Source organism: Rosa chinensis, chromosome 4 (genome assembly GCF_002994745.2).
Source record: "Rosa chinensis cultivar Old Blush chromosome 4, RchiOBHm-V2, whole genome shotgun sequence".
Lineage (NCBI taxonomy): Eukaryota > Viridiplantae > Streptophyta > Magnoliopsida > Rosales > Rosaceae > Rosa > Rosa chinensis.
Window position 1 is genome coordinate 51,940,581 of NC_037091.1, and position 68,856 is coordinate 52,009,436.

General features: G+C 37.1%; 1 protein-coding gene across 4 annotated transcripts; it reads right to left on the reverse strand.

The window, feature by feature from the left end:
* Positions 1 to 24,525: 24,525 nt before the first annotated feature.
* On the reverse strand, positions 24,526 to 59,681 carry LOC112196921. Of its 4 annotated transcripts, none has more exons than XM_040517965.1 (63): positions 59,371 to 59,681; positions 57,185 to 57,266; positions 56,840 to 56,943; positions 56,628 to 56,723; positions 56,439 to 56,483; positions 55,562 to 55,612; positions 54,345 to 54,448; positions 54,076 to 54,193; positions 52,880 to 52,981; positions 52,534 to 52,734; positions 52,260 to 52,417; positions 51,881 to 52,039; positions 51,287 to 51,379; positions 50,788 to 51,133; positions 50,296 to 50,409; positions 49,610 to 49,705; positions 49,449 to 49,516; positions 49,205 to 49,325; positions 48,901 to 49,116; positions 48,557 to 48,784; positions 48,355 to 48,464; positions 47,829 to 47,925; positions 47,180 to 47,278; positions 46,961 to 47,101; positions 46,748 to 46,816; positions 45,872 to 46,360; positions 45,462 to 45,782; positions 45,092 to 45,223; positions 44,859 to 44,972; positions 44,485 to 44,669; positions 44,141 to 44,249; positions 43,923 to 44,066; positions 43,147 to 43,422; positions 42,275 to 42,949; positions 41,500 to 41,718; positions 41,028 to 41,128; positions 39,557 to 39,852; positions 39,361 to 39,445; positions 37,335 to 38,036; positions 36,910 to 37,228; positions 36,157 to 36,315; positions 35,872 to 36,035; positions 35,602 to 35,782; positions 35,180 to 35,467; positions 34,875 to 35,081; positions 34,292 to 34,346; positions 33,667 to 33,797; positions 32,578 to 33,567; positions 32,418 to 32,494; positions 31,026 to 31,479; positions 30,805 to 30,891; positions 30,364 to 30,519; positions 30,089 to 30,273; positions 29,277 to 29,804; positions 28,632 to 28,809; positions 28,408 to 28,550; positions 28,186 to 28,312; positions 27,671 to 27,892; positions 26,324 to 26,680; positions 25,969 to 26,127; positions 25,599 to 25,883; positions 25,004 to 25,263; positions 24,526 to 24,874 (listed from the first exon to the last, which is right to left on the reverse strand). In XM_040517965.1, exons 1-62 carry the CDS (start codon positions 59,383 to 59,385, stop codon positions 25,117 to 25,119), a joined length of 12,480 nt encoding a protein of 4,159 aa, XP_040373899.1. In that variant the 5' UTR covers positions 59,386 to 59,681; the 3' UTR covers positions 24,526 to 24,874; positions 25,004 to 25,116. The 4 variants fall into 4 exon arrangements, with proteins under 4 accessions (XP_040373899.1, XP_040373900.1, XP_024193173.1 ...); XM_040517966.1 differs by having other exon boundaries at positions 24,526 to 24,890; XM_024337405.2 differs by having other exon boundaries at positions 35,180 to 35,449; positions 59,371 to 59,680.
* Positions 59,682 to 68,856: the final 9,175 nt, after the last annotated feature.

Genomic DNA, 68,856 nt, shown 5'->3' on the forward strand with positions numbered 1-68,856 from the left:
ACTCTTATCATTAAAGTAAATAAAACCAGTAATCTCTGCTTAGAAAGTTAGTTCAGGAGATCACTAAAAGCACACAATTCAAAATCATAGTAATCCCTGCATATAGTTTAGTTCAGGAGATTACATTAAAACCAATCAATTCAAAAAATAGTAATCCCTGCATATAATTTAGTTCAGGAGATTACATTAAAACCAATCAATTCAGAAAACAGTAATCCTTGCATATAATTTATTTCAGGAGATTACAAAAGCAAACAACAATTCAATAATAGAAATAAACTAGAAAACAATACACCATCAATCATAGATAACACCAATCACTCAACAGCCACAACCCACATCATTTACACACAATCATCACGTGAATCATCTCACATATCACCACACTAGTTATCACAAAAGATTGTTTCCTCAACTCCAACAACCTCAAAACAATAATGAAGGCATTTTTCAAATATTGTTTTCTCAACTCAAAACCATCACCAAAATCATACCTACTTCTTTCAAAACTCAAAGCCAACAAAACCATATTTTCTTTCCAAAACCATATATTTTCTTCAACATCACATTGCACAACAATAGTAAACTGCACACTCAATTCCACCAAGATATATATATTTCACGTAAATATATATATATATATATATGTAGTCACCAGCTCAGAAATGCTACTAATACCAACTATAGTTCACAAATACAAACCCCGTGAAAAATCATTTTTATAATAAAACTTCATTTTACTTACCTATGAACTGTTGACGATCAAGTTCATATAATTTTAAAACAAATATTTATTTATGAAAAACGATTTCACGATTTAACCATTCATTCCGAAAATAAAGTAACTCCGTTCAAAAATGAACATTGTGAGATTTACTCACCTTTAAATCCTGCTGCATTTTCACACGCTAACCAAGATAAGCATAAATCGCCGAAATCCGCTCAACACAATTCTGTCAAGTACCTAATCACACACGGTCTCATCTCAATACATGAATCACAACAACAATTAAATTTTGAATCTCTCAATTCGATCCAAAAATCTGAAAGTGACTCCAATTGAGGCGAAACCTCATTCGAGACCATCCAAAGTCTCTGAAACACTTCTACGATCAATATATCAAAATTGCAAGTCAATCGAACAGTCCGATCCTCACGGATCGAAAACTGAAACAATCGAAACCATAAATTTCCTAACAATTTCATGCGATATCCAAAATTAATGAATTGTATGTCAAAAATATCGTATCGACATGTAGAACACAAAGAGGGACAGAAACTGTCCATGGGGTGGCCGGAGCTGGCCGGAAAACACCACCACAGTGGCGGCACCGCCGCCCACCCAAAGTTAAAATTTGACAAAACTTCCAACACGAAAGATCTTCATCTCAACTCCAATTATAACTTTCATAACTAGCACAAAGTTTGGATCAAAGCCATTTGGCCGGAATTTACCTCGAAAACTTTGAATTTCGATGAACTCTAGAATCCCAATCTTCAAAATTCGACCTCCACACTTTGAATCGTTGCAAACCACCTTGGAGAGAAGTATCTACGTCCTCTGGGCTCCAAAAGCCCTCGAGAAACACCGGCTATGGTGACCATAATCGGAAATTCCGATCTGGGCTTGACGCAGCCCTGTCTCCCACTTCTCGGCCTTGCAGAACCCACCATAGCTCGACCCACGCTCGATGGCTTCCACAGACCTCTAGAGGAGAGCAAGGCTAGCAAAAACCCCTCAAGAATCTCGTTAATTGGTGGTCGGACGGTGAAGGAAGAAGGCGAAACTGGGGTCGGGAGAGAGGAGAGAGAAAAGTTTCCGAAAATGGAAACTCTGATATTTTTTTTAGGAATTTTTCTTATTTAACCAAAATGGAAACTTTTTCCAATTGCCATAACTTCTTCATACAAACTCCGATTTCAACGTTCCATATGTCTCTGAACTCGTATTGATGCGCTTTACGACTTTCGTGAAGGAAGTTTTCAGAGAAACCCAACAAATAAAAGGTCAACCCTTGCGCTCCCCTCCCTTAAAATGACGCTTCCTGATATTTATTCGCCCGAAACACTTCCGCTCCATCCACGAGCCACGGAACTGTCTAATAACCAAAAATTAGATTTTGGAAAATCTTCGAAAAATAATATTGAATTTCCGGGGTACTACAGAAACTGAATTAGGATCGGAAAATCCAGAATCCCAACTCATCTTTCGCTAAGGCTCGTAAGGAGGTTGTGGGTTAGATGCAGAGCCGACTGCATCAAATCTATCTTTATTGTCGACCCAGCAAATTAATGACAACCTGGACAACGACATTGTCAACGACATCGATTGCGCCGCCCAATTCCTTCATTGGCATCTCTCTGCACAACCTCAATGCCGTCAATGACAGCCTGGATAACGACGACATTTTGTCCCTTCAAGGTAGCAATTTCAGCTTACTGAACTCACTGATCTTGTAGATAGAGGAATTGATAGTGGATGTTGTACCTATTTGAATTGATCTTGTAGCAAATGTGAAATGTGAAACGGTGGTGCGCTGTTTATTTTGGTCTCCGATTCATCCTCGTCTTCCTCTCCGCCACTCTCGCCGACTTCTTCATCCTCATAAACTTCAAATTCAAGCAGCCTCAATTGACCCCCATCGATGATAACACTCACCTCAAAAATCCCAAAAACTCCTTCAATCGATTGTCCAAGGTATCCCATTTCTAAAGATTTCATCTTTCTCTTCTGGTTTCTTTCATTTTGTCTGAAGTTTCAATCTTTCTGAGCTTTTTTTTGTGCAGGTTTGCTTAGCCATGGAATCTGGGTTATGGACTTTTGTGGACAAAATTAATGTAAAGGTATGGTCATTGGAATCATTGATTCTGGTGTGTGGCCAAAATACCCTAGCTTTGAAGATCACGACATGTCCCAGGAAATACCATGTAAATGGAAATGTTCGTGTAAAGACGCTAGAGAAGATTTTAATTCTTCTCTCTATAACTTCAAGCTTGTTGAAGTGTTTGTTTGTTTGTTTTTTTTTTTTTCTGAATAGGATTTGGAAGGCTCAGCCCTACGCCCGGCTCCATTTATTATATTAATATTAGAAATTTGCAACGGGGGGGACATAAAACTTGAACCCCGTGCTACATTAGAACAATTACACTGATCCTCGTAGAGATCCTGAATAATTGCAGGAGTCTCATCTAACCACACATCATCAAGACAAAATAAACTAGCAAGGTGTGCAAGCCTATCTGCAACACCATTTGCTTCACGGTAAATATGTCGGATTCTAACTGATTGAAAAGCAGTCATATACTCCTCACAATCATCTAAAACCTGGCTTACCTCCGAGAAATTCTTCTCCTTACTCTGAAGTGCAGCAACCAAAAGTGCAGAGTCGCTCTCAATGTCAATTTCCAACCAATCTTGGTGGATACCAAGAAGAAGACCAGCTCTACATGCCTCCGCTTCCATATTAAGGGCCGAGTGCGTATGTACAAAAGGTCTAGCAATAGCGGCAATACAACTACCCAAATCATCCCTGGCTACTACACCAATTCCCCCACAACCATTATTTGCTTTATAAGCCCCATCTATATTTATTTTGAGTCGACCTGGTGGGGGGTTCTGCCATTTTATTCGAACCCTCTTCTTCTGCTTACCCACCTTCGGATGAAAATTATGAAACTCCTCCATTTGTCTCACAATCCATTGTATCATATGCATTGGTTGAAAGACTCTCTTCTTCCAGACTAAGTTATTCCGCTCCGTCCATATGGCCCAAAGCCCATAAAACAAAAAGTCACGCTGCTCAGTTTGTAGCACATCCATCATGTCAAAAACCCAACCAACCACACTCCGAGTCGGGTGTTGCGCAGCCTGCAAACCCAGAGGACTAGAAACATTGAAGAGCATCACAATTTTTAAATATATGTGTACCTGTTTCGGTGACTTGCTCACAGAACATGCATTGAAGATCCTGGAGTGGGACCCTACGCTGGGCCAGCGCCGCTTTAGTAGGCAAAACTCCCTTCAGCACTTTCCACATGTGCATTTTGACTCTAATATGAACACGGGCCTGCCAAATACCCTTCCAGTACTTACTCAAGATACAACCACCAGAAGAATAGGAGGATGTTCCCTCCTTACGTTGCATGGCTGCATGCATAACGTGGTACCCATTCCTCACATTATAAACCCCCTTTTTTTTATCTTTTTTTTTTTTTTTTTATCATAATGCCATATGAGTCTATCCTCCCCACCCCTAAGACTCAAGGGAATACATGCAATTGTCTCCACCTCCTCCACCAAAAACAATTCCTCCAACAGCTCCACAATCCATTCCCCACCCTCACCATCAATCAACTCTGCTACCCTCATTTCCTCTGTTCCAACCATCATTAATGAAAAAGGCTTAAATGTAAAAGGCAAGGGAATCCAAGGATCTCCCCAGACAGATATTCTTCTCCCATCCCCCATCTGGAAACGAACACCCTGCCTCAATACTTCCCTACCAGCAATAATGCTCCTCCAAGAATAAGATGCCCCCGCTTTAAGTTCAGCCTCCATAAACTCACAATTAGGAAAATATTTAGCCTTAAGCAGCAGAGCAATAATTGACCCCGGGTTTTGAATCAACCTCCATCCCTGCTTAACCAACAACGCAAGGTTAAAACAATGCATATTCCTAAACCCCATCCCCCCTTCGCTCTTAGGCACACACAATTTCTCCCAAGAAAGCCAATGAATCTTCCGGACATCATTAGATCCTCCCCACCAATAGCGAGCCATAAGCTGATGCATTTCATTGCACAAGTGTTTTGGAAGCTCAAAACACCCCATTACATAAGATGGGATTGCCTGAGCAACCGCCTTAATCAACACCTCCCTACCCGCTACACTAAGTAGTTTCTCCCTCCAACCTTGTGTCCGAGTATACGCACCTTCTCATTCAAAAATCCAAACGCTTCCTCTTTAGAATAGCTAATTTCCATAGGCAAACCCAAATACTTGTCATGTTTGTCCACTCTACTAACCCCCAACAGCAAAGGTTTGTTAGCTTCAAACAAAATCAAGAAAATAGATGAGAGTTCAGCTATCCCGTCATGGGAACCTTTATTGCCATAGGCAATTATGTACAAGGTGTTCAACAGATTCAACAAATTGACCTCTTTGGCGAACTGGGTCTTGCTCCTAATAACACATATGTTTATGTTTGAGATTAATTGCTGTGGTGGTGGTGGTGTACGAAATTGAAAGCTCATTTGCTAAGATGTGTAATTTGTCAAGACCCAATTGAACAATCCATTGCTCTGTGCTGTTTTGGGAATGGTTATGTCGCTGTAATTATCCGGTTGGGGTGGATTGGGGATGGTTATGTAGCTGTTATTACTAGGTTGGGAATGGTTAGCAGCTCAAACTAGAGAGAGAAAGATGAAGTCTTGGAAGAAGAAGAATATGGGGAATCATTAGAGGCTGATGGGTTCGATTGTTAGTGGTAGAGGTGACCGGAAGTCAGTGGTGGAAGGGGGGGAGAGAGACCTAGATCTAGTTTCTCTCTCCTTAGAAACGTTGGGGGGTATGTTAGAGAATTTACAAGCGATTGGACATGTAATAGCTGATGTGGCGTGGAATTGATGGCCACATCAACAATTTAACGGTACACTTTGACGGAATCTTAACGGTAAGGATCTATTGGAAGGAAATTGTGAGGTTAGGGACTTTTTGGATTAAATTGAATGGTCAGGGACTGAACCGATGTTGGAGGCATAGTACAGGGACTAAACTGATTTTAAAGCAAAATATGAGGAGTTAACTATTAAAACGTCGCATAAATATACTCCTATCACACTCTTATTGTTTTCTCGTTCAAACATTGCTAGGTAACAAAAATTCAGTGGACGTGTTCTATATGCTTATTGTAATAAGGGATTTAGGCTCTATGTGCCCCCTTGTATTCGACAGTTTCATTAATCAAGACTTGAGGGCAGCCGCACCAGCCCTTTATTTCAAAAAAAAAAAAAAAACTCTAGTTGAAGGAGAGAATAGTACAATGTGCACATGTATTTGGTAGCATATTGTTAGATGCTCTCCCCAATGAAAATCTTCCCCTGATTGTTAGAAACTTCAATTATGAATGTGGTGAAATACATGTACCATGTATAGCGGTTTGGTGTGGGGAAAAATTCATTTTACCTTCCTAATCTTTACATCCTAAATCATTTGTGCCCCTACACTTTTAATTTCATCAAGCGTGCCCCTAAATTTACCAATTTCAATCAATCTCGTACAACCCTTGGCCTAGCTTTTTGCCAACTATTGCGTAATATATTTTAAAATTGTAGTCACATGTGATAGAATTTTGTGTGCTACATTAGTGAATCGTCATCCTACAAGGGAGTCCATTAGAGTCACGTTTTCAATTTACAAAAAAACTTGACAAATAAATGAATTATTGGACAAGATTGATTAAATTGGAGAGCATAGGGGTATATGCGATGAAATTAAAAGTGCAAGACCACAACTGATTAAACATGTAAATGTTAGTGAGGTAAAATGAAATTAGCTCTTTGGTGTGTCTATCATTGAAGTGAGACTGTGTGTTCATTGTGTATAAGAGCTCATCAGTCATAAAAATTTATCTGTACGATCAGGTTCTGCATATTGTCTAGTGTTATCTATCCAACCTCCAGATTGGAGATTACTATCTATGAAATTGAAATGTACTTAGAAAGTTGGAGCATATATATAGTGAAAATTTTATTGAATTTGATTATATTCAATAATTAAAACAAATTCATTCTTTGTCAGTCATTAAAAGAATATTAAGCAAAACGCATCCAACCATATTTATTATCATAATCGTTGTTTCTCTTCTTGCATCTACCTGTGAACTCTTACATGCATACCATACATATAACATTGAAATGTAGCTGTATAAAGAGATTCACGTCTGCTGCTTTATAGCACTCGATTCATTTCTTGCATAAACAACTATTGAAAGAATATTCATTATTTGTCATTCATTAAAAGAAAAGAATATTCAACACCAACCAAATTTATTGTCATAATTGTAGTTTCTCTTCTTGCATCTGTCTGTGAGCTCTTACATACATACCATACATACAACATTGAAACATAGCTGTATAAAGAGATTCACATTTGCTGCTTTGTAGCTCTCGGTTCATTTCTTACATAAACAACCATAGAAAGGATATTCAATAAAACATATTTCTTCTTTGTCATTCATTAAAAGATATTCAACAAAACGCATCCAACCATATTTATTGTCATAATTGTTGTTTCTCTTCTTGCATCTGTCTGTGAACTTTTACATAAATACCATACATGCAACATTGAAACATAGTTGTATAAAGAGATTCATGTTTATTGCTTTATAGCACTCGGTTCATTTCTTACATAAACAACCATAGAAAGGATATTCAATAAAACATATTTATTCTTTGTCATTCATTAAAAGAATGTTCAACAAAACACATCCAACCATATTTAATTATTGTCATAATTTTTGTTTCTCTTCTTGCATCTAGAACTTTTACATAAATACCATACACACAACATTAAAACATAGCTGTATAAAGAGATTCACGTTTGCTGCTTTGTAGCACTCGGTTCATTTCTTACATAAACAACCACTGAAACAATATTCTTTAAAACATATTCATTCAATAAAAGAATATTCAATAAAATGCATCCAACCATATTTATTGTCATGATGGTTGTTTCTCTTATTGCATTTGTCCGTGAACTCTTACATACATACCATATATACAACATTGAAGCATTGTTGTATAAAGAGATCCACATTTGTTGCTTTGTAGCACTCGGTTCATTTCTTAATAAACAACGATTGAAAGAGTTTTCTTAAAACCTCTCGCCTTGAAAATATGAAGAGCTTAATATCTCTAGCAAAACTCATCATACTTGTCAGTCAAATTGTGTTTCTTCCAATAAGCCAAGGTAGTAAGGATTTTTGGCCAATGGATGCTAAACTTATTGATGAAACATGTCAAAAAACCCCAAACCCCAATCTTTGTGTCTCATCTCTCAAATCAGACCCTCGAAGTTTCGATGCTGATGTCAAAGGCTTAGGCATAATAATGGTGGATGTGGTTAAGGAAAAAGCGATTATCGGTCAAAACAGAGCACAAGAATTGCTTAAGCAGAGCCCAGGAGATCTACGCTTAAAAGCTTGTTCAGGTGACTATGATAAGATATCAAATCATCATGTCCCAAATGCTTTACTGGCATTTAAGAAAGATGCCCCGGACATTGCTGAAGAAGAAATGAGTGAAGCTGCTGAAGAGACAAGGGCATGTGAGTCTAGTTTTTCAGGGGGTTCTCCTCTGACAGACGTGAATAATGTTTTAGCAGATGTTGCGGCTATTACTGCAACAATAGCAAAGGAATTAGTTGGTTGATATGTTTCATGTTGTTTTATTTCCAACCATATAAATATTAAAATAAGTCATAAAGACAGTTTGTTAAAATTAACATTCAAGCTTACTTAAACAGAACCCAACATTTTATTTTCCTTGATTGAATATTATCATGTTGTATTGTTGTGGGTGTTGAATCTTCTAGATTGTATCTATCAATAAAATTTAAGTAAAAAATCAGGTCATGTTTTATGTAAGAGGACTGAAATTGAAACCTTAATATAAACCATAGCCCTCTCCATGTGTAAATTTTCAATGCATGTGTGCATGGAGGATTGAAGAGGGTGTGGTTTGTATAAAAGTTAAAATTGGATTGGTGTTATAAATATTATAGTCCACGTAATTACTCATTAGTTATGTTTTTATGTTGTAAATCTTACCCCTATATAAAGGGGTCTAATGAGAATGAATCACACACTTCTACTTTCTCATATATTTTATCTCTCTCTCTCTCTCTCTCTCATTCTTAGTTTATAACACGTTATCAACACGTTTTGCTCTATTTTTCTCTTTGCCCTAATTTTTTTATATACTCTATGATGATCAAAAAGTTATATGGTGCTAACTTTTGTTGTTTATGGTCCAATTAATAACTCAATGTCTCAATCTATGAGTTCTTCATTATTGATTTAACCCACACTACACCAATTTCGGAATCAGACAACACATATCAGACGACAGCAAACATTTTAACTGTCGTCTGAAATAATCAGACGACAGCAAGAAATATTCTGTCGTCTAAGTTTTCGAATCCAACAACAGAGTTTTTCTTAGCTCTTGTGCAAAAGCATTTCAGACAATGGTTGATTTTTTTGATGTTGTCTGAATGAGTCAATTCAGACAACAATTATTACATGATGTTGTCCAAGGTTCATTTCTACAATGGTTGATAAAAGATGTTGTCTGATTGTTTTTAATCAGACAACAGTTTTATTTTATTTTAGGTGTCTGTTGTCTGATATCTTTTAAGTCAATGGCTACTAAAAGATGTTGTCTGATCAGACAACAGTTTTATTTTATTTTAGGTGTCTGTTGTCTGATATCTTTTAAGTCAATGGCTGCTAAAAGATGTTGTCTGATTTAAGTGGTTCAGACAATGGTTTTTAATTTGTCTGTTGTCACATGAGTTTCAGACAATGCACCTTATTTGATGTCGTCTGAGTTTTAGGTTTTTTTTTTTTGATACAATAAACTGACTTAAGTTATTAGGGTTTGACTTATACTCACACTTCCAACTCTTTCCCTCTCCATTTCATCGAGCAGAACACACCGCCGTTGAAAATCACTCACTCTCTCTCTCTCTCTCTCATCCCTCAGTCCCGCCCTCAGCCCTCCCTCAGTCCCGCTCTCAGCCCCGCCCTCAGTCTGCTCTAAGACCACGAACTCGTCTCTACTAACCAACTCTTTCCCTCTCCATTCCATCGAGCAGAACACACCACCAGCTGAAAATAACTCTCTCTCTCTCATCCCTCAGTCCCGCCCTCAGCCCTCCCTCAGTCCCGCTCTCAGATTTCTTTAGAACTGATCTATAGTCTTACGGTAATGCTCTTTTGCTTGAAATTGAATTGATTTTTGTCGGAAAAGGAGTTATTTGCTGGTTTTCTGTTGAGTGGAAGAGATTGAGATAATCATGTCTATTTTTCTTTTAATCTCTTCGATTTGATTGTTTCGTGCTTGGGTTGTTCTGTTTTCCCCAACAATGAGTTTTTAACAGTTTGGTTTGTCTTCGGCTTTAGGATAATCGTGTTTGGGGGTAGGTGATCTGTTACAACTAAACCAGTCATCGTGCTTGGGTTTAATCTCCTTGAATTTGATTTTTTCAGGCTTGGGTTTCTCTTTTCCTATATTAAGATTGGGAGGTGTTCTGTTTCGAACAATGAGCTATTTATGAGATTGGCTACTGTTATTGGTAATGTTTAGTTTCTAAATTTATTGTTGAAATTAGATGAGATGATCTACTGTTTTGCTTCAAAGGTATTATTATAAGGTAGAATTTTGCTTCAATTTCTGCAGCGACGGACTCGGTGTTTCGTGTTTTGAATCCTCCGGAAAAATAGCCTGCCCATAAGTGCACATAGCAAGAGTTCTGTTTCCAAGGTAGTGCATTCTTAGTTTGGAATTTGTATTTTTGATTTGGTTGTCAGACCCTTAATTGTGTTTTCATTTCTGTGTCAAGTGCTTTCTATAATACCATGAATTCCCTTTACCATTTTGATTGTGCCCGCCACTTGTTTGATGAGTTGTGAATGCTGGGAATGTTGGTTTTTGGGTGATATTGGAGTTGGATTTTGTGTGTATTGTGATAGCTTGAGTTGGGTTTCTCTTATGCTTTGATTATTTGAAAAAGGTGAATGATTTTATTTCGATTATTCAATTGTAGATATTTATCATCAATTTAGATTCAAAATCCTATCTTTCAGGCATTGCTACATGTTTGCAAAGACAAGCCCTGCATTGTTTGATATCGAATTGAGTCAAGTTTAAGAACATGGCCTCCACAATTTCAGAAGCCTTTATAGACCCACCCTTTTGTGTTCCATCCCACCACATTACTCAGAAGAAAGAAGGTTCTTTTGTATTACACAATGAGAAGTGTACAAACCCAGACAACCACCCAAGAAAAGGTTAAACCACAAGTGAAAGTTTCACACTTGACCCGGAATAAGACACTTAAGAATATCTCGAAGGACTATTAAGCAGTCATATGTATTGAAACCCATGTCCAGCTCTACTCTTACCAAGGCCTTTTGTAGTTGCCCATATAATTATGGCTCTCAACCGAATACTAGCATTTGTCCCATTTGTATTTTCCTAAAGTTCCATTCGTGTACTCTTTTATGTCTTTATATTTTCTTACATAGTCTATAAATCAAAAGTTGGGTAATCAATGTGGCTAACAAGAGCATTTCACAGGAAGATGGAGGGAAGAAGATAGAGCTGAAGCCTGGAATTCTAATGGAGTATGATGAGAGCGTATACCTCTGTCCTTTTTTATTTCTTCCAACTGCTTTTAATGGTTGTTTTCTATTATATTGTTGATACTGAATTACTGATAAAATATGAGTAGAAATTTCTCTTCTGCATTCCTTTAGAGCCATGGACGTAAAAATATATATATTTTTTTCTTCGTCTCTTGGTCTCAACTTCTAATATTGATGACTTTGTCTATTCATTGTCTTATAAGTTGGAGCTTTAGTGGTCGGATTTGGGTTAGTCTGATTTCTGCAACTGTGGGTAAGTTCATCTGCAACTGTGGGTAAGTTCATCTATGTAAATTGTTTAGTTGTTTAATTTGGAGGTGTTGAGTCTTCAGGAATCTGGAAAACAGAAGTTGGAGAAATGAAAGTTGCTGGGTCAGTTTGAAATTAGAAATTGAAGCAGAAAATCTACATAACTATTTCATTTAGTGAAGTTCACAATGAATCGTTGAGCTCAAGGTATCTTTCACTATTATTGTTTACTTGGTTGTATTGATTGAATGCCTCAACATCTATAAATTTCATGCATATCTGATTGCTTATTGCCATTCTTCATTGTGTTGATTTTGATTTGTGAGATGTGTTTAAGTTCAAAATTCCTCTGAATTTGCTCAATTTTTGAACCTTTATGAATTATCATTGGCTGCACTATACCATATCTTGTATGGTGCAAGTCTTTTGGCATCTCCGAAATTATACTGTCCAGATTTGTGCTACTTTATTCCAATTTTCAACCAGGTTTATTTTTTGTTGTATAGAAATATGGAATAAACATATTGAACTTATTTGTTTGAGATGATGTTTAAATCTTCTGATGATGCAAATTTTTAACTTTGCTTTTTTTTTTTTTTCTTGTAGAGCAATTGTTACTAAAGTCTTTAGCAGATACATTCCCAGTTTCATTCTTCTGTTATTTCTGAAAATGGTATCCTTTGTTATGTAATTCTTTTTATCCATTCAAGAATATATATCTCACAATGAAATAAAAGCAGTGCATCTTCAAAAGTACTTTGGTTCACAATGGTTGTCTTTTTTTGCTATTGTATTTACTAGATCATTTGTAGATTCATCACATTAACCAGTTAATGTTATCTGGAAAAGTGATTTTAAGTTGTACTTTGCTATTTTAAAATTCCTGCCTACCTAAATTGACTTCTTGCAGGGAACACGATCGGCTCTTTATTCTAATGACCGAGAGTCGATTACGGTTTCTGTGGAAGAAGTGACACCTAGATCTGTAGGTGCTCTTATAGGAGAGGCATCAAGGCATAGGGGAGTGACAGCGAAAGTAAAGGTTGTTGTTGATGCAACTTCTGCTGGCATCTTCATTGTCATCACAAAGTGTGTTCTTCAAGACTTGGTTGGTTTCAACATTTTACTAAATTTTGTTAGAAAACTAGTTCTATTGATGTAATGACTTTATTGGATATATGGATGAATGTATCGGATTTTAACATAAATGAATGTGTTTTGGATGTGATGTCATTTTGAATGTCTATCAGACCGTTCAATCCAGCTAAAAACTATTGTCCAATAATTGATCATCACAAAATGCCTAACAAAAACTGTTGTATGAGCCATCTAACTATAATACTATAAGGACTAAAAGAACGAGAAAGTCATTGTCCAGCAAAACAACAAACAACAGTTTTTTGGAGAAATCTATAGTATTAGTAATAGATGGACAATGGGATTTGCAAGTACATATTGTCTGACTAAGCCTTCAGACAACAGCAAGAATATAAGCCTCTGTTGTCTGGCATAGCCTTCAGACAACAGCAAGAATATAAGCCCCTGTTGTCTGGTACAGCATTCAGACAACAGCAAGCATATAAGCCCCTATTGTCTGGCATAGAATTCAGACAACAGTAAGTATATAAGCCGCTGTTGTTCTTTGTGGTATTCAGACAACAGACTGGGTAGTAACTGCTGTTGTACTAAATTTTATCAGACGACAGTTTTCTGGTATTGTATGATTCATATATCAGACGGCATTGAGATAGACAACAGCAAACCTTATACTCAGACGACAGTGAAAAACTGTCGTCTGATTGAAAAATTGGTGTAGTGCCATTGTAAACTCTATTAACCAATTTTTTTTTATCACATCTATTATGGGATTGTGATGTTATTCGTCAAGTATGGATATAGACTTTCTCACTATTTCATATTCTCCCTTCACATGATGCCCTACTTCATTAATTCTATTCTATCTTCAGAGTTAACGAGCCAGTTTTCACCAGCTTCACCCGTTAATGGCGCATTGCAATGTGCACATTTCTATGGTGTATATGGACAAAACGCAATAAGGTAAGAAGCAATGATATAAGGGGGAATTTCACAAATGGTCACTCAACTATGACTCATTCGACACTTTGATCACTCAATTTTCAAATATATCACTTTGGTCACTCAATTATTACTCTGTCAATCACTTTAGTCACTCAAGGAGTATTTTATCTCACTTTAATCACTTCTCCCAATCGTTCCAATTCAGATTTATCAATTTTTCACAATTGGTTGGAGAAAATATCATTAATATTGTGGCAAATAATTTTTTTTAATGAAAAAAATTAACGAAGTGACTAAAGTGAATAACATGCAAAGTTAAAGTTGAGTGACCAAAGTGATATATTTAAAAGGTGAGTGACCAAAGTGTCGAATAGGTAAAAGTTGAATAACCATTTGTGATATTCTCTCATGATATAAAGTTCAATTACTTGCATTTCCAGCATTACTTTCTTCTTGCTTTCAAAGAAGGAGCACAATTAAGTTTCAAGCCTTGTTTGTCTTCATAAAATGCTCTACCAGCTTTCAAACTTAGGGGGCTCTCACCAGTGCGTTGGACTGCTCCCATTTTTAAATTGGTAAAATGGCAGCCTCCTCCTGGACTCTGGTTAAAAGTAAATACTAATGGGTCGTTTAGGAGCACGGAGTTAGCTGGCTCCAGATATATTTTCAGAAATGCTAATGGTCAATTTTTTTGGTGATTTCTCTTTTAATGTTGATGTACCAAGCACCATTGATGCTGAGGTATTGGCAGTGATTGAGGCAATCCGAGTGGCTTGGGTCAGAAATTAGACACACATATGGTTAGAAACTGATTCAATGCTGGTAGTGAATTATTTTCGGTCTTTGAATCTAATCCCTTGGAGGCTTCGTAATCACTGGTTAAACTGTCTTCACTAGCTAATCAATTAAATTTTCATGTTTCTCATATTTATAGAGAGGTAATGTAGTTGCTGACAAGCTAGCAAACTCTGGTGTCTCCAATGAAAGTGTTGCTTTGTGGCTCACTATCCCATCCTTTTTTAAAGAAGCTTTTGAACATGATCTCTCCTCAAGAAATGCCTATCGATTTTCCTAGTTTTGTCTTTTTTGTTTTGGGCTCATTTTTTGAGTTTGAATTTTGGTTTGGGTTGTCTTTTTTGTTTTTTAAAGCGATTTCAGGTCTAGTCCCTCGCTTTACTACTCTTGTATTAGCTTACTGTTTATTATTAATAACAATTGAAACCGGGCATGGAGCTGAGCCTCCTAGGTTAAGTTCCAAACTTCTAAAAAAAAAAAAAAATTATCAAAGTTTGCGATACATATATCTTGAATAGAGTTTTTTTCACGAACAGTACATATTTGAACACTTAGGAGACTTTAAAAATGATACCTGAACTTCAAAAGTTATCAATGTGCTATTGAGTTCATCTCTCTCTAGAAAACCCTAAAGTCCTTTCGGTTGCGAGATCGCTTTCTCGTTCGGCAGCACCGGACTTCCGAGCTGACTGCTGCCAGACAGGATGATTGATGGTATTTGTCCTGGACTCCCATGAATAGGCGCTCAGGCTTGAAATTTTTGCAGGATGGAAGGCTGGATTAGGACGTGGACATCACTGCAGCGCGGGGCTGTGTCTGCATGGGGTCTGGTGGGCCTCGTCGACGGTGTCAGAAGGTGCTGAAGACGGCGGTATGGGTTGAGGTGGTGAATCGAACGGTTTGACATCGTAGAGGCATTGGTCGAGGGGCTTCGTGGTGGACGTGTTTTCGTGGGCGCTGGATCGACTGGACGGCTTCCGGGCAGGTCGACACTACCTTCTGGGCCAGCATTCCTGCTGGGCCTAAGTTTGGGTTCTTATTTGTTGGGCTGTTGTGCTTTAATTTGGGCTAGGACTTTGGCCCTTGGTCCAACTCCATGTTTTTAGCTTTATTTTAATTACAATAAATTTCCTTGTATTAGGAATCTACATTGTTAGGTCCTCCGGCGTAGTACCAATGGAGGATCCCTGTTACCTCTACGAATTTAATTGTATAATGAGTAAGTCTATTTGTATGTACCACTGTGGGTACTACCACTATCTTCTTGTCTGTCTATAAATGGTAGTGAAAAAATATGTAACGGCTTATTCTGGCTTGTGATGAATATATTATCCTACCCTGTGGACTTATTCAAAAAAAAAAAAGTTATCAATGTGATATTTGAACTTACTTTTTCTTATCAATGTCGTCACAAAGCTATGATTAAAATTTGGGCATTGAGTTAAGGCCCCCAAATTGTTGGCCCAACACCTACCTTTTTTTTTTTTTTTTTTTTTAAATTGGTCGAAATTAAAATTGAAGGAACAACCGTACTCCAACAAAATTTAGCTTAGCATCAAACATTCAAACTAGCATGACCATTTACAAAAAAAAATAAAATAATAAATAAAAAAATAAAATCCTAGCATGAGTGCATGACCATGAGCTCAAATTAACTTTACAACAGAAACCTTCTTTGTAAATTAATACTCATCTATGTTACATTTAATTGTTTCATGAGCTCCGTAGGGATTAGAGCTAGGAATCCAGAATTCGCGATCGCGAGTGGTAATAATCTTACCTTTACGGCTTTACCCATAACCTAAAGCTTTTGAGAACAGTACCAAACTAAAAACAAAGCACTAATAGAAGTTTTCTTTGCAACCACAAACCTTAAGCAGTGAACCATCCAGAATAATGAGACACGATAATTGGAACAAGGATCGAGCCCTGCAAAATAAATACTAAGGGGGTGTATTCAATTAGGAGTTTAAAAGTCCATTAAAATCTTGTAGTATTCAATTAAAATTTTAAAAAGTTCTTTGAAATCTGGTGGTATTCAATTAAGATTTTAAAAAGTCATTTCAAATCTTGTGGTATTCAAAAGCCCATTAATCTTCAAGGATTTTATTAGATAGTTGATTGTGTAGGATTCTAGGATGCTTGGTATAAATACCAAATTCTATCAGAAATCCGCTTTCTAGACATGAGACTTTGACGACATTTTCTTTTCTCTCATTCTGAAGATGAAAAGAAGACAAATTGAGTCCGATCTCTCACCTCGAAGGCTCAAACTGACCTCAACCTTTCCTTTCTTTATTCTCTACTAACCAAGGTCGACTTTGCTGCCGTTCTCTTAGGGTTTGGAATACAAAGAAACAAAAATAAGCAGATTGGTGCCACTCGAGGCTAGTCTCGGAGTCCAACAGCAAAGGTGGTAGTTTCAGATCTCCACGGAACACACAGCTCATCAAAGGTTAGATTTAGAAACCCTAACTCGCACCGTTTTTACTTTTGTCGAAATTTGAAGCTATGGATTTCCCCAATTTAAAAGCTGTAGCACCTTGTTTATTTAGCTAAATTGTTCGATTTAAGTGACCTTTAAATTTTGGTGAAATGATCATTTACCCAATTTTGGAGTTAATTAACCTCACTTGCCCAAACACTCTAAGAGATTATTTCCCTAATACCTAATTAATTATTTTTGGGACTTTTTTGTCCTCTCCTTCTTTCTCACTTAGAGAGAGAAGTCATCGGAGACCTTGCCGGACTCCCGTGACCAGTGGCCGGCCGCCGACTCCTGTGACGGACTCAGGCGACCGGTGACCTAAATCCGGCCACCAATGACCGAAATCCGGCGACCATTCACCGGAATCCCGAATCCGGCTACTGGACTAGTGATCGGATTCTGGTGTCTGAATTTATTGCCCCCCTAATAAGGCCCAGTAATCATATTATTGCCCCCCAGTAACAAGTTTATTAGGGATCAATAATTAATAAAAAATGAAGATGTTTATAATTTTGAAAGTTTTTGTAGGTTTATCCAAATAAATAATCTTATTATTGCCCCAATAACCATAGGCGAATGCTTGTCAAAAAGCGTTTGTAACTAATCGTGTCGTATTGACCCCTAATAATCGTATTATTGACCCGCAATAGACACGTATAACTCCTCAATAAAACATTTTTTTTCATTCTTCTTTCTTCTTTCCTTCCTGACATGTATAACTTCAGCCGGCTTGAGCACGCCATCCTCCCCATCAACAAATTGCTCGGCTTCAAATCCAGATGCACAATGTCATCAAAAAAAAAAATCCAGATGCACGATCATATTCCAATGACACGCGTCGATTCCAGACAGCATCTGCAGCATCCACCTCTTGACCTCGCCGCAGCCCATCCCGCCCTCCTTCTTCCTCGTCGCTCTGATCAGTGGCTAGAAACTCGAGCACGAGCACGACATCCTCATCCTCGCGCCAGAAGTACTCGTACAAAATGACGACGTTGGGGCATCCGTGGAGCGTCTGGAGTGCCTCGATTTCGCGCAAGACCGACTGATAGTCGTGGACCTCCTTAAGAGCGATGTTGAGGTTGTTGGCGAGACAGCGGGCACGGTAGACGTCGGAGTAGGCGCCGAATCCGACCCCCTCGAGGATCTGGTACTCGGCAATTATCTAGGGTCAGGTGTGGATGCTCCAGCTCTTCGCCGGTGGAGATCGATCAGTTTCAATTTAGAGAGAGAGAGAGAGAGAGAGAGAGAGAGAGAGAGAGAGAGAGAGAGAGAGAGAGAGAGAGAGAGAGAGAGAGAGAGAGAGAGTCTGAGAAGAGAGATCGAGCAGTTTCAATTTAATTAATAGGGGTATAATTGTCAGTAGATGTTAGATTGGGTAAATGGGTTAAAAAACTCTTAGTGAAGTAAGTGGGCAATTTTTAAGTTGAAATTGGTTATGGAAGCATATGCTATATTGTTGATAGATTATTCATCAAATTATAAATAGTTTAGTACAATGCATCATCAGATTTATGGTTTTGGTTTAAGTATGGTTTTAGTGTATGAAATCTGGTTTCGGCTAGCATCAATACACTGATCTTTTATTTATTTCAGAAGATAAATCCTAGTACATTATATAAATGGTTGATCGAATATAGAAAATAAAGAAGTATGCTTGCCCAAACAATACATCAGGTTCTTGAACTTCAAATTGCTCATGATATGGCTCAAGATTTTCCCCAAACTCTGGTTCAGGTTTCAGATCTGAACGATCAGTTGCAAAACTTTGTAGATCGGATGAGGCATGTTGGTGATCTGCTTAATATTTCCAGAAGCAAGTATGAGGATTTACACATTCAGATTTCAACTACACTGATCACACTGGGTGCTGAATTTCTCAGAAGATTTTGGTCATAGGTCAACTACACTGATCACACTTATCATTCCTGGTACCCATCAACTTGATAAGTCAATCAGTATGCAGTGCAGACTCCTTGCATTTAACCAAGGATCAGCTAAAGGACTTTGGTGGGTTTACCCATATCTGGTCAAGTTTAGAACTTTGGAAGTAGTCAGTCTATATGATATATGTCTAGAAAAATTACTTGTGATTTTGGTAGAGTTATATTTTACCAATCATGTTGTAGACCATATATAATGTTCATAACTAGCATGCTCTCTTATGATGGTACATTGTGATTTATAAAAGTGGAGTTGGCTTTATCCTTTTGTCCTTGTTCGCTCATCTTTCTACTTATAACTTGCTTACCAGGCACCACTAGCAACAAGAAAGTGACTAGTTTTTAATTAACATGAATACATGAAGAGTATTGAAGTAAAGTTTGAGACAATGTTCTCTTACAAAGCTATGTGCAATACCATTTATGGTGTTTTACCGTGCTTAAAGTTTCTTTCACAATTTACACGCATGAGAACTGTGGGAGCAAAAGGATTCTAACTATTTACAAAAATCTTTTCTGGGAGGTGGATCAATTGCACCGTCATGTCTTGTGGCTCTTAGTTTTCTCAGGTCTGTTTTGTATGCTGTACAAAGTTCAAGGCCCTTATCTAACAAAAACCAATACAACACCAAATGACAGTGGAGAAAAGAGCTTTGTATATTACACACATATTTTCAACTACACAGATATGAAAATGGTCTTATATATGAAGACAATCATTACCTTCTCCATGACCCGACCACCCTGAACAAACCAAGTGCATGTATGTACACCTCCGTGTGAAGAGATCTGTGGCTCATCATGTAAACAAGGAACATTAAGTTCATTTTGAAGAACTGAGGCATCTATCTGCCCCAACACTAAGCCAGACATATTTACAGTACTAAAGCAAAACAAACCCCTGTATTTTTCTCCTCAAGCTGATTCAACATGAATTTAACATTAGGCATCTTATTTTCTTGCTTTGAACTCCATAATTGTCGAGTCCGTGTTATATGCATAACCAGAACTCACTGCAACAATAGAACCCCACGTATGGACGCCGGGGATAATCAAGGACAAATTTGTTTGCAGTGGCCAGAATCACTTGATTTACTTCTCCAAGGTAAAGCACAATAACCTCTGAGATTTATGGCAGAGATGTCACTCGTAGGAGTACTTTATTATAATTTCATTTGTTCCAAAAGATGAATCGTCACCTTGAATAAGAGAGGCACCACATACTGAAATTTTCAATTTAACATGATTTTCATTTACTACGGTTGCAATACCCCTGGTATAGCATGCTTCTCGCCATTTTTTAACAGAACTTCAAATGCAATAAAATCTCCCTGTGAGGACTGTGGGACAACTGATTATGGTAGCAACTAACAAATGCTCTGCCAAAATCCTTCCAGGAGAAGACTAACATAGCAAGTTAGCAACCTCTATCAATTACAGTTTCGTTTACCAAATCTCTTTGAAAACTTGGAGTTGTTGCTTCTCGAAAGAAGTTGAAACCAACAGGCATCTACCTTCGTCTGTGACTTCAAGGTTGTTATGTTGAACCTTCAAGGTCATATAAAAAAATAAGAATAAAAAATATAAAAAAACTCAAGTCACAAGCTGAATTTGTATACAACTGGTGTCACCAAACATGCATAATAGTGCAAATGAAAGAAAGATCACCGTCAGATTTAGCAGAAGGAGTTTTCCATGAGGGGCTTGCAGATTTAGCAATCATTAATTCACATCCTTTTTCATGCATGACACAATACCTATCAGAGGGCAAGCAGGTTAACATCAAACCCAATTTGGCTCTTACAACTCATCCAGAGCAGTTTCCCGAAAACCATATCTCCTTACAAGCAATGACTTGAAAACTCAGTTGGTACTGCTGCCAAAAACTGAATTACGATGAAGTGGCATCCGCTGGGGTGACAAAACGCTAAGCCCTTCTTTTTGATTAACTTCAGCACTGGCACTATCACCAAATATGGCCTTGTCACTTCTTTGTTGTGGCCTTTGCTTATTGACAAAATTGCAAAGCGAAAGTTTCCGTTAGTAACACCCCAATTACGAGGAAGTGATCAATGCAGGCATCTGTAAGGGCTGTTGTGCCTTAAACAATACAGTATTATCAGTATACCAGTCTATATACAATAGACCGTCAAAAAATGACAGGAGATAAACTTATTAAAAGTTAGCTTGGGCCTTGGGCTCTGCTCTTCTTTGGGCCATTAGTTAGCTGTTGTTTATTTTTCTAGTTTCTTTTAGGCCTTTTTTGAGGCAGTCTAGTGGATTTATTTCCTACCTAGTTTTAGTATTTGGTCTTGGTTTTTGTCAGTTTAATTCTCAGTGTCTCTAGTTGTACACCAATTAAGGTTTCTAGGCGACTAGATTTACTGGTTTATGAGTTAGGTTGGGAGGACCGGGCCTTCTAGCTCCTCCGGCGTAGTACCAAAGGGGGATCCTGCTATGTCTACAATGTATTCAATGTCAAATGAGTGACCTAGTGTTATGTACCACTGTGGGTACTAACACATCTTCTTGTCTGTCTAGATGGCAGCGAAAGGGTATGTAAGGGTCATTCTGGCTTTTCATCAATATATTGGCCTTACCTTCTTTCAAAAATATATATATATATATATATATATTTTTTTTTTTTTTTTTTGTGGACAGCCGCATATATATAATATTTACAACACTCTCTCTTGGATACCCTTACATAATAATATGGTGTTTTGGACACACTTATTGTTTCCTCATTCAAAACATTGCTAGGTAACAAAAATCAGTGGAATAAAAACAACTCTAGTATAATGCGCATGCGTCTTAGGTAGCATATTGTTGGATGCTCTGATCAACCCTCCTTCCTGATCACAGCTCCAGTTTTCGGCCACGCCTAGAAGCCGGAATGGTTGGGTTCTCTTCCCTTCAAATTTCGTCCCCTTCGTGGTGTCGGAGCTATATCAGAAGCTTTCTCTCAACGTCAATAACGTTTCTTTGGTGTTGGTTTGCTGAGATGATGAGCCAATAGAGATTCGAAGAGGATAAGATATTTGAGTTTTCCTGCGAGTTTCCATGTTTTGGTCTATTTGGCTGTTTCTGATCGTAACTTTAGAGAGAAATATTTGAACAGTTTTGGCACCAAAGAAAGGGAGGTGGAACGTGAATTGATTTGGAACCGCTGTATGGAGAGGGGTGATTAGGAGAGGTGGTGATGCTTGCTAGCATGACGGGGATGATGGATGGATGGTGGAATGGCCAGCACTTGCTTGGAGCGGCGGGCACGCCAACGGTAGTTAGGAGACGTGGTGATGTTCGCCGAAAACTGGAGCTGCGATCAGGGAGGAGGAAAAGAAGTCCGAAGAGCAGAGAGGAGGAAGAGGAAGAAGAGGTAAACAGAAAAGAGAAAGAAATTTAAAAAAAAAAAAAACAAAACAAAAGAGAGAGAACAAATAAAAAAAAAGAGGAAAAAAGTTTTTTTTTTAAAAAAGAGTTAAAGAAAAAAAGTAGGAAAAAAAAAGAGAAAAGAGAATTAAAAAAAGAGAGAAAAAAGAGTAAAAAAAAAAAGAGTAGGAAAAAAAAAAACAAATTAAAAAAATAGAGAAAAAAGAGTTAAAAAAAAAAGTAGGAATAAAAAAGAACAAATTAAAAAAATAGGGAAAAAAGAGTTAAAAAAAATTAGGAATAAAAAAGAAACAAATTTTAAAAAGAGTAAATTTTTTTTTTGTCAATAAGGGTAAAATAGTCATTTTACTGTTGAAATAGTGTCACGTCTGCAAGATAACAGATTTTTTAATGAAAAATTGATGGCAAGGACTTTTTAGATGAAATTGGAAAGTTCATGGACTTTTTAGGTGAAATTGAAACGTCGAGACTCTATAAGTATAAGGAGTAAACAGTATTTTGTCCAAGAATTATTATTCTTGTAGTTAGTGTGGTTTTATTTAAATTTACTCATACAAGCTTTGCAAAAAGCTTACCGAGTTTTGTGTTTGCAATCCCGGTACACTATTCAAACGGTGTAGCAGACAATCCTGCAGGTCAGGAGAATCAGGGACAAGTTGAGGAGCGTAGAGCTTCAATTTTTAATCGCAGAACTTTGTTCAGTGTGTTTTTGTGATTGCAACACTTTATTTAAATTTGGTGTTGTAATAAATAACTCGTATGTTTGTTTGATACGAGATTTGAGAATTAGTGTGTTTAAATGCTTGGTTTAAATGGAAATATTTTTGAGCATATGAACAGGTTAATTGAGTTTTCACGTTTCGGATTTGAATTTATTTATTCAAAATTCAGGGCGTGACAAAAGAAGTCCGTGGACCGTTGCTAGAGGAACTCCTTGTCATCCTCATGTTCCGCGTCAGCTTCGATCTCCACCACTGGCTTGCTCACGAGCTCGACTGTCCCAAATCCTACGGCTACTGGCCGCCTGGCTTGACGAGATGATTAACAACATAGTTAGTAAAAAACTGGACGTGTATAGTATGTGAAAAATATATACGTGTATTATTCGGACATTTCTCTAAATAGTTCGTTGAAAAATTTAGCCAAATATTTTTAATTAATTAAAGAATTAATTTTTTAATTAATATATTCATTTTTGTGTAATAATGTGTAAAATACAGAAGAAAAAAAACGTAATGAAAGTATATAATACTTCAAAAATATGAGACATTTAACAAATCAATTTTAAAAATATGAAATATGGAAGTATTTTCTTCAAAAAAAAAAACGTAAATACATGTTTTATTCGTGTATAATACGAAAAAAAACCTAAATCCTAATACAAAAAATTACCATGCTAACAACCCATTGGAACGCATATTGTCCTTGTTATCACATCTTCTCTCCTTCTCGATGATAGCTTTCTTACTATCATTAATTTCTGGGTATTCTAAACACTAGAACCCTTCCCTTTCAAAAAAAAAAAACACTAGAACCCAACTACCGCCTGCTAATTAAGAATTCATGCAGACTACAAAACCAAATCAAACCCACAATAAGCATGGTCTCAAAACCTTTTGTTTTTACTCTCTCTCTCTCTCTCTCTCGATATTGTGGAGGTCTGGCCAGGTGATCAATCCAGCTTGGGAAGAGCTTGTTCACAAAAGAAAATGGTTGGTTATTACTTCTATTAAGAGGAGACGAGTGATGGATCTTACCACCCCCCCAATGGAGTTCTATTCGACCGTTTAGGGTCGAGTTATTCTAGAGGTTCTAGTTTGTTATTATGTTACTTTTCATATAAAAAAGAAAAAAGAGAAGAGTTCGTTACTTTATTCAACATGTAGGTATTGCCAAATTCCGTAATAGCCATCTTTTTACATTTAGATCTTTCTGTTGCTCACAAGGCCTTTGATTTTACATTGTTGGAGAAAATATAGACTGCCAGCATGTTCAAATTGTTGAGCAGTTGTAACAGATGGGAATAATCATAAGTGACCATTTTCTTATATTATGAAACTAGCAATAATTTTTCTTGGCATCTTGCAGTTATTGATGCAACAGTACTACTAATTTGGGATTTGCTACAATCAGGATATTCCCAAATTGGTAATGGTTTAAAGTGAACTCGGTGGTGTTGGAGGGAGGGTGAGTTAATACAGCTCATAATTGAATTGATGAAACTTTTTCTGAAAGCAATTCATAGACACATTGTACACGAAACAAGGTGTAACATCTAGGAATTTACCTCCTAAGCCTATCTGTCAATAATATTGCATCATATATGGAGCTGACCTACAATGTGTGCAGATCTTTTAAGCTGACTGCCTTTAGTAAAGTTGTACGTATACATCGACTACTCTTTAAGACATATATATACACACACACACACATGGAATGTCAAAACCTGTACAAGTTTGTGATAACCTGGTCACAGATCAATGTCTAGTAATCCTCGGATGAGTTCTTACATCACACACCACTTCATTCTTCATTACCTGTAAAGACAGAGATCTTGGAAAAGTTAGAATTTAATGTAAATTATAGATCGCCAACAAAGACTGGATAATATAAAATTCAATAAAAGTTACTGTAATAATCATTTATGCAATAACTAGGATACGTACCAGACGCGATGCTGGCTTGCTGGCTAAACAAAACCCTATTAATTTGGATCTTGTGATTTAATCAGAGCAGGTAGCCAAAAAGCATATTTCCCCACGAGAAATGATTTCGAAACTCAGTTGGCACTCCTGCCAAACATTGAACGAGGAAGTGGCATCGGTCGGGGTGACAAGGAGCTAAGCCCTTCTTTTGGGTTAACTTCAGCACCGGTGCTATCAGCAAGCGGTGAATATGGCTTTGTCACATTTTTTGTTGGCCTTTCCTGAATAACATTGCAAAACAGAAGTTTTGATTAGTAGAACCCCAGTTGTGAGGAAGTAATGCAGGCTGTCATGAGTCACCTTTAACAGATCAGTATTTATCAGCTACAAGTCTACAACAGTATATATACAACACACCAGCAATACTTTTAAGGATGCTTGTTAACTTCTCCATTCAAGCCAAGGCCAAAATTACGAATTTCTTTGTTTTTTTATTTATTATTATTTTTATTTTTTATGGATAATTTAGTGTTCTATGGTGAACACGGACAGAGATAAAGAGGTAACGTTATTATATGGCAGTTCAAAGCTCGAAGTTATAGCATCAGGATCTAACCTTTGTTTTGTTTGGTCCATAAATGCTCATTGCTCGTTCAATTGAGGTGTACACTTCAAAAGCCTGGGGGGTGTCACGGATGCACTTTATTACACGAGCTTGCTCCCTCATCTCGGTTGATCTATCACGTAAATAAAGAATGAGCCGCGAATGTGGAGCCTTTGGGTGGTCTTTTTTTCCAAATGCCAGTTCCATTGTCACCAGGTCATCCCAAAGTACATCCCACAATACCGAACAGGGATCCCTAGCTGGGTTGAACTTCTTCTGAGAAATAGTATTGGGTTGCTGGAGACCAAAAAATACAGCGTCAGTGTTTGGTGAATAGCAAGTAAGAAGGATAAATAGCACCAAAAATGATTATAATATTTACTTGCAGCAGTATCACTCTTCGATGAGTAACCACAAGAACTTTTCCTTTGCGGATTAAAAAGTGATCTTCATAAGCATCTGATAACGCAAACTTTCCGCGTACTTTAAATAGATCAACCTGGAGGAAAAATGAACCTGATTCTGCCAGCTGCAATATAACCTTCATCACAAAACATAAAATTCAGTTCAGTCACTGATCACAACAGATCATTAGCCAACAAATCCCCTAGCTGGGTATCCAAAACAAAAAATGACATACCTCGATTTTCTAGATCACATGCAATGCATAAGATCAATTTCAAAATATGTCAAATTAGTGTTTCAATCAGAGATTAAAGCCAGTCAACAACTAGTACCTGTCCTTGAGCTTTGTAGTCGTCATATGGTCCAAGTAAATTATCACCACTAATTACACGCGGCAGTCGTCTACGGAGGAGTTGATCTTCAGAAGTTATAGCTGATGCTATCTTCATTCTCATTGCATTAGCACCTTCAGTAGTTTTTGACAGAAGATCCAGAACCCCACTCACCGGTTGTGCAGCTGCACCAATTAATCCTTTTCCAACACCTTGAACAAAACCCTCAACACCAGAAGACTTAGCACCTTCAAGTGGCTTTGTCAATATGCCAGTGACTCCTCTGAAGAAGCCTTTTGCCAGTGCTCCACCTCCTTCTCTAATAACATCACCAAAGTCCTCTACACCCTTGCTTTCCTGCCAAGGTAAAAGTTATATAAAAATTCCGGTATATATAACTAAGACACTGAGATTTCGCCAGTAAAGAAATTGCAACGAGCAACAGATGGGAAAGTACAACCCAAAGAGTGTTGTACATGGCATTGGCTCTTCCCATGAGCCAGACTACATAGAAACGAATAACAGAAAAATGATAACCTAAAAGAATATACTCACTGCTCATAACACCAAGAAGAACCCAATTATAATATAGACACTGTCTTATCACATGACTAATAACTATACAAAAAGCTCCCAAAACTATATAGTTGTTTTGGAATTTAGGTTAATCCTTTTCAGCCAAGCGCTGCAAATAAGTTTAAAAGGTTATAATGTCTGTAATGCTGGTATTCCTCTCTATAGTATATAATCCTCAGAATTGAGTCGATATGCCTTGTATCACCGCAAGCGTTTCCAACAAATGCAATAACCCAGCTAGAGATAATTTCTTGAATGCCAAAGCTCCAAAGATGAGCAAATTTGCGTAGTAAACTTCACATTAAGAATGAAAAAGTTCAAGCTGAAACTCTCATATAGAAACTTCCTTTGAGTTTATCCAACATTATTCTATAGTTTCGGTTCTATAAAAACATAGAACGTATTCATACTGCTTATCGGTTCTATATTTTAACACCTTCCCTCACACGTGAATATCTCTCCGTTATTAGGGTCCACCATGTGGAATTGAACTTATATTTGGACGATGTTATTGCAGGGATATAAACTTAGGATCTCCTGTTTTGATACCATCAATTAAAGTTTTGTTATTACTAGTACCAAAAGTTTAAGCATAATGGATACAGCCCCTAATATATTTAGTTGCTTTACTATTGGTATCAAATCCTAAGCAGGGTACCTCTACCTCTGTTGCACCCGTAAAATATGTGTGTGCAGGCTAAATTAGTTGAAACAATGTCCGAATATTATCTGAAAGTAATATGCTTTAATTGAAACACATATGCAGCATACCTGTCTTTGTCGGCTTTGAATGAACTTCTTATCAAATGATAAGGCAGCCACACCCCTGCTCATATGTCCAAGTGCACTACTTGCATTACCCAGTATATCGACACCTGAGAGCAGTTGTAGAGGCTGGCCTAAAAGATCCTTTTGAATGTTTGAAATAGCAATACTAATCATGGAACTCTGCCTCATGCACACATTTTCAAGAAACCTTTGATTGATCCTCACCTGAGTAACAAATGCAGAAATAATGTATTCAAGATCTCTACTACACTAAAAAATAATATGATTAACAATAACACAGATAGTAAAAAGCCTGATGAGGAATGGATGAGCATGCGATGGATTTCAGCAGTCATCTACAACATAAATAATCTCATTTCTAGAGTACATGGTCTTACAATAATATTCACTTGTGAAACTTTCCCAAGCACTTGGGTTTGGGCACAAACTTCTATGATCAATGTCATGAACAAATGACCTTGAAAAGAAGAAACAGAAAAAGAAATGCAAGAACTTACTGCCATATTCTCAGTGTTCCCTAATGCAGTCATTAAAGATGCCCAAAATCCAAGAACACCTCTTGGCCGCTGACTAGGTGACATAGCCATTGACATTTTAAATCGAACCTCTGATATGTTAAGAACCCTGGAAGTAAAGGCAACATAATAATATTTACAAATTAACTACATGCATTGAAAACTACTTATTCAAAAGCCAACTTTGAAACAGTCCCTACATACCCAATTTCAACGATTGGATCAACAGAAACGGCAGTTGTTTGAGTATCATACAACCGACTAAGGTTGACCTGCTGAATCATTTCATGAAGGCGCCAGATGATAGGTTCATGAATGTTTATCAAAAAGGCAGAATTTTCAGGTCCCTGAATAATAAGTGCAGATATTAGTATTAGAACACAAGTAAAAAATCCTTCTCTCAGTAATAAGAACTTGGTCGTACTCACATGGAGACCAATATACGGATAGACACAAAGATCCAGTGACCCATTGGATTGCATTGTGACAGAAAATTTCAAGATATAGTCCATCTCCTCTCCAACTCTATGTGGCCTAAAGAGAACTGGCATTGGGGTTAATGGCAATTGGTTGTCCAATTGTATCCCACGCATTCTAAGTTTTAACCTGTATACAGAACAAGAACATATAGTTTCTGAATCACTACTTGTCAATCATTGAAAAAATAAAGAAAAAGCAATCAAAACAAAACTAGTATAAGAACCAACAATAATATATGCTTAATTCATTCACCTTTTACGGAGACCAAAAATATGGATAGAAGACAAATCAGTGACTAAGACGAGAAACTTATTTAAGCATTTAAATGGAAAATATGTGATATAGTTCATAATGGAAAGCTTCAGGAGTAAACATCTATAAGTGTGGACGTAAAAAAATAATGTGCACCTCAAACAGTCCATGCAGACTGTTCAAAAAGTGTTTTTTTTTTTGTGTCTACACTTTGCAGATGTCCATTCCTGAGGTGGTCTGTCCATAAAAGACTATCTAATTAAAATAGTATCCATCTATAGACTCATAAGTTAAGCAAGCTGATTTCTAAGCCACTAAGTATTAATTGAAAGCAAATTTACCTACTGACTCCAGAGCCCAAGCCGGTTGAATATGCAAAAAGAAGATTCTGAATCGAAAGGTACAGGATTTCTTCAGGTGTATGGTCAATAATGGATATCCCAAGTTCAGCTAACTCAACAATAATATGAAATTCACAATCAGAGGAAGATGCTGTTTGTTGCTGTTTAGAAAGCTGAGAGAGGGATGACGAATGCCTTCTACTTAAGATTCCAGTAGGTTCACTTTCTGGCATCCAGTCACTGATCTTGACAACATTAACTTTCTCTTCTTTTATTATGGTAACACGCAGAGCTCTAGAGGATCCACTTCCCACATTAATGGGTGGATGATCAGAAATCTCATCAATATCATACATCTCTGATTCCAATGAGTCTGCCCCCTCTACCAGCATTTCTAATAGTCGTCTTCTACCAAGATCTTCCCATAAAAAGGAAGCTGCTGAATTAGGAAGAAGGAAGGTCCATGAATCAAAGGTACCGTCCACTTGCCGAATACGGATGGGTAAAAACATGGAACGATTTTCAATCCTGTTGGTAGAAACTTAGTTGTCAGCAAAGGACCCAGAAACAAAAAACAGATGTATCCAAGCAAAATAGAACTAATGATACTGCAATGAGAGAATATCCATATCTTGAGAATGAGATGGTTTAAGAAAATTCACCAAAACAGAAAAGGCAAAAGCAATTATTTTTCTTCTGCTGAACACATTGGCATCATTCATCCACGACACCTAATAATCTAATATTATTTCCACAACTTATTACGGTTTAAAAGTGAAATGCAAAGTCTCTTAGTCATAATAAACAGTTACCTGTAAGGACTCAAGGAAGAGTTTGGACGGAAAATAACTTCCAGGCTTGAGTTCTTTGCTCCACTTCTTACTCCAACTCGTAACTGCAGTTGATCGTTTCCAGTATCTTTCCTCAAGCAAACACGCATAATACCTTCATTACAAACACTAAATGGTGTACTCCATTTGTAACCATCCACCCGCAGCTGAAAATAAAATTAACCTCATCTAAAAGTCAGAGAATGCATTTTACACATGTTGAATCAAGTGGATAGCAAATTATTAAAATCACTGACCTTCAACTTTTCAACTTTGGAACCAGACTGCCAACAGAAGGGTTTTGGAGAATCAGTAGGATGAATCCATGTCACTGCCTGAGAATCACACTGCTGCAAGCAGAGGCTGTAACCAACTCTATTCACGAACAATGTGTGGGGTTGGAAGTGCACAACCTGAAAATTAACCATGGTCAGTTTATACCAAATATATATATATATATATATAGCAATGCCCTTTCGCATACACTAATTCTACAGTTATTATAAACATGATGATGGCATGATTACCAGGATATTTATCTCCTTGTTTTCTTATTTTGTTTATGATTCATCCAATGTTCTAAATAACAGATCTAGTGAAAATATTCACTAGACTAGTTTGGTAGGCCTGGTTTCACAAGCTAGCACTTCCCCGAAAAATAATAAAAGAAAATTAAGTCACAGGATAGCAAATTCAACCTTTGTTCTGTCTGAGGTCATGTTCAAGCGCGCTGAAAGCATGTAATAAGATCCATCTGAACTGAATGCTTTTACATCAAGCCGTTCCTGAGAAAAATAAAATAAAATCAGAGTCCCATAAAATACCAAAAAGAAGAATTCTCAGCTCTGAAGCTGTATTACAAGAATAACAAAAAAAAAAAAAAAATCTTCAAAGTGAATTCGATGCTCTCTCTAAACACCTTCTTTTCAAGCTCATGAAGAGATATTCCAGAACTGTAAATTTCCGAATGGCGAATCGCAACAGAAAGGCCAACTCGAGAGGACGGATACACATCTTTTTGAGATGAAAACAGCATAGCTCCACTGCGGCTTTTGTAGTCTTGCGGAGAAAGCATGTTAGGAACAGGACTAGTATCCTCAATAACTTCAAGTACTTGAATGTTTCTCCTTGCAGCTGAATGCTTCCTTTCCATGGAGGTTGTAGGATTTTTTAAAGCTGTCTTTGCAGAGTTGACTGCTCTAGAAACAATTGGGGAATCTGGGTCTACATTGTCCAAAGGCTCCACTTCCACCACTCGATACGCCAAAGAAATAGATGACTCATTAATGATCCAATAAGGAACAAAAAACCTTATCATTTTGGGTGCAACAGTGGTCCCTCCCATGTCACGTTCAATACTCACTCGCAGTCTCCTACAAATATGATGGTAATGGAGATCATGTATATGACAACCAAAAACGCATTCGTTATATTAGCTTCAAAAAATTTGTTATGCCAACAAGTACTAAACTCAGGCATCAGAACGCAGACATCATCCTAGAATCTTACATAAATGTACATACGAGTAGAGGACAAATGCCAAAGTCGTACCAATTACATTAAAACTATCATAACATCCACACACACACACACATACACATGTAATTTTGGAAGAAATAAAGAATCTGTCGATGAGTACATTATTCCAAATTTTAATGCTACTCACGGAAAGGGTCACACCAAGTTTTATTGTTCAAAACAGAGACCACTATTAGTGTGTTACAAATCCCAAGTTTTACTGCTAAGGAACAAAACATCATATTAAGAATGAAGCTCTAAATCACGAATCTTTTTTTTTTTTTCACATCTAAGTGAGCTACATACTAAACTAGTAATTTGATAGAAAGCTTCATAGCATTTTAAAAAAAGAATGTATGTTGAGATTCTGAGAATGTCATTCAGTATGGTATTTTGGCTCCAACCCTGCCGAGAGAATAAGAAGCTGGGAAATATCCAAAAATTTTCGAAGCCCCTTGCATGTGCAATTAAGCCTAGCCTAGCAAATTGGGGTCTGCTAGTATTGGAATACAAAATGATTGTTGGCCTACATCCCAACTGTTTAGATATTTAGGAACAATGGTATCCCAGCAAAAGTTAACGTTGCATCAGAATGAGATCATGATTTCAAAACCTACAGTAGAAATGTCCAGGTAATCGCACGTTGGGATCCATAGTGGTGATGGGAGGTCCAGACGTTGTGAATATTAATAGTTTACCAATGTCCTAAAGCTTTTGAAGACAGTAGCAAGCTAACAAAGTTTAACCAATTAAAGAAAGAACAAAACTAAAAAATTTATCGGGAAGCACTTACCTTTTACTTTTCTGGTGAACCATCCAGAATGATGAGACATGATCATTAGAATATAGATTCAAAACAAGAATGGGGCCCTGCAAGGACAATAAATATAGTTATTAAACTCTTAATCGTATCAAGATATTAGAAGTGTCTTTAATTTGACGAAAGTGATTACCTTCTCCATGACCCAGCCACCCTGAACAAACAAGGTGAGATATATCGGTTTCTGAATGTCTGCTGAATATATATGAACACCGCCACGTGAAGAGATCATACCATTCTGGCGCTCAATACACTTTCCTTCTTTTATCTTTTCCCAAATGGTGAATCCAGCCGGACAGGGAAGTCTGTTTTCCAACTTCATAGGAGAATTGACAGAGATTCTCCAATCATAAACAGGTGCGTTGAGTTCAGTATGAAGAACTGAGGCATCTGCCCCAACACTAAGCCAAAGTTGTTTATTTATGTTACTAGTACAACACAGAAGTTTATCTTTCTTCTCAAGCTGATTCAACTGAAAAGTAACATTAGGCATCGTATTTTCTTGCTTTGAAGTATACTGTCCTGAAAGTGAAACCTGATCCATAACCGTCAAGTCCTTTCCAGATGCATAACCAGATCCCACCGCAACAACAGAACCCCAGGAATATGGACGCTGAGGATGATCAACAGAAGGGCAAATTTGTAAGCACTGGTCAGAATCACTTGATGTACTTTTCCAAGGTAAAACAAATGAACCTCCAGGGTTTATGGCAGAGACATCATTCCTAGGGCGATTTATGTTTCCACTTGTTCCAGATGAGGAATCATAAACTTGAATCAGAGAAGCACCACATACTGAAAGTTTCAATGTAACATCAGTCTCATTTACAACTGTTGCAAGACCCCTGAAAATAGCATGTTTCCTGCCATTTTTCAGCATAACTTCCAGAGCAATAAAATCATCCTGTAACAATTTTGGAACAACTGACAATGGAAGCAACGCCCGTATGCCCTGCCAAACACCTTTGGGGCCCAGACCAATATAGAAACCTATGTCTCTATCAACTACATTCTCATTCTCCAAATCTCTTTGAAGACTAGGAGTTGTTTTCCTCTCAAAATAAGAAGTTGAAACCAACAGGCAACCATATTCGTCCGGGTCTTCAAGTTGGTTATGTTGAACCTTCATAGTAATGAAAAAAAAAAACTTATATCACATCCAGAATATGTATAAGGCCAGTGTCACCACACATGCATAAATAGTATGACAAAGACAGCTCACCGTCCGCTTTAGCGGATAGGATACCATATTCTGAATATCATGACCTTGATGGAGAACCTTCACTGAGGCTAGCTTCCTCAACATATTCGCATCTTGCCCAACAGAAAATGAGAGTGCACCAACTACTTCACCTATATCATTAAAGCAGCAATTTTGAAACCGCAAGAGAATTTTAACTGTAATTTTTATTTTTTATTTTTTAAATTCTTTTGGTGGGAAGTGGTAGAAAGAAGCTGGGAAACAATTATTAATAATTAGTGTATATCCTTTTGCATAAAAAGATCCAACTACAATATTCTCATTCATTTGTTAGGTGCACAGAACCGAAAAATTAACAGAAAAAAACAAGTCAGCAACTACAAAGTAGAGCTCTATTTGGGAGCCAAGAAATGTGCTATAGAGAAGCCTCTATAATATGGTTACAAGTAGTAAGAGGCATGGGAATAGATATTCAGGATTATGGACTAGTATGAGGGAACTCGTCACCTCCTGAATCCAAGGTTTACTTATCAGATAAGCATGTGAATCAGCTATCCAAGGGTAGTAATCAGCATAGAGAAATTAATCAGAAATGCGAATAAAAGATCACAATCCTAAACCAGAGAAGGATGCCAATAGCACTTACCCTTTCCAGCTTTTGCTGCGAGGTTTGTCACCTCCACTTCCAGTTTAGCTGGGCCCTGCAACACTTGCACACTCAACACTTCCAAAAAGAAACAGAAAATATTGCAGACTGCTTATATCTTGGTCAACAGTATTAGCCACATGCAGCAAGTTACATTTTGTTTTGCAAAAATCACTCACTTGAAAAATATAATAGAAATTTATTTCAAAGTTTTAAGCTGTGGAGTATACATACTGAAATATTAGCCAGGAAATTTTCGTTAGGTAAATAACATAAATAATACTAGACCAGAATCGCCAGAGGGATCACGCATGTAGAAGTTTAAAAGTCCTCCAAAGATTAACAACAAACAATCAGGAACGCAACTTTTATGCTTGTAAAAAGGAAACACATAGAATAGTGTAAAAGACTGTGTTGAAAACTACAACTTGGGCATATCACCTACGTATCCGCCAATGAAACAATGGATACTTTTCCCAATCTATCCGCTTACACTTTGGCTCTTAAAGAGATGTAGGGCGATCTTAGAACAGAACAGATAGAAGCAAAGAGTAAATTCCAGTCCAATTAATTGAAAAAATACCTTCCGAGGAACTTCAAATATGAAAAGTTCATTCCATTCTGCAGAGCCTTCATTCCGGTTACTATTTTTTGAAACTGAAGGCTTAACGCATTTTGTCCTTGCACTTTGAGGAAAAAGTTTTTGTTGATCTGTTGCCTGGCTATCAACAGCAAGTCTCAAAGCACATAAGAAGTTATGGCTATTACCATCATCTGTAATAGGCAAACCCTACAAGAAAAAAACAACATTAATTTATTCCCAAGTAGGAGTAAAAAGATATATCAATTTCACGCAAGAAACTTGATAGTTTTAGGGACATCTACAACCTTAGCTTCATGAATTTGTATAGCAACATAATAACGAGCTTCCTTGGATTCATCTGCAACATTTAACCTGTCTGAAAACTGTGGAGGTGGAACCCATACAGAGACAGAGTCACCATGATGCAACTGGTTCACCATATCTGAATTTTGTTCAACTTTTTTCAGATAGACATCGCAACCAAGTTTATTCTCTACTATCACAGTCTGAAAGTCGTCATCATCCAGTGCAGACAAAGTCTGGTCCTCTCCTTTACCGCTTAGACCACAAGCTTCCTGCAGAAAGAGTGATAACTGGGAAAGTAAAAATTATTGAATTCCCCTTGGAGAAAGAAAAAAGAGAGAGAGAGAGAGAGAGAGAGAGAGAACAAAATAATACACACACACACGGGCAGTTATGAACGCAACATATTAACTCTATGTATTACCTCATTTATCTTCTTTGCTTTCTGTTCAAGGTCTAATTGTCTTCTCCATGACAGAATAGTCCCTACAAAAGTTTCAAGATTTGCAGCGCTGACATTTATATTAACGATACTTGTGGCAGCAATACGCATTGTCTTCCCAAATTCTGATGGCGAGCGTACATTAGAATCATATGTTTCAAACCTTGAAAAAGTCCAATAATAAAAATAATAAGAAGTTCAATCATTTTATGAAAATGATAAAACAGAAAATGAGAAAGACCAACGTAATACTTGAATATTCCATCAAAAGGTTCCACAAGCGGCTCCCACGCTTCCAACTGAGTATTGAAGGTTGATGCAGCAATAGAGGAAATTAGTACTGCATTCATGGCTTCTACTCGACCATGTGTTGCAAGTTTGATATTGGTGATTGTTGTGTCAAATAGTGGGGTCATCTGGAAGAACCCAAATTAACCCATACAATAAGTAATAGGAAAAACAAAAGAAACAAAAAACAAAAGACAAAAAAATATCTTTAGATTGGAATCAGGGTAATTTATTGTTTACAGAGCATACCATTCCACACAAGCTGTCTAAAACAGTTACAGACAAGCATCTTAGCTTCACCTCAGCAGTTATGTTTTCCTTAGTCTTGGGTTTCATGGAGTCACCAATAGCATAAGCCAATCTGCTAGACGGTTTTTTCAGATCACCACGTGCAAGAAAAGTGCATGCCTACAGAAACATAAGACCAACACAAATGACGAAGATTGTGGCATGGTAAAAAGTTAACAAATCCAAAAACAGTATGAAAAAACTTGACATGGAAGCAATAAGAGTATCTTGCCCTGTACAACCATACCAATTAGGTTAGCAGCTGAATATTTAAATGACAGATTATTCGTCTTCAATTGATTTGATTTTTCTAGGCTTGTTTGCATGGAAAGAAGTAACAAGATATTGAAGAGGAGGCAGTAAAAATGGGATTTCTATGGGAAAGAATCTGTTACTCTGCTTCTTTATGAACATAATTGTCTAAACAATCTAGGGGTATTATCTCTATGTCATTCAACGCACTCTTAAAAAGAGGTTGTAGTGATTCAGGTGTTACACAATTTGGAAGGCCTCACTCTTTTAATGTACATCAATATCTTATTAAGTAGGATTGTCATGTTAGATATCAATCTCGTCCATCTTTTCTTTTATTGTTTCTTTCTCCTTTTTTTCTTTCTTGAGGGTATTGTCCCCCACCCGCCTTCCCTCCCCCCCCCCCCCCCCCCCCCAGCGCCCACCAACACAACAAAAATAAGCAAATAAATAAATACTGACCTGATTTTCAACTCTCCAGATGCTCCAGCACTGAGAACCCTTTGAAGCTGAAGATCTTGAAATGGGCACCTCAAGAATATTAGCTTGGTTAACCAGATCCATCCTAGGGCAGCAAAATGAGTTTACACCTGGGGGTTCATCTATTCTGGAGACTATGCATCCTAGAGAAGCATAACCTGGTGGAGCAATTGGGTACCAGAAGAAAGCTTCATCAAAACCTTTCCCTACCACATGGGCAACTTTAGTAAATTGCACGGGTTTCGCAGATATTTCAGGATCATCAGCTCTAAATATTATGCCAACAGCTGGTGGTTCTAAGCTGAAAGGAACAAAGAAAAAAGCTGATTAATAAAATTGGCAAACGACAAAATATAAATCAAATGATCAAATCTAATAAAGAACATTAGGAGATAAAGAGTTCTAACCCTTCAGTAATGCAATCACCCAAGATGGCATAGCCTTGACGAGGAATGGGTCTCCATATTGAGACTGGTCGGCGAATGTCACTACCCTTGTCCCACCAGATTCTCTCAAAGTTAGGGGTAGACATATAACATTTAGTTGCCTTTGAATTTGATCTGACAATATCCCATCCAGAAGAATGTGCACTCTGGTTTCTGCTTACCTGACTTTCACGGTTTTCAACAACAGCTAAATCTGAGGCAGGTTCTTTAGCAGAAGAATGATGCCGACTTGAGTTCCAAAGAAGAAGATGATTGAGGTTACAACAACGGGCTTGGGAAGGGCATTCAGTAGAAGAATGGGCATAAAATGATCCAAGCACATTCTCTACACGCCAGATGCTAAATCCAGATGCAAATTGAGGATTTGATGCAGAGCGGAACAAGCATTCTATATAGGTTGTTGATGTTACAAGATCGCAACGAATGCAATAAACAATGTGGTTGGGTGGGGGTTCCTTCCCAATATTTGCTACAGAACCCAATGCTGTGTATCCTGGTGGTGCTATAGGCATCCAAAGAGAACAATCTGTACTAATATCAGAGTCATCCCCCATAAATCCTTGAATTGCAGAGAACAATCCTATGAGATTGAAACCAGTTGGTTTACACACACGCCCATATGTATTACTCACTGCCATTACTGCCTGTGAGGGAGGAACTGGCCTGAAGACACACACAAACAAAATGAGAAAAACTAAATATAGCATTGAAACATACAATGATACAAAAGAGAACTGCACAAGCCAAGAAATTGAAAATCTTCACCATATAGAGCAACCTTGATGAACATGAACTGAATTCAAGGAGCTTAAACCAAACAATCACTTCTCTATTAGTTAGGTCATCTCGGTTTTCTTGCTTTCTCTTCAAAATAGCCAGATGAAAGATCATATGCATAATGCTTGTAGCTCACGTAACTGCTAGTCCTCTACATAGGCAAGAGTACTTGCAAGATTGCTTTCTTATAGTTTTATTAATTAAATTGCATAAGCAGTTGCCAGAAATGTAAAGGAGTTATATGAAGATGTGGAGGTTTAGTGCCATGTTAATGGTATTTTTATGTATCTCCTTAGATAAGTTCTTGGCACGTTTACTTACTTGGAATGAAAAAAAAATCATGAATCGGAGACAACTGGAATGGGAGAAGAAAGGAATCGGTCTTGATTCCGGAGGCTCTCATTCCTAAACCCATCTCCCCCATTCGTAATCAAATTCCTGAGTATCCAGGAATTGATTTCTGACAAGGAGGTTGGACCTACTTTCATTTTGATTCTTTTATGTGTTAGTAAACGCATGATACTTTTACCCCGGAACCATTCCGATTCCTTTGTGTTAGTAAATGTAGGACTACTTTTACCCCGGAATCATTCCCTCCATTTTCATTCCCATTCCAAGTAAGTAAACGTACCCTCTATTTCTACAGACTAGAATAAGGGTTATTAGCATATACATTGAGTGCATAGGGAAAAGATTAAAACAAAAAAGACAAGGAATAATCTCCTCTGTGTAGTACACCAGTAAGCAGGTAGGTAGTTATGAGATAGGATCAGTTTTTTGGGGCATCTTCTGAGCTTCAAGATTATTCCTTCAGGTTACATTTTATGTTTTGGTACAATATTTAGATGTTGCTGACGTTGTTTGTTTTAGATTAGTACTTGGACTGTTCAGTTGACTACTTGTCTACTGTATAACTACATCTATTTCAAAAAATTAAACAATTAAATTAAATTAAAAAATTACTACTGATAATCATGCAGCATTAGCACATGCGTGGTTTTATTTGCCATAAAACTTTGGTCATATTTAAAGCACCTTCCTTCTTGACTTTACTACTTGAAAAACTTGCATAATTGTAGCATACAACAAATACAAGTATTCAGAATGGTGCATGTTTGGCAATATAAAAATTAACTATCGTTTTAACTTTTAACCAATAACAGCTAAACCTTTTGACTGATAAATTGATTAAATTCCATAAAAGTCTTACTTTGATGTCACGCAATCTCCCAAAATAACATAATTTGAAGGTGCTCGAGGCCTCCAAAACGTAAGGTTGAAACAGGACCCATTTTCTGCATATGCATATGAAATATTCAAGGCTTTCATGAGTAACAGGAATGTAAGAAAAATAATGCATGTAAGATATCATCATATAAAACTGTTCCTTATAAGTGAAAAAAGACCTTTTGGGGATACCCAAATTCGATCGAAGTTGGTACAAGGAGCCAAGGGTGCTGAATTTCCATATTGCAATGCAGCTGTTGCCTGGCTTTGCAAATTACTTATAAGAGATATAGCACTTAGTGATAGATGGAAGCGGATATCAGTTGATAACAAGGACATATTTGTTTTGTCCTTAACGGAAGTGTATCCCCCAGATATATCCACTGGATCAAGCACAACAAGCCCAGAACCAGCCTCAACAGTAAGATCCTTCACCAGAGCTCGAACCCAGGTATCATTTTCTTTAGATGCATACCTGCGAAAACTCCAAGGTTATATACAGTCCACTTGGCAATGAGATGTTTTTAACATCATACATACTTCCTTAAATTAAGGTAACTTTTCCGAATATCATAAACTGCAGGAATGCAAGCTTTCAATAATATCATTTATTTGCATGATTCTGTCAAGCATGTCTATACCAGAAGAGAGAGAGTTACTTTACTGGAGAGGGAGGGAACCAGAAGATAAGATAAAGAAATAAAAGATGCAATTGGAGATGGAAACATATAATGAATACAGACAAATGTATCAATGATGCAACAGTCTTGAAGTTCGGTTCAAAATATTGCCAAATGCTCTGCTGGTTTTGGTGTCGTTGTTGGAAAAGGGGTATCAGACGTGAATGTGTTCTTGTGATACTTAAAGCGGAGTCCTTGTCCGTCTCTTTGTAACTTGTTTTTTGCTTTTTCAATAAAAAACTGTTTCTTTTAAAAAAAAAAAAGACATGAATGTGTTCTTGCGATGTCCAGTGAATAACACAAAGTACAGTCTGAACATTTTTCAGGAATTTCTTCAATATAGCTGAAATCTTGATATATCATCCAGGATCCGGAAAACACCGAACCGATCAATTAAGTATGCAACGGTAGAGACATATCAGCCTCCACCAAATAGGAGGGAGAAAATAAATAGAGGGAACATTGATGGCAACTGGATAATACCGATTTAAGCTACCAAGTAAAGAATCAAAAACATGAATTGGAAAATAGAAATATTTGGATCATAATCTGTGTATATTTTCAAACTTTTCATAAAACATTGATCAACATCAAGTACGAACATAAAACCAAGCATGATCGCGCGTGGTAATTAGTAGCAAGTCAAGGCATTGGCTACTGCAGACGGCGATGACTTCAGCAGTGGATAAAAGTTTACTGCTTATAGTTGATGCATTAATGATTGGTCTAACATTTTTCCAGAGTTAAAAATTTCTATATTTTGATTCAAATATGCATCATTTGATTTTACTGAACTTGATGCCAATATTATCTTAAACCTGCTCACTGTATTTCAACTATATCTTTGATATATCTATCTGCATATATAATAAACAAATCAGACTCATTTGTAATTAGATTTTTTGTATCAATAACTTTTCAGCAGAAACAATGAAAGAACTATATGAACAAATAATGTGAGAATTCTTACATGAAGCTAAAATCCAGCTTTGCACGGAGAAGCTTTTCACCATATGAATCATCCAGAGACGACTTTGAACCATCATAAAAAGTAAACTCAGGAGAAACAACCTAAACATCAGAATAGTAGTCCAAAGATAAGTTATCACTCTGAGAATAGGCCTAAAACAATATAAAAAAATTAAACAAACAAAGTACATACAATACTATATCCTACTTGGAAAGAAAAAGCTCCATCTTGAGACCAGTACTGAAAATATTAAGAAAGTGTACAAAATAATAAAAGAGGTATATCTGCAGTGTCCTCCTACCAAACCAATTCAATTTTCTCGAAGATAAAAATTTATCAGTGCGTTAAATGACTTCATCAATTTCAGTGCGGCATTATACCGTCTTGAACTGCCTGCTTTATAAATCCTTGGTAGCTATGTTGTGATAAGAAAGTCCAATTTACATACAGATATATATTATTAAAGACTTGCCTGTGTTTCAAAACTGAAACTTGGGATCTTATTAGGATCACTTTCAGAATTTGAGGAAATATTTGAGGAGTCTAGCGATTCATGGAAGTATTCTAGACTCTTCTTATCATCATCAGATGCAGAACTTTCCAGCAACGTAATGTCAACACCATCCTCAAAGGATACTGAGTAGCTGCTATCATTACTTAAGTATGTATATTTCCTCAAAAGAGACCCATTCTGTATATATATAAAAGGACAGATCAATAGTTGCAAAATGCAGAAAGCTCAAGAACAATATTTACTATAAGAAATGTGTGTAAGACTAAGAACAAACTGCCAAAAATAAATAATATAGAATTCTACACATGGTCAAACAAGAAAACTTTAACACTTATTTTCATCTTCCCCAACTGCTCAGTAGAATACTTTGTACCTCTATATGCATGTATCCAATTTCTGTTTCATGTATAAACATTTTTGCCTTTTATTATACGTTCTCCGCCATTGCATACCTTCTAAATAGTAATAAGTCTAGAGGATATGTTGATTCTGCTTAAATATTTAAAAGACAACTAAAAATAATATTACAAACTAGAAACCTTGGTATGCATGTGGTAAAGACAGTTATCGTATAGAGATACAGGTGAGAGAGAAAAGTTGGATCATTTTCTTATTTATACTTGTTTGTTGTCTGAAGTAATGTCTTGGGTCATCAGTCCATTTTTAGTTTTGGTTAACAACCCTTCTTCTCTAAAATATGGTACAGATATAGATAAAATGGAAGGGTCAGTACCTCAATTTTGACATTCATAAACCGCAACCTTTTTCCACGTCCAATTATAATTATTGGTCGAGGTCTGGTTGAATGGAGTTCTTTAGCATCTATTTCCTCACTCAAATGGATGGTCTTTCCACAACCATCATATGTATATTCATCGATGCTTAAAAAATCTGCTACTAACTGTCTACTTGGAGACAAATGCACCACATCTTCTGTCTGTTTGTATGTAGGCTCTGTGAACACTATGCTACTGTTTTTACCAATAGGATCATTATGAGGATCCATCACTTCCTCCCTACCAGTTATTGTCCGCAATGCAGGAACAAAAAACTCGCCCACAGCCAAAAGGAAATCGGCTACAACTAGAACTCTAGGTTGCTGAATTCTAACCACAAACAATTGGGTTGATGTGCGCCATCTATAGTCCATTAAGAACATTGTTGATATTGGTAAGTCCCCATGGAATCCAGCATCAGAGTCGGTTCTCCTAAAGCTCCCCCTATTTAAGAAAAAAGGCAAACTTCCAGAGGAAACTTGTTTAAAAGCATCCGTGGATGATCCAAGCATAAGGCGCATTTCAGGTTTTGTATCAGGGCGAATGTCCACAACAGAAAATTTTGAAATTGTTATGTACAGATCTGTTTCAGACAATGAAGTCATCCGATACGACACCCAAAGACCTTCAAGCTGCAAAACAGAGAAACAAAAAGTCGTAAACTAATGTCACAATGAAGGATAATATGTCAGTAGCCAACCAATTACTTTAGCTAAAATCTTGACACGAAATGGAAAACGAATTATGAGTATGCAAAACAGGACATGAACACAAGCAGACACAACATTCAAACTGAACGCTAATCAGAGATAAATGATGTAATACTCACAGCAATTTGAGCGAAAGGAGACTCCACATGAATACCATTATACAACTCCAACAGTGCATGATCAACCACAACCGCCACTATCGAAACAGTCCGCGATAGTAGGATTTGACTATTCATGTTGACCTTATCAACCAGCAGCCTAATTGTATCCTTTGAATCAGATATTCCACCACGGAAACTAGGGGGAAGCTTTGGTTCTTCACATAAGTTCGTGTATGCACAATCCAGAATGACTTTATATTCTTTGTCAGACATGACGCAATGCAATAAGCCCACCTGGTAGAAGGCAACCAATAGGAGTATTATGACACTCTAAATGCATGACAGGATAAAAATCCAATCAACTGAATCAATGCAAAAAATCAATTCTAAACCCAAATATGAAATTCAGCAAGTCAAAATCATTCAACAAGGCGAAAGAAGGATAACGAACAAAAGATAAAAATATATAAGCGTATAGCATATGAAGTGGGCCCAACAATTCAAGTCAAGCTGACTAAGCTAATGCATAAAGTATTCAAATATCAAATTGGTGTGTGCACCCAAGTTACACGTACAAGCCTTAAAGTGTGCAGAATGAAAGATTTAAATACAGGAAATTACTTGATATCAAACAGTCTACAAATAACTATCAACCACCACACAAGATTTGCTCCCCTTCCCCCTATATATACCAACAACAGTTGAATAGACCCCATCATAATACCTCATAAAGATGTATAATCTGACCCAAGACATGCGCAATTTAATGCTACAATTTGACATACAAAACTTACCTTCACTTCAAGAGAAAATGTTGGGACTTTTTTGAAGATATCCCTCAAACTTCTCCGGACATAAACATCAAATCCTTTGCCTTCTCGTATCATTGATTTACCCATGCGACCGTCGATTCCTACAGACATGTTGATCCCCAGAATCTGCAAATTTAAGGCAGAGTCAATTAATAGTTGGAACATTTTAATCATGATGTCCAAGACAGAAAAATATTTACCTCAGCATGAAGTACATCAATGTGGACTGCAGAAGGATCTTTCTCTGGAGAACCATGCCAACTAAATTCATTTGTGACTTGTAGCTGGCCCAGATCAAGTTGAATGAAACTGCAATTATAAAACATTTAGAGACAATGTCAATATGAATACTGATATATTAAGTGCACTTTATTTACATCCACCATAAAGTAATAGGATCATGAAGCTGCGATCCTCCGACAAATAAATCCACTGTCACCAATCACCACCCAATACTTAGCATCCAAAACAAAACCAACTTCCTAATAATATCAGATAAGCATCATACAGTAAGAAGTTAGAACCAGCATTTAAATATACGCACTCATTGCTAGTTGAATTCCTGGGAACAATGATTATTGGAGTATCGAGTGACAGATCCAGCTTAAGTGCGGCAGCTCCATCAATCTCATACTTCTGAATTAGCCACTCAAAACCCCCAACCTTATCAACAAGTTTGATTGCATCTTCAGTATGTGGGGTAGCAAGTTCCATAAAGTACGCGGTTATCTGCATAAGCATGTCCAGAATATTTATAGTAGGTTCAAAACAAGGTGACGAACACAGTAACTATATAAGGATAAACCCCAACAAAGTATAAACTTATTGCGTGAACAATAATAATACATTCCTGATAGTGTTCAAATCAAAGTGTTCCTGATAATGTTCAAATCAAAGTGTTAGCCATGTCAAACATACCTCCTGAACAAACCTGTAAAGGAAGACAATACGAACAGCAGCAAATCGACCACACAAACTATAATCATATCCTTCATAATCATCGTCTTCAGCACTGTAAGACTTAAAGTTGAACTGAAAAGCAAATAGAAGATGATATTATCTCATGAACTGAGGAATATTAGAGCACCAAAGGAAGGAAGGAGGGAGGGGGGAGAGAGAGAGAGAGAATGCAACAACTGAGTGATATCTACCTTGATAAGGGATTCCACGTCTGGATTGCGTATATCACATAGCCAAGCCCAACAGTTATCTTCTCCAAGAGACATATCACGGAGTCTAAAATTTCCTAGGGTGCCTTCAATGGAAAGAGAACTTGGGTGGACCTTTACAAAACAAACGACTCAAGTCAACATAGATCAACCGTAAAAGTACCAAAGAAATTCAAGTTCAAAAACAAATACTGCAAAGATGACAATGACCAAATCAAATGTACAGTAGTTTGGAAACCGAAATATTTCATGAACTCTAGTAAATTTCAACTATCAATACCAGTTGCATGTCATATACAAATATAAAATGGAACATCAAAATAATTAATTATTAACAAATTATTCTCCCCACCTTCAGATCTAGCACAAAACTTTCTTGCACAAACGTCGCAAGCAGAGAAGCATCCTCCTTGTTGAGAAACACAGTCACACTGTCCACGTTCATGTTCAAATAAAATACTACACGACCTTTACCATAACCCAGCAAGCCTTTGACACGCCCTATTTCTTCAGTTTTTTCTTTGTTCGTCAAAGATTTGTCACCTGAACCTTCAGTAATGTCTGCAGTACTTTCCTCACTGTACACAGAGCTTAAGTCCAGGCCAAAATCAATTAAAGCGACCAAAGTAGGTCTGTTGCAGAAGAATTCCAGTTTTGACATACGGATGCTCATCTGAAATCAGTTGATAGGATTAGCAATGGAAATTAAGCTAATATGAAAGAAAATAACAATAATTAAAAGTTGACTGCTCATGTCAGTACCTGTGTGTCAATACCATCATAATGAGGTGAACTAGAACTCAGAGTCGAGAAGGTGAGAGATACAAAATTGGAATAGTCACTACCCTCAGCCTCATAAAATTCCTCAGCAGAAATGCACCTTGCCTTAACAAGATTCTTTTCAAGGACTAAGCCTTCAGCAGATGCAAAGCCAGCAGCATCATTGATGTCCTCAGTTGTTACACATGAAACCGTATCTGAAGTTGGTGAACCAAAGCCTGCATCTGATACAGACATAAAATCTGGCAAAGCATCCGTAAAAGTATCATCCTCCTCATGAAGTAAAACAGACATTTCTTTCCAATGTGGATCAATTATGCCGGGGGATGAAACTAAATTGTCACTCTTCAGCACAGAACAAGCTAAATACTGTGGGGTTGTAGAGAGATGACCTTGAAGCTCATCTTTGATTTTTAGAGAGTGAAGCTTTGTCTTAAGTGTCATGTCACCTTCCCAAAGAATCATATGAACCTGTAACACAAAAAGGCCTAGTCTTCAGTAGTAGTATCACTATTGAAAGAGCTCAAATAGTATGACTCAATATCCCTAGAACTTGCATAAAGTTAAAAAGTGATAATAAAATAAACTTAAAAATTAAAACAACATTCAAAATTTGACAAACAATTATAAAAGTGGAATATGTCCACGCACAGAAACATCTCTTCCACCACTATTCTAATCCTACCGTCTGTATCACTTCAGCTAGGTAAATATACGAACTCAGAAACATAAAAACTATTACAAAGAAAAACAAATTCAACACTATCATTCTATATATTTTTACATTCTGGATCCCATGTTGGTATGAGCATACATGCTGTCATAAATCATAATGGAGTATAAATTGGCTAAACAAACCTGCCCCCCACTGGCAAGAACCTCAAGCATCAGAGTCTCATCAAGTTCTTCAGCATCTTTATCACCCATCTACACAATATAGTAGAATAAAACATATATAAGCTAGTAAGCAAGTATAAAGAAGAAGCATACATGGCAAAAACCAAAAATGATGAGATTGAGGATCCTGTAGATACTTTGACAAAATGGACCCATCAAAAAAGTAAAACCAACCTTTCCATAAATAGATAACTTGGTCTCCACCAATGCCCCATTAATGACAAGGTCAGCTGTTTTAGAATTGCCGGTCTGAGGCTCACCAAACTCAGCAACACGATCAATTGTTTCTCCCAAGACATCAACTGAAGGGGGAGCCTATATACAGAATAATTACAAATTTTCAGTAATAATATCTGAAGAAAAAATTAACTGGGAGAGAGATTTATATCATACAGAAGCTTGATATGTTGCTTGTATGAGTCTTTTCAACCAAACGACCTTCTCCTCCTCCCCACGGAACTCAATAATCAAGCTACTAGAAGACTCCAGAGCCTGAAACAGATAATACTTAATATTTTATATTGAAAAAAGGAAGATATCCCCAGCTCCAACAATAAGGCTAGAATAAAGCCAACTACTAATTTCAAAGTTGAAATCATCCAGATGATAGGTCTAAAGCACAGAAATAAACTAACAGATACGTATCAAAACAGATGATAAAAGAATAAGTGAGATGTTAAAGAGATGTTTGAAAAGTAATATTTCATAGAAAAAATAAAGGCACATGCTAAGACTCGAGGCATTTTCTCAGTTTGTAAATCAAGACATGTTAAGATTCAAAAAGGAAAATGTCTGGTCAAATATCACTTTAAACAATTTTGAAAGTGGACAAGGCACACGAGATTATATTAGACAAGAAATAATCATTGGAATTGGATAAGGCATCCTCACACTACCAAAAAGAACTTACAAAATCTCAGCCAGCAAGGATACCACCTCAAAAAGACAAGGCAAAACAAGCTTCACCTCTACCACAACAGTTGATTCAGCATAACAAGAAAATGACAGCAAGGCAAATTGGTGAACCACCATTTTGACATACCTTTTGAGTGTCCATCCCCCTGTGAATCACAGCAAGGCCAAATGGTGAACCACCAATACTTGTAGGAGGAACCTCACATACTTGTCTACCAGCCATGCTGCAGCATCCCAAACAAGAAATTTCCAATTAGGAAACACAGAAAATCAATTTAGAAGAGACAAAAGCAGATGACATGTGTGATAACTTCATAATTCCCCAAGAAAGAAACCAAACCAGACTATATAAGAGGAAAAGGGAAGTTGTTTGAGTTAGTAGTACTTGTGTGGGCTTACTGGGGAGCAAGCTATGTAATAGAATATTATGGAGTGGTAGTTTAAAAGAGAATTAGGATGCGGTATTTATTTTATACTTCTTTTTTTTTAAGAGAAACAACAATTTATTGAAACAGAAAAGAATAATCAAGAAGTGGTTGAGAAATAGGTTTACTTTTGGCATACAGAAAAGAAGCGGACCCCCGCTAATGTTATTGCAGTGATGTCAGTGATAGAGATAGGTTTACTTTTGGCATACAGAGTCAGATAGATACCTGGAGTATCGCTGATAAGTCTGCGACTTCTCAGACTCCAAAACAAAAATATTTGTCCCCGACAACACAAGAAAACAAGGTTGCCATGTAGCCACAGAATTGCCAATGCCCTGAATTATGAAAAATATAGGTGTAATTAACACCAGATACTTAAAAATGAAGTACACCAGCTTGTTTTCCTTAGATTAAGCACATCACATACCTTCCATACTAAAATTCTAGCATCTGTGTAAAGATCTGCAGGACTCCATGGGGCACGTTCTGCTTGAAAATTATCAACAGCCGGCTGACCAACAGTTTCCAGAGTACCATAAAATATGTTTAATAATTTCATGAGTCTCTGAAATCTCGATGGTGAAAAGTGCACCCCGAGGTTTGGCACTTGAATTGAAATACGCATTGATGGGTAACTTGGGTGAGGTACTTTGATCTTCAATTATTTAAGAGCATAAAACAATTAGCACAGACTCTGATGACTAAAGAGAGCAAGACTAAACCTATTCCCTCAAATCATTAAATAAGAAGGTTAGAAATATAAGTAATTACCTGATCAACAAGTAGAGCCATCCCACACCTATCTATGAGAGGATAGAAATTGTCAACATTTTCCGGGGTAACCAGTGGGTGGTTATCAGAATCAGGTGATTCCAACGTGCGAATTTGGCAATCGGAACCACATTCCGTAAAAAATGCAGCAATATCTCTTCCAGTTATAAAAAAACGAGAATACATGTTCTTCTTCTGTTCATCATGCTGAGTATCCTGCAACAATTATTAATCATTTGAGGCCATGAAAATGCAGCAAGAGGCAATTTGAAATGGAATTAAAGAAAAACAAAAAACAAAAAACCTTCGTTTGCAGGGTGAAATGACCAAGATCCAATAGAAAATGGCTATCACATTTGGAAGAGCCCTTGGTTCTGATAGGAACTCTTACTTTTGGAGCATCCAAATCAATATCAAGGGCAAATCTGAAACAGGAAGAAAAAGACTGCCATGTTAGAAATTCCGATGCTTTCCCTGCCCAGAAAACAAAGTAAAATAGAGATAGGAAACATATACTCTGTTTTCAACCAAGGTTAACATGTACTAACCTGCTTTGTTCTTCTAATACCATTTGAAATTGCTCTTGTGCTCTACGAGTCACTTTCTCAATTTGCATCTGCTCTTAGAAATAAATGGTAGCACATTAACAAATGTTTCATGTCATGTCAAATATGTAGCATGAAAGCTAACAAAAATAAGATACCATTACCTGCAAAGCAGTTGCCGTTTCCAATGTAACAGTAGGACTAACTGCATTACTCCTTTTCACAAAATCCAAAAAGCGATCACAGCTTTCCAACAAAACCTGCAAGTAAAGTAGGCTTCAGGAAGCTCCATCTAAAGATGTGACGTAAATGAAACACAAAAACCAGCAATTAAGTGTGGAAGAAATGGCACTTAGAGCTAGGGAAGATTATTCCAATCACCGTTGGAATCGAGATTTCTAACGGAAATCAGGAAAAGCCTTTAAGTATTTCAATATGGGAATACTTTGAATAAAGATGCAGAACTGAGTACTACAGGTCAGGGCTAAACCCCTTTTTAAATACCTCCAGACATTCCCTAGACTCTTCTAGAACCCTACAAACTACATTAGAGACTCCTAATTCCCAGATTACATTAAATGCTAAGACAACTATCAGACAACTACCCCTCTTAGATTCTCTAAACAACATTTAATAAAGACATTAAAGCAAAACAAACAACTACCAAGGACTCTACATCATAATTACTTGCATCAAGATGGAGCAAAACAGAAGGGTAGGAAGATTATGAAAATCACAGTTGAGAAGCCTGAGGGATCCATTCAAAATGTAAATGCAAGTAACCACTTCAAGACAAGACTTCTTCGAAGCATATTCCACTCCCTCTGTATATTTAAATATAGGAACATACTGTGACATGACAAGGTGAAATGGTAGCTGAAAGCCTCCAATCAACATTCTCTCCAACTGGAGAGTATACAAAGCTAGCAGCCAGTGCATTCGCCTTCTGCTCACTAGATACGCTCTGCCACCAAAAAGAAGAAGAAAGGAATGAACATACTGAGCAACACATAAGGCAATCTGGAAAGATAAATATTTTAGTAAAGCAAAATTGTGATAATCAAAAATCCACTAATATTTGATCAGACTAATATTATCATGAAAAAAGAAATAGTCCAGTGAAAAAGCAACCTGAAAACCCTTCATTTCATAGGGATTTGACAAAAAAAAAAACTCTATATAGAACCACTGATAGAATGTCATGTTATCTATTGAGTTAACGTTGACGATTGAGCTTATGTTCACCAACTGGCTAATGGTCAAAAAAGCCCAAGAAATTATGTCCTGTAAATTTGTACTGCACGAACATTCTGAAAATGAAATATACTCTCAATAGACATACCTGAGCAAGCGAGCCTTCCGGTGCATACAGACCATAGAATCTCAATGACACATCACAGTATGTACTTTTATGTTTAAACTTCGTTGACACTTGAAGTTGCTCAAATTTACAACACAAAATCTCAGTGTGATTTATATCAATGATCCTAGCAGCAGCCCTATCAACAGACACAGTTACCATAAACCGGATCATATTCGGCATGTCCTTTCCTGAGTGAGATGCCAATGTTTCATCTGGCTGGTAACTCAGTAACTTATTAATTGCTTGCCACTCCTCTTTAGTCAGTCTTTCTTCTGGTGACTCCGATCCCTCAGAAGTATCATCAGCAGATTCATCAGGTGTACGCCTGAAGAAAAAGAAACTTAAACTACAATGATTGGGAGGTACACATACAGAAAAAGTACACACAATTTTACAAAATGAAAATAACATTTTTAGCACAGAACACAACGAAAAACAATCAGAAAATATTAAGGATTAGGGTGGAGTTCTAGCTAACCATCTAAATGAAAACCAGCTTTTCTTCTGGAGCATCCTCTGTTCAGCTGCTTCCTTCGATTTTACAGATTCCACCTTTGCATGTGCAAGTAACCTAACCGAAACATGCATCATATAAATTAGCATCATATTTTACAGTAACTAAATTAATAAAGAAAGGCTAGAAGAAAAGGGAAAGCAATCCTGCAGTAAAGTAGACCAAAAGGTGAAACCCATGAAAAAAAATAATAATAATCTTTATGTGCCTCTTTGGTATGCCAGCTAAGTCTGATTGTTTAGATTTGATCAGATGTTTGTGATCAGAATTATTCTTAACGAGTTTAAGGGTCAAGTAATTCAGATACCACCTTCAGAAGGGAAGTGAGTTCATAAATCTACTTAAAAATGCCTGAGCCAACAAAATCTAGCCTGGGATTCTAGATTAACTAAGGGTTCGAAGACTTCCCCACTGATGAATTTGAAGAAAAATACCATCTAAATTCCAAGTTTCACCATAATCGATAGTCTTATTACTTCCACATTTTAGGCAAACTAATTTAAGGGAAAGTAAGCTACTTTGCACAGGCGTAAAAATAAAAGAGGCTAAATCATTTACCTCCACAGAAGAATTACTTTAGGATCCAAATCTTTCTCAATTTCTCTAATTTCAGCATTATCAACATTTGTCAGGTGTTGTAAGAAACCAACATATAACTGAATGTAACGGCGACGAAGCTGGCAAAGAAGCCGAATGCGGTCCCAAGAGAACCGGTAACTGATTCAGGAAACAGGAATGAAGTTAGAATTAGCTTTCGGAAACATGCCCCCAAAAGTTCATTATAGATTCGCCCATTCTTCCAAAAATTATATACTCTCAACTCAAGTATAATATTTCTAGTTTATAATCGACAGAAATATGGATGCATAAATTCTTTATCAAGTATACAGTAACCCATACAAGAAAGAAACATAATACTCAGTAACATATACAGTACCACATTTTCTTCTGCTGAAGTCCTGCTTGAGCAGCATAATGCCACCACAAATATGGAGCCCCTGAGACTGGTAGCGCTGGTCTTAGATGGGAAAATTCAACATATCTCTTGTATCTGGAAACAACTTCCAATAGTTTTATCCAATCACAATATTGAGCCTAACAAAACCAAGTGTCAATTGTAGCACTAGACTGTTTTCTTAGATACTAATAAGGGAAGCAATAAATAGAAATAAAATCAAAACTAAAGATACATAATGGAAGAAATATTACACCTCTGTCATTGTCAAGGAAACGTCACTTAGGGCAAGGGAAGCGTTCTCAAACGGAACCTCTGGATCATTTCGTTCTTGGTTTCCTACACGGTGATACTTTAGAACTCCATTTATAGGTGAGACCAAATACTTGCGATTCATAGCCCACTTAGACACCATTGCATGGTCATCCACAGGTTCACGTATTCCATCTTCAAAAATCTAGTAACGTATTGATGCAATGAAATGAGTAGAGGATTCAGGCAGTACAGTATTTGCGATATTGCATGGGCTAGACAACACCAAAAGTTAATGCATGAAATAGAAAGAGTACACTGGCTAGTACTATTAGAGCATTAAAACAAACCTCAATCCATTCCTTTGGAGTAAGATCCTCCCATCCCTTATCTATCTTCCACGGTACACTACCAGAATCATGATACATTGCTAGTCTCTCTAGTTGCAATGACTGAAACGAAAAAATTTAGCCAAAGTAATATTGAGATTAACATATGTATAAGCATAAAATAAACGGGTACAACAACTACAAAACAAGATCATTCAAGGATAATTATCAGATCTTAAACAAAAGAGAAGAGTTTTTCCATAGTTACCCTGTTCTCTGCTAAATAACTTCTCTTAGAAATTTGACCCCACATTAACAATGTCAAAGCTTCCAAAGGAATGGCTAAATAACATATATGCATATATCTTGGCAAAACAGCCCACCTTCAGTTTTAGTTGACTCTTTTTTTTTAGAAGAAACAGCTTTTTATTAAAAAAGCAAAAATCGAGATGCAGGGAGGCGGACAAGGAGTCCGCTTTAATGATCTAAAGAGGGCAGCTAGGGCTATAGGCCTAGCATCTCGTCTAATAATACTAACATCTGTCTCCTCCATTAAATATCATCACACCGTAGTACAAGGTACCTTAACCTTCCAAATGTTCTAGGAAACTTTATGCTTTACTTCGAGGTGCATTTTCCATCATTTCTTTTTTAAGAAACAGATTTTATTAAAAAGAAAAAGAAAAGGAATACTAGCATCAATTTGCACACAAGTGTCTAATCAAAGGTAAGTAATTCTCTCTTTTAGATTTTTTATGAAGGAAACAAGAAATCTGCATTAAAAAAGTACAAGGGTAGAAACAGAAGGTTGATCAGTAGTCAACAAAAGAGCAACCCTCAACCCACACAAACAGGACAGCGGAACTTACAGGGAGGAAAAAACACAACCACAAAAATAAAAAGTAAAGACCAACATAAAAACGTAAAATAAAAACAAACAAACAAAAAAAAAGCAGTAAACACACCAAGCCTACAATGAAGATAAATCAAGAGTTTTTCACTCAATACAGGACTAATCCCAATCAAAAAGTAAAGCATTGAAGGGAGTCTCTTGAATACTTTGAAAAAAGAAGCCCATTGCTGAGGGGCAACAAAAGTAGACAAGAAGAGCAGAAAAATAAAGCTAAAACTAGGATTGCAAAGAAAACAAGCAATCCAGAAAATTCTATGGCATTGTCAAACAACCAGAATCAGTAGATAAAAGTGACAAGGCTAACCTTTCGCAACTTATCAAGAGCACCACTGGTATCAAATGTTTCATTCCCTTCCTCATCCATCGTAACAGCAGCAAGTTTGGCTAAAGTGGCACCCGAACAAAAAGGATGTCCTGGATTACTACCAAAAAAAAAAAAGGAGGGGCTATAAAAAGCAGAAGCAGACACAGGAAACTACAAGTGAAGTCAATTCATCTAGAGAAAAACAGTGGAAATAAACTTTTACAAAATTTCAGACTTCAAAAGTAGCTAAGGAAGCACACTTTACTAACCTGACCGAATCCTCATATCTTATATGTACATTGCTAATTGATATCTTTAGATTCCCAATAATAGTAGCAATAAGGGAACCTAGCCATGAATTTCCATTAGATTGCTGCAAAAGATTCTTTTGTCAGCCAAACTGATATATTTCCCCCAAACAGAAAGTAAAATGAAATGGCAACATCTTAAAATACATAAATAAAATAAAAAATTATGGTGGCTATTCTACTTGCAATAAATATTAATAAGACAAGTAGTAAACTTACTACATAAAAGTAACCCAGTGAATGAAAAAATAATGGGATGTGATATGATACAAGGAAAATGCTAAATACTAAATTTTACAACAGGCAGTTCACATACTGGCACAGTAGCTCAGGTGGTATCTACATGTAGCATACTAACTCACCATTTGTGATATTTCTATACCAACAATTTTACAAAATATAGTTTTAAAATGACACAGTAGCTTATGCTATATCGTGTCTATTGAATCACTCAACCCCAGGTTTTCTTTTTAAGAAGAAACAGAAATTTTATTAGAAAAGAAAGATCATGGTACAATAGAGGACAAGAAGCTGCAATGTCCTCAACCCCAGGTATTTGGCAAAAGGAACCAGTGGATTGTCATATAAGTTGCTATGTGATTAGGAAAACTCTTTACATCTATAACATTAAAACAAAATAAGAAAGGGATGGATCAACCGCCCAGAAAACAAAACAAATACTACTAATAGCCTACAAACCAGTCCACAAAACCTGAAACCATACTCTAATGCACTATCCAAATACAATTATAACAAGATATCCAAATATGTTACATGTATAACTATATATCCTATGTATCACTCAACCTAACCACTTAAGTATTTTGGTTGGATGCTTATTTCTTACATGTAACCAGGAAAGAGGCTTACAGTAAAACCCTAATATGACCAGGAAGTGATTAATAACAAAGCAGGTAAGAAGGTAAAGAGCGCCAGATTTAGAATTTTAAAATATAGAACCAACTAATTTTTTAATTGCTGTAGCATAATATAAAGGCATAAAGGTCAAATACAGCTGAGAAAGGTAGATTTTATTAAGTACAGATAGCCCATCATGACAGCCAGTAAAACAATTGCTAATGTATGAAGAGAGGCCCCACAAATATGGTTTGTATGCATGAAAAATTTGACTAACAATAGATGCCAAAGTAAAATAGTACAAAAATTAAGAAGCATACACTTCCTATCTTTGACTTTGATATTGCTTCAAGAGTTGCCGACTCTGCTTCCTGCACGCAATGTGTGAAAGGAACTCTGAATTTTAGTTCTCCATAGGCAATGAAAGTTTAATAGAAATTAATATTTGAAAAGCACCTATGAGTAGCTTTAACTATAAAGCTCCACCTAAGAAACAGACAAGATGCAATCTTATTGTATTCCCTGGTTTTAATGGTTTGTATGGTAAACCAAGGCCAGAGTTTGAATACTATTTTTCGAAACAGGGTTGATGCGCCTGAAAGAGGGTGTTAGCTTGATATCATCTGTTGGCTCATGCCCTAACAGCTTAAGCCTTTAGAGTACATTGACAGTCTAACAAAAGCTAGGACTGCACACCTCAAAAGATAACTACCTTTTTGTTATTTCCCAACTAACCGAGAACCCTCCATCAAAGATAACACTTCCGTGGACAAGCACAAGTTGAAACCATCCCAAACACATCCAGTAACTAAACCCCTTTATTTCTGTGCAAGGGCAATGCAAACAAAAGGGGATCTGCCTCCTACTTCCAGTTTAAGACTCCTTGACATATCTCAGTTCTTATTCATTCATGTTATGACAAATGTAGGCCCATCATTCTTCCCATCAGTCACATCTGTTTAATATAAACCTTTTTACTCCATCGCATGTCTCAATGAAATTTAATAGGGAGAGGGAAGGCAAGACGAGAAATAATGTCAAGTTAACGTATGTTACATATCATCATGAATTTTTCATCAATCATGTCAAGGAAGTCTTAGTATGAAAGTGCAATTAAACAATAGGTAAAGTAGCAGATCGTACATTTAACAGATAACTTTAACCCTCTCAAGTTCAAATACATATAGTAAAGTTCACCTCAATCTCTTGAAGTTTAGCTTCAAATAGTTTGTCTCTATCCTCCTACAAGAAAAAATTAATAACAGTAATTAATGTGATATTAACGGTGATGATAATTGTAAAACACTACAGTCCAAGGACATAAGAAAATAGATATAACAAAATGCAGAAACACAAGTTCTTCACATGAGAGAGAAAGCATCCTACCTTGAGAGTCCTGTCATCGGTAACAGGATGAGCAAGGATGAATACACGGTCAACGAGAACAATCACAGGTTCTTTGCCCAAACTTTTCCATGGAACCTATAATTTATAGGAGGAAAGAAAAATAAGACCATTGAAAAAATATAATTAATGTAGGATCAACAGGAATTAGTTACCAAAACCAATCAGTGAGCAATAGAGAAGAAAGCAGCTACCTTTAATGTAATGGTACCAATAAAACCAGCTTTTACAGTGACTGGAAGTTTTAGTGAATTTAGGGCCTCTGCCTTTAATTTCAAATCTTTGAGAACAACATCACCTGTTAATTTAAGAAATAATATCATGAATATATGTTCATATGGAAAAGATCAACATATTACTTAAATAAAGGGCAATATCAGTGAACTAATCTAAAGCATCGTATGTTCATATATATTCCATATATGGAAAGTAGAGTGCTTACGAGTTCCACAAGCATTTTGTAGCATTTAATAAACTTAAAGAATTAGGTGGGAAGAATGAGAAAACACATGGTATAACTGCAAAGTCATGATACAGACCTTGCCAAACACTAATTCTTAAAGCTTCGACAGAGAGTCCTTCGACATATTCCCCCAAATATCTTCTAAGCAAATGGAGGACCTGCCAAAAAGAAGCATAAGAGACCATTTTTGTTTAGGTATAATAGATATGTATTAATTAGTGTTTAAACATTTATCTCTTTTGATGGTGAACATATTATTATTTTTTTGCATTTATATAGAAAATCTATGAGCAAGGACAAGCAATCCATCTAAATTTTAAAAAAAATAGTAATAAAAAATAAATAAAAAACTTGCAAAAATCAAATGAAATTCAACTCCTCTTGATCAATATACATAAAACAAAAAGAAACATCTCAAAAATCCTCAAATAAAAGATCTATAAAGAAGCTAAAAAGATCTAATTTTGTCTCATATAAAGGCCGTTTCATCCACTTATCCAAACGTATTCTATATTCCAACTAAACAATACACCTTGAAATCAAATTCACAGAACGCCAAGGGGTGATTGCCATTTATTGGCCCCAAATAAGATTGCCAATGACACTATCGTTTCTAGTTCCAAGGAAGTGGACAAATTTGGTACCGTTGTCAAAATTATAAAATGCATATAGCCTAGAAATTTTTTTTTTTTTTCAAAAGTAGCAGCTTTTCATTAACGAAACAAAAGGCATAATACAAAGTAGCAGACAAGAAGTCCACAGAAGACGGCTAGAGCATTAGAAGAGACAGCTCAACTGACTTTAGAACAGCAAAGACTAAGAGACCTAAACCACAACAGCTTGCCAATTTAGAATATAGTGTATAACCTTTAAATTCCCTAGATATAGAGGCCAAGATGCCCAAAACTTCACTCTCTCCCACAGATCTTCACCATAAGCTTTGAAAATCCTTTTATTTCTTTCCATCCAAACTACAGCTAACACCCTGCAGGCCCAAAGGATTTTGGCCTTTTTCCCTCTGCCAAAAGCATAAGGCTTTTCACTTAACAAATAAACCTCCCGAAAGAACTTGTCCAATACACTGTTTTGAAAATCACAATAGACTGTTTTGGTGAGAATCAGTGTTTCGGAGATAAATAGTGTTTTCTTCTAGAGGTGTGGAGTGCAAGATAATTGAGCGATGTTCAAAAGAGACCTCTTGTCTCTGTTGTTTATGGACCTCTTGTCAACTGTTCTGATAATCTCTTTTGTTGAGCAATAGTCCTTTCTTCTTAATTATTAAATGAGTAAAACTGTATCCAACACACTTCAGAAACAATACCCTAAGTCAACCTAGCTCTCGCAAAAACCTACTCGAGACATCATAAATATAAACCAAGGAGCAACTCACCCATTCTAAGTCACTAACAGTTCCAAACCTACCCTTGATCTAAAACAGCTCCAAGAAAAATGGTCCTACCAAACGTTTCAAAATCTAAACCATAGGTTTTTTCAAACCTGACTATCTGAACCACAAATCTATTTTGCAGTTGATTTGTAATATAAATCATGTCTAGAAACTGTCAAGCCTTAACATATTCCCCTAGAACCTGCACCCAAAATTGGCCAACTCCTCCATCAATCTAAGAATAATACCTGCATTCTAGCCTTATAAAGACTCGTACTCAAACTAATTGGTCTATAACCAATAATCAATGAGAAATTACAATAATTAAATCATGAAGATTCCAGGTTTAACACATTGTAAAAGCAATAGATACCATCAGCTTGGGAGCAAACTTTTCTTTCAAAAACTAGATATAAATAAACGAATAAACACGCAAGTTCATCCCCACTTGCAGCTTAAAATGCTCGGACCATTCTTAGCTGCTAAGAATCAAAGGTTTACCATAATAAGTTAATAACCACCAAAACTTCTTAACATATACACTGCTTATTCAACCAGCAGAACAAGGTAGTCCATACTCCGCTTATCAAGCTTTAAACGTATATAAATCAGTTCTTCACTGTCACACTAAGCTTGCCTCTGATTCAGGTCAATCTAATTCAGAAATTTCACACTGAATACCCTAAGGCGATCATAATAGTTCTTCAAATAATCACTAGCATAAGAAACAATAACAATGAAGAACGGCCAGTGCCGAATCGGCTTTCATCAAATTTCAACAATCAAAGCACCATAGATAGTCAAATTCATCTCTAAACCATCAAAATCGAGAGAGAGAGAGAGAGAGAGAGAGAGAGAATCAGAAAGAGCCTTACGTGTGCTTCGAACATGGCTGCGAATCGAACCGATGATCACCGGCCACGATCGACCGTATTATGACCTCAGCAATGCGCAAAGTGAGGGTGATCGGCCGGCGAGCATTGCCATTGGTTGCAGAGAGAGTAGCGGAGTCTGAAGTCGGTGGAATTAGGATTCCGAAGCTCCAAACCCTATTGGCACAGAGTGAAAGAGAGAGAGAAGGGGGCGGTTTTGAAATGAAATGAAATGTTTAGGGAAATGAGAGAGAAGAGAAGAGGAGGGCCAAATGGGGACAAATTGTTGCTGTAGGAACCAGAAGCGGTAACGAGACGTGTGAAGCGGCTTATATATGGCACCCGCGAACATTACGCAAGTGTACTCTTACTCCTCCTTCAGGTGCTTTCTTTATTTTTCTTTTTTCTTTTTTTTTTCTGAAAGGAAAAATACAACTTTTTCCTTTCTTTTTTTTTATTCCTTGTGAGATTCGTGAATTTTATGACTAAAAATTAGTCACAAAAAGAGAAGGAATAACAGCAGCAAAAATGACTTCTATGTGCCGGCACTCAATTGATATATCATTTTGCGAATAAGTAGTCAATTAATTGATATTTAGTTGTGTACTGTTTTTAGATTTGAGTATGATTGGGAAAAATAATAAGCATTCCAATTGTCTTTTTATTTTTCACCACTGAATCTACATCTAATGACAATTAAGCACGACTGACCATAAAATTAAGTGACCACTCCTGTAGAACTACTGATCATGTAGTCATAACTTGACGTAGCAGCGAAAAATTTCTCTGAGTTGTTTAGGTAAGCATCACGACCTCATGTAAACAAATTTATGAGTCTATCACTACAATCAAGGTCGAATTTGTTATACTTACACTTGAATTATTGAGTTGTTCGGAAATAGTTTATGTATTTCAATAACCCTAGCCATATTTTAGTTTTCATTTTTACCAAATGATTAAAATTGTTGTTGATCACCATCATTAAGGAGGTCCAATATGTGGCTTGACCATGATCATTAAATCCAAGAGCTGCTGGCCTTTCCATCGATCCTCAGCCACTCAATGTTGCTATTGGTGTGAATTGTTCTATTTCAAAGGGTCGAGCCATTTAGCAGAGGTTTCATTAGGGACCGTTAACCAAAAATAAATAAAGCAACACTCTTAGACACGTCGAATGATGAGCCACTACGCGAATGCCAACACCAAGGAGTCCATCATCCCAATTAGCCGCAGCTCAACTCCTTAAAATGCCAAGCAGGCCTAGCCTACAAAAGTGTTTAAGGCTCATTCAAACGTAAGAAGGCAGGCCCAATTATGTCCCGCCTACAATGACCCACAACAACAATAATCCGAGCCGAAAAAGAGTCAAATTTCAACTTCTTTCATCTAAGCTTTGACCTTTCTGGCAGCTTGGTCCCTGATGTGGCCAAAATCAGCGAGTATGGTAGTCACTCAATTTTTCTGACGATAGATACGGTGAAGTTCACACCTCTCAATCTTGTCCAAAAAGAGACCTACGAGCTCCTGCTTCAAGAAATTGACAAACGTAACTGATAAGACCATAGAATATGCCCCAGAGCTCAGTACCAAGATTAATAGCAAACCTACTAAAGCCAATAACCACTAGGTCCACTATGGTCTCTAACAGTTGGGTCCTCTAATTGTGTGTGTTCCAGTAAACATGACTTAGATTATGGTCCGCGTGAAACGCTGGCCAAATTAGTGTGCCAAGTCTTTATGGCCAATTGTTAAAAGTGAGGGGAAATGATCATTTACTCAATTTTAGCTTAAAAATTGCCCACTTATCCAAATACTTTTTGAGATTGCCCACTTACTCAAACACTGAGAGATTATTTCCCTAATACACAATTAAGTATTTTTTAATTCATTTTTATTTATTTTTTGGACAATTTTGCTCCCTCCTTCTTTGTCACTTTGAGAAAGAAGTTATTGGAGACCTTGCTTGACTCCGGTGGCGGACTTTGGCTACCCGTGACAGGACTCCCGCTACCGGTCACCAGAATCCGGAATCCGGCTACCGGACTAATGACCGGATTCCAGCATCTGAATTTATTGCCCTCTAATAATACCCAGTAGTCATATTATTGCCTCCCAGTAATCATATTATTGCCTCTAATAATCATATTATTGCCCTCCAGTGAATTGTATAAACTCCCAAAACCCAAATGAATACACTACAGGCATAATTGATCAATTTATATGCATATTATTGCCCCCTAGTACTCATATTATTGCCCCCCAATACTCATATTATTGCCCCCCAATAATCATATTATTGCCCTCCAATAATCATATTATTGCCTTCAATAATCATAGCATTGCCCCCCAACAACCTCAATAAAAGCCAATTAAAGTTTACACTATCTTCATTAGTAAATTGATTTTTAAAAGATGAAGGGCGGTGTAAACTATAAAGGAATTGAAGCACGACTTTCGAAAGACTTACATTTTTTTTTGTCATTATATCAACGGGTAAATTAATTTAGTCTGAATCTTGCCAAAAAAAAAAATTTAATTTAGTTTGAAACCAAATCAGAATATGCCAAGTAGCTTGTCCATTCATTGAGAAAAATCTTCAGACTTGAGCTACAGACTTACAATGGAAATTGATCGTGAAAACCCAAATTCCCCAGTCTTCTACCTCATCGTCAACCTCATCGCTCCACATCGGCGACTCCCCAACTTCGGTAGCCAACCTCAGAAACTCCACCTCATACTCCTTGATCGACCTCTTCTGTTGCAAATTTCACACGGCTGCGATGAGCTTCTTCTCCGGAAGAACCTCATAAATTCATGTCGGAAATAGATTACGATGCACTCGATGGGTACCCTCATTCATGTTCCTTACCTCGATTAGCGAGCTCGTCCTACCTGAACTGACCGTCGACTGATATTGATGAGCGCTACTCCTTCGCCGGCAGTGAGTATCGTCGGAAGACAACGACAAGCGGCGGTGGGAGTAGATCTTCTCCATGAGCGAAGACTGTGTCATACTGGTGGGAGTAGATCGAATAGTTTCAGAGGGATAGAAAGAGAGACAAGAGGGGGAGATCTGCCAAGAAGGGGAGGAAGGAGAGATGGGCTTCATACTGTCAATTGGGTAAATAGGAGTTAAAAACTCTTAGTGGAGTAAGTGGCCATTTTTTAGGCTAAAATTGGGTAAGTGATCACGACCCCAAATAAGAACTGCACATCGAGATATTTAGGCGTGTATATAACTTTAGATCATCTATATGAATTTCACATAATAACTGGATTACAAATATAATTTATTTGGTAGATTCCTTTTTCTTTTTTTTTTTCTTTAGCAAAAGAAGACATATATATATATATAGTATATATCTATACTATTATTAAGAGAACAGCATTTGTCAACCAAAACTGAAAATTTTGACAGAAATAACCCTATAACATTATAAAACATTGAATAACATTTAATCTGTCGGGGTACAAATGTAAAACACAAATAAATAAATAAAAGAAAGAAAAAAAAACCACTCAAAGAACTCTCGCCTCCAACACCACGTCCAAGCAGTTTCACCCACGTTTGTTAACCGATCAAGAACCGCTGGGGTACCAACATCATGTCATCATCCATTTTCATTAAATCAGACATGAACAACTCATGGTTTGTAACTATGTATCTTTGCTCGAATTCACAGCAACTCCAACTGCATAGCTTCTTATCATATGAATTTTCCTTTGAATTTCGAGATATCTAATTCATTATTGATTTTGTTGAAACTGAGAAGGCTTTTTAATGTGAAATAGGTTCTACAAGAGAGAAAATTGAGAATACATGCCCATTGTTTTTGTTGGCAACTGCATCTGCAAAGCTTGCTTCTTAGAAGACCTGGCTTCTTCTTCTTTCTTATTTTACTAATCCGGCTAGAGGAAAAAAAAAGGCCATGGGGAAATACCGTCTGTGATCGATGGATCTCCGATCGGGAAACTGAGTGGCTTCGAGACTGCTGCTATTGTCACCATAGGAAATTTTTGTCAAGGTCTACCTAGTTTTTTGTGCAGTGTGTTTTCTTTCTATCTATAATTTAGTCTAAAACTTGAATCATTGTATCTATCTATATTTTAGTCTTTGCACTGACTTTCCTTCTTTACTTTTTTCTCCTTATGATGTCATTGTTTTGCAGCTAAGTTTAAAGTGGGCTAACCATGAAACAATATATAGGACACTACTTTCATATCTTTTATCCAAGGGAAAAAATTACAAACAGTACCCAACTTATGGGCCACTCCGAATTTCTATACCCAAGCTTCTGAAACTATCACAATGGTACCCCAAATATCCCACCCGACCCAACATTCGTACCTGCCGACTGCCGTCATGGACGGCGTTAACTATCATGCCACGTGGCATTTTATTAGGGGTAAAACTGACCCTCTGTCTTTACCTCCAAGGAAAAAAAATACAAATAGTACCCAACCTATGACCGACTCTGAATTTCTGTACCCAAATTTTCAAAAACTATCACAATGATACCCAGGTTATCTAGCCCGATCCAACATATGTACCTGCGTCCCACGCTTGCGCAGCCCAACATTCGTACCTGCCGACTGCCGTCATGGACGGCGTTAACTATCATGCCACGTGGCATTTTATTAGGGGTAAAACTGACCCTCTGTCTTTACCTCCAAGGAAAAAAAATACAAATAATACCCAACCTATGACCGACTCTGAATTTCTGTACCCAAATTTTCAAAAACTATCACAATGATACCCAGGTTATCTAGCCCGATCCAACATATGTACCTGCGTCCCACGCTTGCGCAGCCCACCCAATGCCCCGCGCCTGCGCAGCCCACCCGTGCCCAAGATGATGGGAGAGTTGGGAGGAAGAAGAAAATGAAGAGAGTTTCAGGAAGAAGAAGAAATCTGGTGAAAGGACGAGAATACCCCTCAAAGTTTGACAATTGACCAACTCTGTAACGGCCAACAGTGTTCTAGGTACTAAAGTTGGGTCGGGGTCCGAACTTCAGGGATTAAAGTGATAGTTTTGGAAACTTGGGTACAGAAATTCGGAGTCGACCATAATTTGGGTACTGTTTGTATTTTTTACCCTTTATCCAAAAGTCTCTATTTAGTGCAAAGAGTTCTCATAGTTATCAAAGGTGAGAATACGTTCTCTGTATTTCATGTATGGGACTTGAGGTTTATTATTTTTTATTTTTGGCATTGTATGGACTTGGCTTTTAAGCTGCATGCAGAATGCTCTACAAATTCTGATTTTACTGGGTCAATTTCTTCTACCAGGGATGTGTATCATCCATTTGAAACAATAATTTTTTTTTTTTTTTTGTTTTTCAATCGAAAACAATGATAATATTGTTATCATATTAGTAATTTTTTTTTTATCATGGTACTATATTCATAAGAAGAATTAATATTTCCTAAATTCTAAAGTCTAAAGATCGCATATGTGTTTCACACGCATCACGTGTGTGAATTGCTAGTATGTATGCATGTATGTATGTATGTATGTGTGTAGGTGTGTGTGTGTGTATATATATATATAAAAGCAAAATTTACAAATAATGACCCACCACTAAGCCTAAAACACGACAAACTAAAGTGACTTGCACAACAAACCTCACTTGCTCATTCCGGTGATGTCATAACTGTAAAGACTGGGGGTAGGACTGGAAACCTAAAAAAAATAACGTGGGGAACTCAAGACTAAGCTACATACTCATCTACTCCTCAAAATGGAGGTTGGAGGTTGGAGTCCCACCGTGTTAAATAACTATATGCCACGGCATGTCGGCATGTTCATCTAAAAGACAATTTTTAAGAGATTATGAGGGACAAGTGAATCTAACAGCTAAAAATAAACACACAATTTTAAATTGTTATAATTTTTATCTTTAAATTTAATACATGTGGCTAAGATGCATTTGCTCCTCACATTCCCTTAGGTGAGCAAACCTACTCACATAAGGAATTACTAATTAGATGCTTTGCAATGCCTCCAAAAATAAATCAAAATTATTCTTTGATTTAATTTAGCTTCCTGGAGGGTTCCTTCGTCTATCTTGTACTCGAAGGGGACACAGGAGAGGTTCCTTCTTAGTCTAAAATTTTGTCCTCCGGATCAATAGATCCTCACTATAGTCAATTTGAGCTAAGGGATAGATATAAGTGCATGTGACGAAATTAGAATTGCAAAAACACAATTGATATAAACTATAAATATCAAGAAGCGAGACTAGGTAATTTTAATTTATCACTAAATAAGAATATGAAATTCACATGAATTTGCCTAAACACGTTTTTCATGTGTCGAGTTCATGTATTATCAGTTTTGGATTGTTATCGAATTAAATTACAAATTTGATTTTCAATTAGTTACAATGGAATGGATCAAATCCAGTTTATAGACTTGTCAATTTGAGAAGTATATCCAAGTTACTAAATTCTTCAAATATTTTATTGGTGAGTCGCAGCTTTTCAATACCACATAGATCCAATACACGAGAAAAGAATGGAAAGAAAAACGAAGTTGCTTAGTGAAAATTTAGGCTTGAACTTGTTATTTTCATTATTGTTTTTTCTCAAATTTTCTCGTATGTGCGATAACAAAGAGATCAAATATAACATAGGATTGGAAATTCCTTGGTTAATTTGGCTCGATTGTCTTCCCCTTTTTATGTCCCTAGTGTTCCACATGGGTTAGCCAAGAGTATGAGAGGGAGAGCTTCGATCTAGGGGCTTTTGTTTTGTAGGTGTTTCTGTGGTTTTGTTTCTATCATAAAATTAATATATATATATATATATATATATATATATATATTACAGAAATTGAAAGTGGTCACTGATCGAAAATTTTGTTTTTACATTGTTATTTATTTATTTATTTTCAAATTTTCTCTTGTGCTGAGCTCGAGCGATCCATACGAAACAAATCCCTCACCTGCCTAGGCGGCCTAGCGAGCAGGCATTGTGAGCCTAATGACAAAAATAGATAAACACAAAATAAAGAGTTTGTATGACATCAAACGAGGTTCCTATCAGAGATTACAGAAGTTGGGGTTCAATATGCACATCGAAGGGAACGTGATCGAGAAACATAGATAGCCCAATTCCGTGAGTGACAGCAGCTCTTACGAGTTTCCCAGCTGTGTGACTGCCCAATTAAGTTGCAAGCTAGTTAGTAAAACAAGACAATCTACAAAGCATATATAGCTAGCTTTTCCAGTGAATCCATGAGGAGTTGAAGACCAAGACAAGGCTAAAGTTGCATGTCAATTTTGGCATTAATTAAGTTAACTAATAGTTGATTTTGTGGCCAGTATGGCAATTCAAGATCGACGATATCTAAAGGGATAACATTCAAAACAATTAAGAAGAATATTAAGCTACACACGAGCTTACAGCTAGCTTTGAATCTTTGATGGTATGATTCGTTGCCATGTCAAGTTAATTACTGAACAAACAAAACTACTGTATTTATACGGTACTTTTCGATGGATCTTTCATAAGGAGAAATGTTTTATTACGTTCTAAACTCATCTACTAATATTTTATTCTCGGCCTCCACCATGGTTGATCATGTCACCGCTCGTCTCGCTGCAGCCTTGGCCATCTCGGAGGACAGTCGGACGTCCTTTGGCCCGGCTGGCGCTGCTGCTGTGTCTTCCCACCATTTCGCAGTGGGTAAACTGCTCTTTGTTACGGCTAAACGCCGCACCGATTCTAAGGCTTTTATGGGCACCATGACCTCTCTCTAGGGGTTTGGTAATCGTCTGTCTATCCGGGTACATCAAGACCGGTATGTATTTCAATTATCTCAATTGGAGGACTGATCAAGGATTGTGGATGGTGGTCCGTGGTTCTTTGGTAAGTGGGCGCTTGCTATTGCGGAGTTTAACGGCCTGCAGAATGTCGTGGTTGTCCCGCTCCTCTCTGTTCCGGTTTGGGTTGAGATCATGGGCCTCCTTCCTGCTCTTATCACTGAGGGAGCGGTGGCGCTCATTGGGGCTACGTTAGGGGAGGTGTTACACCTCGACATGCCAGGGATTTGCAAGGGGACGGCGAGGGTTCGGATCCGACATGTTTTGTCAACCCCGGTGAGTCAGGTTTTCCCTCCTTCCACTTTTGATTTCACGTTTGGAGCATCTGCAACGGTTCGATTCAAGTATGAACGTCTCGTTGGATTCTGTAGTGTCTGTGGGCTGATGGAGCACCCACGATCTGGTTGTACTGGAGCCCTAGAGGCAGTGGTGATCTCAGTCGGCCATAACCCCAACCCTAACTCGGCTAGGGTTTCATCCTCTGATAGCCAGCAAGTTCCAAGCCTTGCGGAGGTGTTGGCTCAATCTCCAGCACTGAATTTGTTCGCTGCTATGCCCAGATCACTTCATATTCCGGGTATTTCTGGATCGGCTTTAGTTGCACAGTTGGCCAAACTTCCAGCTCCAGTAACTGTGCCTAGCATGAAGTCCATGCAGGTTGATGTTCAGGCCGATCATCCAATTACAGGAAAGAAAAGACCTGCAACGGTGGCTTTGGTACAATATTTAAAGCGTAAGAGAACCAGTGCTGTGCCCCCTCCAACTGCTTCGGTTGTGTTGGATTTTGAGCCGGAACTAGCTCTGAAGAATACCAATGGCATCATTCTGGTGTCCCTTGCTAAGAAGGCAAAGGTTGGGCGCCCCCCGGGTCGGAAGAACAACCCTAAACCTGCTAGTTTGCAGCCCAGGAAGCTGATAACTGAGGCATCCAAACCTCGGCGGAAGTGGACTTTCAAGACAATTGAACTCTCTACTTCTTTTGGAGAAGGTCGAACGGAAGCGGCCCCTGAAGTAGCTCCAAAACAAAATGTGGAGGTAATACCGTCCTCCAGCAATGCTCCTGAGCCGAAGGAAAGCACTCTCAAGAGTGCCCTAGAGTAGGGTGTTTTTGGGAATATGAATAAATTGGGATAACTTCTTGATGTTTGTCGGAGGTCTTCCTAGTAGTGTCGGATTTTTTTGCAGCTTTTGAGCTTCATCTCATGGTTACATTATGTTTGTGTAGTCTAGGGCTTTAGATTACTCATTCATGGCTCTCTTCTGTCGTTGCTCGAAGTCCGGGTGAGTCATATTTGTAATGTTTTCTACTTTACTATTAATGGACTGACACCCCCCCACACGTTAAACAAAAAATATATACTAATATTTTGTTAAAAAGAAATATTTTATTACATGATGGACTAAATGTTAAACTCATATCTAAGCCTTTCGAGCATGTTAAATTAAAACTAAGCAACTCGACATAATAAATTAAAAATGTTAAATTTGAGTCTAAGTGATATTAAACACAAACAGAAAAAAAAAAGGTACATGGCCAGATAACACACAATTATATTTAAAAGATCTCACAACATTAATATATAATATATTATGTAATTTAGGGCCGATCTTCTGTCTTTCCGGTGCGATGTATTCTTATTACCACCAACATCTCTATGTTCA

What these genes read in the sequence shown, in the direction of transcription:
- LOC112196921 (XM_040517965.1), bottom strand. An exon ending in AGTTATCTATTTATGGAAAG is followed by an intron (nt 46,817 to 46,960) that starts GTTGGTTTTACT and finishes TATATTGTGTAG; the next exon opens with ATGGGTGATAAAGATGCTGA. An exon ending in CATTTTCTCTTGAAGTGAAG is followed by an intron (nt 43,423 to 43,922) that starts GTAAGTTTTGTA and finishes GCCTTCTACCAG; the next exon opens with GTGGGCTTATTGCATTGCGT.